Genomic DNA, 56,179 nt, shown 5'->3' on the forward strand with positions numbered 1-56,179 from the left:
GATTTTTGCATTCGGCAAATAAGCCGGTTATTCCTCTTTGTGGTATCTGGCTCTTCAGCCACCTGCTGGGAAGGAAGCTCTTCAAAGTTTTGGGTTTGTTAACTCTGTTAACCACAGCCTTAAGGTAGCATTAAGGAGAAATGGAGACAGGCACGAACAAACGCTGCCACTGTAGTAACTTCAGCTCCCAACACCAAACCCCTCGGTTTTCAGGTCAAAGATAATAATGTTTTCATTGATGCAGTTTCAAATGGAGCTTCTGCTTTGATTATCCTTCATTTGAATGGCTAATTATTGTAGAGCAGCGTAAAACCTATTCTTTCGGGCCACGTGATGCTACCTTTCTATTTCCACCTAGTCCATCTCTGTCTTCTTTTACTCTCTCCTCCCGTGCCATCTCCAGCCATCATGCTTCTAAGCAGGTCAGATCTCAGATGTCTCATGCTTAATCAATTTATAGCATGCAAAAAGCTGAGTAGCAGCTTCCTTCAGGGTGCTGGCAAATTCTACGCCTGACAAAGCAGTGTATCTTGAAAGCCAGGTTTGGAGAAAGGGCTGGTTTCTGGGTAAATGAGCACTGAAAATGCAAATTGAGATCACCACGTGGTATCAGAACCCCAGATTTTCTGACATGGGCTTTGTGTGCTTTCGGCAATGTAAATGCTAACTTTAGGGACATGTAGAACATCGGTTTTCCCCCAGGACTTTTATTCTTTGCATGAAGGCAATACGTGATCGCATTTGAACAGATGTCTGGAGAGCAACCGCTCTAAGAAATGAACTCAAAATTACGTGGGACAAAAATGTATTTCAAACAAAATGCAAAGTGATAAAGTTTTCTAAATAAGTTACTGTTACTTAATTTTATGGAAATTTTAAATAAAAATATCTTCCAACATGAAAATATGAAAAGTTCATTTATTTCCATAGGCAACTTCATTCACAGTACAAAGTGATATGAATTTCTCGAAATCGTCACTGTACCTTTTACATATTATTTTTTTTAAGTAGCTGATCTAAAAGTTGATACAAGAATAAATTTGTTCTTGAAGAGCTGTCCAATAAACCGGGTACACACTAATGCCATGCTATGACAGTTCTAATTATGAATCACAGCTGACACTACAGTAACATCACTTTATAAATCTCATGAGAATTTTAATGTTTTACATTCAAAACATAAAACTGCCACTAGTACAGAGACTGTACGATTAGACAAATAAACGAGTATTAAATATTTTGCACAAGGCCTGAGTTCACTATAACACATTTTGTTTTACAACTTCATCTCAGAAATCTGTACAGCAGTTAGTCAGAACTGTTTCAGAGAACTTAAAAGACAGAACAACTTCAGGGGCTTATTTGTTCCGTTGATACAAGTGTGAGGCCTGGAAGGCAAGAGGATTTTGGTGTAGGAATCCAAGGTTTTACTGCCTTGAGTCATTTCCTTGTAAAGCAGTCAAAACCCAATGGAAAGTAAGGTACAAGGAAGGACCTCACTTGAAAAATCAGCTAGCTCATCTGAAATTCTCCAGATAGGTTTCCTCACAGCTATTTCAGAGTAAAAGTTAAGGAGTATATAAAATGCAGCATTATCTCTTTAACAAAGAACAAAAAAGGGTCACATATACAACAGGGTACTTTTTTTTTCCTGTACTCCCCCCCCCTCCCATTTCTTGCATTGGAAATGGCACGAATCAGCGATATCTCACCCACCCCCAATAAAAAAATCCTAATTAATAAACAAAGGTCACTCTAAAGTTCAAAAACTTCATCTGCAATGAGAGATCCAGTGTTCATAAACTTACGTTTTAAAACCTTTCCTTTTCTGCTCAAGTCACGTGGTTGTAGGCAGACTAAGCATGTGAATTTATAAAAGATAACAAAAGTATCATATAATTGTGAGCCTGTATGGAAGCCTTGTGGAATTTCATTCAAATCTAACTTCTCCTGTAATCTTTTCTCTTTTGGTGCAATTGAACTGAAAAACCTAAAATCCTGTAATCTATCTATATACACACTTACTTATCTATCTACAGACATAGATTACATTATAACAGGGGTTATAATACAAAAGTTAACGCACACTTTCCTTACTTTAAAAGGCCGTTGGGGTATTTTTCAAAGTTCTACATAAATGTGAAACGGGTGTCACTAAAAAGACAAAACTTAACAGAAAAGGAAAGTTTTAAATAATAAGGCTTGAAATGTTGTGCACCTACATATCCCAAAATTCAGCCTTTTACTTGGGGTACTCAGCATTTGTGTAGACCTTTAAGGCCAGAACTTCCCCACAACATTTCTAATTCGCATCACCATTGAGAGAGGAAGACGTAGTACCTCAATTTAAAAAACCCAGGGCATTCTACACATGTTCCCAGTAAAATTTCTCTCCCCAACTCCCAAATAATTGGTGGGCTCCTTTACCTTTCAAAAGACCCCTTTGGCACCTACCCTCCTGCATAAGCGGGTTCCCCAGGCTGTTCTGTGCCTTATTCACTCCACTTGTGTGAAAAGGAACCAAAAAAAATCAGCTCCCTCCTCCGTCCTTAAATGACGTCTGCGCCATTTCACTCCCCGTTTCTCTCCTCTTGAGAGAGGCAGACCCAGGGGCTTCTAAGCTAATCCGTAACTCAGTACTTTCACGGCTCCTCTCCACCAGCCCCAGCAGAGAAGGTATTTCAAGCCTCTTTAATACAATTCTTCCATCTACCAGGATTAGTTTGTTTTCTACGACCGGGTTTTCAGAGGATGCTTCAGAGACTTTCATACTTAAAACCAAATGGAACCAACAGGTGTAATACGGAAAACGCTGCTGTCTTGGTGCAGTCACATTCATTTAGCAAACACCAGAGCAGCCAAAGGACAACCGATGCTTATGCTCAAGACGTGCAGCTATCTCCGCTTCTTTTCTCCTTTTGCAGTAAACATCATATAGAGAAATCAATTAAAGAATAGGAACTGACTCCCTTCTCTTTACCTCTTCTTTACGAATGAAAGTAAAGCAAACCAGGTGAGCTGGGCAGCTCAGCCCAGATCCTGCCACGGTGCCATGAAGATCTGCTCACAGTGGGTGCGCAGAGTGGGTGGCACAGGGTGGAGGCTGTAAGGTGATGATAAAACCTGCCAGGCTTGCGCATTTTTTCCTTTAAATTAGTTTGAGTACAAAGGGCAGAAATCGCGTGTAACTTACAGTTTTGTTCAAGGCAGCATAATAAGAACTTATTTTACATCAGGTTACTTTTTGAGTAAAAGAATTTGCAATTTCTTAATCAGATACCAATTTCAATACCTGTATTCCCCATTTTGTTTTGCATTAAGGCTGGACAGTCCCGCTGCTTCAGGCCAAACCAGATGCAACGCTATTTTCCATCCACGCCCAGGAACAGAAGGCCCCTGGAACGCCCACTTTTTATGACACTGTCCCTTCCTCCTACTCTTTCGCAAACAACAACTTGGATGTGAAATACAACGGTTGCTCTCAAACAACGGTATTCACTCTGTCCACAACATGAGTCTTCCAGCCTCTTGCAGGGCCTCAGAATGACGGCTTCTAAGTGGAGAGATCAGCTGGACAAGGCTTCCTAAAGAAAAATGCCACGTGGCCTTGGTGACTTACCTCTTGCAACTCCTCTTTCCTTTAAGTTAAGAAGAAATAGTTAGAGAACTCCACACACACCCAGTTTCCTGACACATTAAGCAGGAAGCATCTACAAGGAAGAGGGATTTGACCCTCTCAATTTAACTGAAGTTATTTTTTCTTGTTTATTTTTAAATAACCGGAAAAATTTGTCATAACTTTCACAAGCACCCTTTTCAGTTTTCTTTGTTGTTATTCTTCTACTCTGGTTGTTCTGAAAATTGCAGAAGACAAGAGAAACCAAAATTGTGTTCTCAAATATAAGTAGAAAATAATCCTCTTACTTGAGCCAGATAAAGACCTTATTCCATCACATTACCGTTCCATAAAGAGCATCTCTTAATTTGAACTTGCAGCATTTTTTTGACTTTGTTCTTACAAAATAGATTATATTCTCAGACAGCCCATGCCAAAAGCACATACCCCAAACCCCACAGTTTAGAAGCTCTAGTATATAAAATCAGATCAAATTTATTCAGTTATTTTTCCCTCCAATAGGCTAAATTAAAATCCAGTTCTGAAAAGCCCCCAGTCCAGGGGGATCAGTGACTGAAACCCTGGACCAGGACACTGACATTTAAGACTGCTTTTACCATGGACGTATTAATTTAATATATTGTAGAGTCCTAAGAGATGTTCTTTTTAATATAAACTTATTTTCCAAATAATTTAGAGGAATACAGATTCAAGTAATTCTTCAAAGGCTTGCCTTAAGTTACCCTAACAAAAGGTAGCTTTCAAAAGTTGACATAAAAGACGACATTAGTGTGGTTGAGAGTATAGAGTGCTAGTAACCGTAAATGAACTTAAATAGTTTAACAGTTCTAGTATTGTACTTAAGTTTACACAGATATCTTAACATAACCTACAACGTTTACCATGAATATTAACAGCACATAAGCATCACAACATGTTAGGTATTGTTTTCTAAACCACAATTTCACTGGTCCCAGGTATTTTAAAACAATAGGACTAAGGCAGCAGCTATAATACATAAACGATTCTTTAAGAAATATGCTTAATGTTATTACCGCTTAGAACCATGGAAATATAACAAAATACAAGTCACATTTACAGCATAAGGCCCTTTGGTTTCTTAAGCAGCAAATGAAAGAACAATTTCTTCAGTGAAAGGCTTTGAAAAATAAAGCATGTAGGCTTTCCATAAAAAAGGTAACTAGTTCTTTCCTTCTCAAAATAGCCAGCTATAGTCTTCAAAATATTACGTTAAGAAAGCTCCTGAAATTCCTAGGAAAGAAAAAGTTAAAATCCAACAGTAGTATCTGACAGAACAGAGATTCTATCATGGGCAAGCTGAACATACACCTACTGGGAAGTAGGAGAAACTACTGTTTGGTTTTCTGGAGAGCTTTATTAAATTTGGAGTAATACAATAAAAAGGATTTGAAATACCTGTGTATTTACCATATATTCTAGAGCTTACAAATCTGTATTTGAGAACTCGCTTCATATTCATCTATCCTTCATAAGGACTTGAGTTAAACCAAATTAAAATGAAATAGTTTATTCTAGTCAAGGCAATTTATGGCACTCTGCTTTTTCACACAACCATGTGCAACTTGTATGAGGCAATCCTTTTCCATCTTCCCAACGCAGCCAAAAATCTACAAAGTAATTCAAGAATATTTCTGTGTAACTAAAGAGTGTGTGCTTAGTTACACAGAACTGCTCAGTTACATAGCTGGGGCAGTCAACACCTGAATTTTACACAGAACATTTTTTTAGGAGGTTCCATAGCTACTCATATTCTTTTTTCACACCAGTTAGAAGCACTATCAAATTAGCCGAAACACTGGACTATGTAATAAATGTGATCATGTCACCACGTGTATTTTAAAATGCTGTCTAAGTGGTACGCTGCTTTTGTTATGGGGCTGGTAACAAGGATCTGGCATTATAAAACAGGTTGTAAACCAGCATGACCATTGGAGCGGTGTTCTTACTCTGTCCCAAACTAGCACAAAATTTTAAACCATCTTATGCCTCCCAAATCTTGTTGTAGTTTACTACCACATTAATTTTAATTATCATGTAAGAGAAGAAATACAAAATGTTTTCTCTTCTTGCCTCTTACACAGTTACTGGTTAGAGATCTTTCTATGTATGGCTAACATGGCTAACAAAACTTTCTGAGGCAGCGAAAGAATTTGCTTTTTACAAACTGTCATACGGCAAAATGACAGTTCGTGCCAAATTCAGGCAACTCAAATCATCAACAAGAATTTAGCAGACACTGAAAGGACTGGGCTGCAGGACTGCATTCACTAGCGTTATTACCCCCTCTGCATTTTTGTTGAATTTAAGAAACAAAATTTTGTAGGAAATTTCATAGGAGTTGATCGAGTACACTTCCGAGTAGTTTTGAAATACTTAGCTACTTCTTTTTTGATTGAATATATGCATCCTACCATCAGTACTGTGATGCTCGGAAAAGAGACAGGAAATCTTTAGCATGTAAGATGATTTTGCACTTATGCAACTCCACTGCAGTACCAGGTGAATGCGAAATCAAGTCTTTTTTCCAGTGTAAAAGTCTTTACTTTGCTGGGCTGAAAGTTTCCCCAAGTCATGCTTTTACTAATCAAAAAAAGATGTTAATCAGCTTACCCATGATCCAAATTTCATCAATCTTTGAAAGAAGAAAACAAAACATTTTACCCAAAAAGATCTTTTAAGTCATTACTAGCTGAGCTGCTGTTGGTCATTGTGTTTGCTGGTTGTGCAAAGTTCTGAGGAGCAAAGAAAGGATTACCCTGTATACCAAAGCCAGGCTGGCCTATCATGTTCATCTGAGGTCCCAAGACTGAAGCGCTCGCACCTGGGGACCCTTGTGGGGGTACAAACTGATTAACCCACTGGCTTGATTTCTGTTGAGCCAACTGTTTCATGCTAACTTTGGGTTTTTGAGGACCAAAAAGATTATCTAAAGCAGACATATCTGGGGGTCTGTTTTGTTGTGTCAGTGGAGACATTGCAGATGCAGTATTCATAGGACTGTAATTTGGCATGTTGGCAGTCGGTACAATGTTCATCTTGGTTGTTGCTGTTGCGCTTGGACCACTGAAGAAATTCTGAGTGGTGGGACCAGCTCCCATACTGAATCCAGCAGTCTGAAAACCCAGATTAGTATTTAGTCCGTTTGTCATATTTCTCTTTGTGTTGTCAATAGGTGATGAAAATCCCATTCCAACACCCATAGGAGGGACAGAAGAGAAGCTGTTTGAAGATGGAACTTTAGCTTTGTTGATAGAATGGCTAGTCAAAGACGACATATTATCTATCAAGGTATCTGTCAAGTCTTTTGTCTGCAAAACACATAAAATGCAGTTAAATGCTACTCTTGTACAAAGACTCTAGCAACAGTCTTCCTCATTGCTCCAGCAGAAGTGGCATTCATTTTTCAGAAATCAGAACTTACTGCATGGAATTGGGCATGAAATGTAAACATACGCAAAAGCAATTAGGTTATTGTTGTTCTTTGCTACTTAGAACCAATTGTTATGCAGCTTTAATTTGACAATTAAGACTATACATGAAGTACTACTGTGACATTTGCTCACATGCCCCATTCCTATCCCCAAGCCCTTTAGATATTTAGTTAATAAACTCTTCGGAGCAAAACCTTTTTTAATATGTGCTTTTTCCTTATCTAGAAGAATGACCTTACAATAATAATTATTCCTTCGGAAACTCCTGTAATTTAAAAAGTGTGAAATATTGCTAGCGACGCAAATGGAAAGCAGATTAAAATTTATTTTAGTTTTTCTCAGCTATACCACTGTACTATCAGTGAAAACAAAGGGTGACTCACAGGAGAAAAAAAATGCTAAATGCATACAGCACTTGAAAGGAAAAAGCATCACAGCTCCAACAGAAACAGCGCAGCAGTTTGTTCTTTCTCACCTGCTTCACTGGAGGTGTTATTACAGTTGCTTGCGGCACAAGAGGTTGCTGGCTTTTCAGTTTCTGTGCCTGTTCTTGTTCTTTAGCTAACTTTTGCTTCTCTTCAAGTGTAAGCGATGCCTTTAAAGGGGAAAGTACTGACACTAAGTTGTACAGAACGGTTATTCTTACATTGATATTTTTGTTTCATAAATAGCACTGTCATTTCAATATGTGGTAGAACAATATATATTATTTATAAAAAAGAGAAAGTGCAGAAGCACAAAATGTTTATAATATTTATCATATTGTAGTATTATCATACTTAAACATAATGAGAAATTTGAGCAGATCTCGAATAAAGAGGTATCACAACAAAACCATTTTAGCTTTGTCTTCTTAATGTCGGGCGTAAGAAAAAGCGTTCTTTGCAGGTTTTGTTTTCATACAGCACTTGAGCTAGAACTACAACTGACCGTGGAGTTGGAAAGGGAATTTTATTTTCAGATTGCTCAAGAGGCTTTTCAGGATTTTAACTGTACTTTTGTTAACGATGATCATTTCCCCTTAGCCTAAAATTAGTGAGAGGGCTGATATAACTAGAAATGGAAATGATAAAATGTATGGATTCTGGGAAGCCATTTACATAATTAATAGCATGAAAAGAATTTTACAATAGTTTACGCTTATGTTTAATATTCTGTGTCATGCATGCTTTTTCTTTGCTTCCTGTATTTATACCCACATTGTTCATTTTCACTTATCTTTGAATTGTATAGCAAATGTTAGTCTCTGCTACTACACGGAATTCTATATTTTATCTTCATCTCTGTTTGTAATTTTATCATAAAGTTGCCTATTTTGATTTTCCTACCTAAATCCACTGCTGAAGTTTCAGTTTCATTAAAAGCTATAATTAAGGAGATAGAAAACGACCAAAAACTTACAATCATAATTGCTGCCGACTTTGTACAAAGCTACGTTCAAAGAAAGGCTTTCACTGAAATTCAAGGATATAATTTGAACATTTTTCAGTGGACCTTCACATGTGACTATGTATGGTGCTGTGCTATACAAAAGCAGTTAGGTTTTTCTTTTAAAGCTTTAAATATGATAACTATGTACACATACTCTTTTTGTGCAACCGTATCAGCCTTCTATTAGACAGATGGACGTAACGATTACAAAGCAAAGTAAAACACACCTTTTTCTGTGTTGATGACATCTCATTCTCTTTACTCTCAGATCCACTAGTAAGAAGGTCAGTTCCACTAGTATTAAATACTTTATCAATCTGTTTAAGTTCAAAGAAACAAAACTTAGTTATTTGCAATGTTGTAATTTAAGGTAACATAAATATTGAGTATACAATTTTAAGTTTCGAATTTCTATATGTAACACAAAATATTGTCGCTTACCTGATTACTTGTACTACTAGATCTTGCCTCTTCAGACACATTCATTTGGTTAGCTATATCCAAAGATCTATATAGTATAGAGTATACATATTACGAAAACATAACTTTACAGTCACATCCACAACACTAATTCAGGAATGCAGATTATTCTTCTGCATTTAAATAATCAAAAAAATTGCATTAAGAGAGCACTGCCATTTTTATAGAATGCCTGTAGGGGACTGGGAAATGTTAATATTCTAAATTGTAAGGGTTTCCTAACGATCATTTCACATGGTCTTAGTTCCTCCTTTTGAGCAGGGTGACACAGAATTTGTGCAGCCCAAGTTAATTTGAGTCAGGAATCTCACCTCATATCAGACTCCATAAAATAGCTCTAAATATCTTCAAATATAGCTGCCTTCTAAAAGGCCGCAATGTTTATGTTTCCCCAGCATAGTTTATGTTCTCAACAACTACAGAAAAGCAACTTAGCATATAGAAGCAAGACATAAACTGTACTAGCAGAGCTCAGTATGAACTTTTACATTTAATGAATTAATTAAAAACTATTTACTCAAAATAATAAACTGTGACTGAACTATATTAAAGATTTTACTCTATAAAACCACTGACATCACAATATTATTATAATTGTAGGACTAATAAATCTTTGCTGACAACTATGCTTATTTGAGGTAATTCTCAACTACTGAAGTAAGAATTACCTAGGGTTTTTTATTGATATGGCTAGAGTTTTCTCACGTTTGCTAAAAAATTAACAGAAATTTATCTCCGCTCACTTGTTCCTTCTCTAATACACACGTAAATAAACACTTACTTCTGTTGCTCTTGCATGACATGAAGTTGCTCGAGTTTTGTTTTATGCTCTGCCTCCAATCTATTAAGCATATCTTTTATAACACAAATAAAAGAATTGAACTGTAAAAGAAATATACAAGAAGTTTGGAATTTGCAGTGATGGATTTCAGACGTATAACTTAAGAAGTAGTATCTCATAAAACTTACAATACACAATGTCAGATAAACTGCAGATTTTTAAATAATTTATAATCCACCTTCACTATCTTCCATTAGATACCTAACTGCAAGCAGAGCGTATGCTGAAACAGTGAAAAACATATACTGCTACAAAAAAAGTGGGGCAACCCAGACAAAAAAAAAAACCTCACAGAGGAATATTACCAGATTAATTTAAAAAAAAAAATAATCCTGTGATTGGACTTCTACATTATCTGCAATATTTAAAAACAAGAGCAAGGGATGAAACATTAAGGTTGTACTTCAGCTTTTAACTTGAATTGTAATTATGTTAATAGCTAACTGCTTTTGCAGGATATTTGGAAGGTGACAGTATTCATTTTGAAATTTTATACTAGATCAGTTAAATCCACTGAAAAATACAAGCTTTAAACATGCAGTTACAGCAATACTGGCAGATTTTTTGGTTTTGTTTGTTTGCTTTTAAAAAAGACATAGACATACAGTAACATACGAATTTTTCCTCTTACAACAGTTTAAATCTATTCTCTTCCAATTTATCAGGAAGAAGCGGGCAACATAGTGATGTTCCTACCTGATTGAGATTAAGATTGTTCTCAATACTAAGAGGAATCAGATGGGGCAATACTTTTCCTGCAAGCTGTTCTTTGGTGATTCCCAACTTCTTATGAGTAAACGTACATTTGTAAATACCTGACATAAAACATCAAAAATTGTAAACAATGTGAACAAAGTAGCACTCTCTGTATGTATCAATCATCTGAACATACATTGGCTCTGTGTGCAGATTCATAAAAGCGATATACTCATCTACAACACAAACGTATTATAACAGGAGGCTTTGCTGAAGTTCAGAACAAGAGAAGGGGGGTTTTTTGTGTGTGTGTATGGTTGGACTCGATGATCTCAAAGGTCCTTTCCAACCATGAAGATTCTACGATTCTATGACTTGCAGCTAAGAAACCCTGGTATTAGGCAATGTATTGTCCTGGACAATTATCTGAGAACATGCACCTTTGAACAGATCACGAGCAACTGAGTTATCACAAACTGACAAATTGCCACTGAGAAATTAAGCTGCATTAACTAAGGATGTGTTCTCTCCTGGCATACAGAAGTGTCTAGGAGTAACTATCACACTGCTCTCCAATCGCATTTTACAAAGATTCTTACCCAAATGTTTGGGGCTGCATTACACACAGGATCAAAAATCATGCATAATCTATATCTATTCTAAAAACACTGAAAAAAAGAACACTGGCAGGCAGGAGGAATCCAGTGTTAAGCCTACAAGTTCTATAATGTTTCTGACAGGATTTCTCTGTCTAAATAGTCCACCTCTGGCGGCAAACACTGAACACAGTAGCACAAAAGATGAAGAAACTTTCCTCAGCTTCTACGGTTAGTGCTAGAACAGAGTTGTCAGCTGGCCAAAGAAGCTATCACACAGAAGACGGAAGGTAGTATGATTCCAGAAAAAAGGAGAGCACGAGTATATCAAATTGATTTCAGCTTATAATTTCCAAACTAGGGTTCACTTATGCACTGTATCCAAGTAGAATTCAGGAATAATGCCACTAAAGTAAAAGATACACTGTCCCTCATTCTCAGAGAGCAACCACAAGGCAAAGCTGCAAGGATTAAGGGAAACAGCCAACTTTAAATTAGTACTGATAGATACCCTCTTGCTGATTTTGAGCAAACCAAAATAATGCTACTACCACATATTATCACAGTGTTTAATGAGGGCTGCTGCCAGCAGAGCTCAGCTTGTTACAAATGGTCTTCTGTCTATTACTTTGCTGTCAGTAAGAGAAATGGTCACTGCCTTCCAGACTTGGCCACGCAGTCACACCTTTTTCTTGGCAGTGGCTCTGGTCATCTGGTCTCCTTGAGCCCATTCAAGTTGTTAAAATCACACATCCTCAGGCATATAGGCAAGCAACAGAGTGGCAGCAGGAAAGCACAACTGGGAGTGAGGCCTCCCCTCCCAGAAGTAACCAGCCATTAGGTTTTGTTAGCTGTTTGGTGAAACCTCACCCAGACTACACTCCATTTCAGTGCAAAGGCAGCCACGTTTGCTTAAATGTCCAACAAAATGAGCCTAACAAACCCTGCAGTGAAGAGCAGCAGATTTGTCGGCAATGATTTACAGCATCTGACATGCAAGAGTGGTAAGAGAAGGCAACAGAAACATTTTAAAAGCTCCAGCAGCATCTGCAAGAAGACAGATCCTACACTCTTCTAAGCAAAACAGCCTCTCTGACTGTGGAGCGTACAGTCCATGAAAGTGTCACAGCCCAAGAAGTGCAATAAGTATTCAGAACTGCATTGGGCCTTGAAGACTACAAATATACGTACTAGTGTTCGAAAGTACCAGCAATGCATAAGGTAGCTGAAAAGGGGCATACTTAAGAACCAGAAACAGGAAATTTTTAATAGCTGTTTTAGCGATACACTATGTAAACACTATCAATGATAATACAATGTCAAAGCACAAAGAGCAGAGAGTTGAAAATATTGATTACCTAAAATTCCCATTAGCACTGCAGGTTCCTTGGATGGAATTTGTTGTAGAAAAGGTAAAATATCATCAAGCACAAACCATTTATCCAAGTACTCCAAAATCTTGCCTAAGCACACTAGTGAGTTTACCCGGACCTGTGAAGTATGACAAGAATTAAACAAACTCTTTACTATATTTTTGCCTAAGAAAAAAAACCCATACAAAACTAACACTTAGAAGAAAACAGATGCTGCTGAAAACTACGACCTTCATATCTGCAAATTCAAGACAAGTTAAAAAAACCCTTTTGTGTCGTGAAAGGAAAATATATATGTAGTTACACAGTGCTCACAAAACCTTGGCTTTTCTGCAGGACAAACACATTCTGGAACAGACTTGAACAATTTTTACAGTATTTTTAGCAACAGTAAGTTGCTAATAACTTGAAAAATGGTTAGAGTAAAAAAGTAAACGGTGCTTTTGTATGTGTAAAAAGTAAAAAAGAAAGGCTCAAAAAGAAATCAAGGCACACCGATGGGCTTTTCTTTAAGGATACAACAGCAGAAAAGCCAAAGTAAATAAGGGTAACAACGTTTTCTGAGGACTGAGAAAGAGGTAAAATTATTAGGATACTTACAGCAAGAGAAGAAGTTTGCAAACATGCATTTTTAATTCTTGGAATTAATGAATTTTTCATTGATGGGTAATCTATTAAATTGGCAAACGTGGGAATTATGTTTAGGCAAAGCTCCTATAAAAAAAAAAAGTGCATAAGTTTAAAAAGAAACATGCATGTTTATTATAAAATTAGTGCTAATATTACTCAAGATCAAAATTAGTTTAAAATGTCTGCTTCAGCTTTCCTTTTAAGGAAATACTTAAGGAAATATCATGTTCAACTAAGCTGACCTTAATCTATCAGACTCACATAAATAGCTGGAATAATAAAGCATCGCGATATGCAGATAGAACCCTGGAAAATGGATTTCAAAAACAGCATTCATAAATTTATAATAAAATATTTGGATAGCAAGAGTATCTTGCATTTTCACAAAACGCTTTTATATTAAAAAACCCTTTTATTGCATCAAACTGCAACATTTTCCTACATAAATCAAGCAAATCCGAATGAGTACTATCAACAACACTGCAACAGCACAATGATAGGCTGAAAGATAAAAGAGCATATCAAGATTAAAAATACTTAAACAACAGGGGAAAAAAAAAAAAAAACAACTTCAGCCCCATCTCAAAAAAAGTAAGAGACAGGAATATTAAGTACAGGTTGCAACTAAATACCTGAGTAACTAAACTGCTGATGCAGAAAAACCTCAAGCCAGGTATTTAGAAACAAAAAACTACCTCAATAATACTGCAAAGGTTTTGCAAAGGTGAAAGTCACATCTGATTATCCAAATCCTTCTTAAAGAAGTGTTTTGTCTGCTTACCTCCCCCTCACACTCCTGAATGCCTTTGGCTAACTAGAAGTAAATACCACTGGAAGAATGATTTCCACAAAGAACCATAGAAAGGTAGAGAAAGCATGAAGAGAATTAAAATATGGATACATAAAAATGTCACCAGAAGGCATCTTAATATGATTTTACAGCAAATCAGGTCTTCCAAAGTAATTGCCCGCACACATGTTCTTACTAGTGGGACCTCAGAATAAGCCACCTCTCACTGACTGGCAAGAGCATCCATGCCTGCACAGTTTCTGCAGCACAGGCAATGCTTTATAAATGCACATCCTACTTTTTGCTATGGTGGGTACTCAGAATTTAGGATAAGTGCATTAGAACAACAATCAAATGGTTACTCCCTGGAAAATAAGGGAACTTAATTTTATTTTACTAAAACAAGTTTTCTTTAATAAAACATCAATCTCTTTTAACATTCAGGAATATCTTTTTTTTCCAAGTAAACAAACGCAAGGGCATCCAAAAAGCTGGCACAACAGCTTTAAGAGAAGAGAAAAAAATTGTTTTAAGTAAAGGCTGCAATTACTATACCTGGATCTGAATTGAAGGTGCTTCCAAGGCTCTATAAACCATAGGCAGAACACTGTTCTTTATTTCATCTGGTGGAGTTTTGGTTAGAAGCAAGTCCATTTTTTGCAGGAAGATCAACAAGATCTATTAAAAGAAGGACAATTCAGAAGCCAAAAGTTTTAACTCCAGAAACATATACTTACAATTTAAAGTCTGTTGTATCATATAGAAACTTCAGAAGTTTTCTTGTAACTCAGTAAATGTGATCACTTACCATGTTGCTTGCCTGAAGGCATGGAAGACAAAAAACACTTTGACATATTATTGCATTTCAAAAACAGCAAATACAAATCAAAACATGTGTCTTCTAGACTAATCCTTCTGAAATACATCATAATGGCTAAGGAGGGAGTTCTTGTTTCTATTTTCAACACAGTCTTTTGTTAAAATCAGCTCACAGAAAATCTTTATAGAAGCATCACTATTGAAAAAGCTGACCTTTCAAAAACCTGTAGCTTAAATGCTGTCCTTAAAGCATTTAAACACAACTCCACATATAAAAGCTGCATTCCATCTGTATCTAGAATCAAAATAGGGCCACAACGATGAGAATACTACAGCTACTATATGGACACAAAATAGCTTTATTCTATTTCACATGGAAATAATAGATCATAAAATGAAAAATCTAAAAAAAAAAAAAAGAAAAAAATCACCTCACGTTAACCTAAAAAGCACGTTCACATAGTAGGATTCACCTTCCTCAGGCTTAGCCATCTAAAAGTTAGCTGTGATTCTAGATTACTCATCCAGGCTCAGTCCCCAATAGAGAGCGCCATGTAACTCATCAGACTCATGTCTCATCTCAGCTAGGTGAGACAACTTGCTAGAGGTGACACTGACTATCCACTGACACCTAAACTCCTTTTAGAAAACAGGTCAGACTAAATGAACAAGTTGTGGTGAATGGTACCACGTTCATAATAAAAAGACAAGTAATTCATAGGAGGAAAAGATTTCAATTTTTAGTCTAAAAATATGTAGCAATCAGTGCTTGTATGTCAAATAAACCGAAGCATCAGAATGTAGAAATACAACTGAACCAAGACCACATATAAGTTTCCCCTTTCATTTGATTCCTTTAGAGGGAAAAAAAAGAAATTCTTTTAAACTGCAGCTAATATTTGCTTTCTTATTCTAACTACCTAAACTGTACACACACACACAGACTCACTCATTCCATGAACACTGATTCTGATGCAATATCCCCAAACCCGAGAGAATTAGGGTGAGATGGACCAGATCAGTTTTAAAGTTAAATGTGGTAATTATTCTTAAATAAAAAATTTTATTTGTCCTAATATTGGCTTTTTTGGAACATCCATGTACCCATAACATTGTTGACTTGCCTAGCAATCCTGTAATACTGTGGCATGACAGTTTCTATGTTAACTAAATATATACTTTCGGAGAAGGATCGTTTGATTGTTTTTGCAAATTGGAAGAGAACATGAACGAAATCTGTTATTTAACAACAAGAAAGGCTTCTTTAAAATGAGAACCAGATGTTTGAACTTATAACAGACTGCTTTTAAGTTAAAAATTGTACTATATAGTAATTTAGATTTCACAGAAGCAGTTCAGCTGTTTTCCACTGGCCGTCAATGCCTGCCTTTCAACTACGATAACATAAAGCTCAATTGTTTTTGATCTTTCTCTCTACCTGTCTTTAAATTGAATGTAGTTCATGCTGTTCCAATGAACCTCTTTTATTTTTAGCTTTCTAAGACTGTATTTGATACTTTTTATCTATTTAAGTAGAAACTAAGATGTCATAGATTCAAACACACCACCTCTTAAGCAAGCAGCAGCAGTTGCACTCTAAACAATAATGCTAAAGATGTGCTTCATTCATTAATACAGAGCCCAGAACTTGGTCAGGGTACTGCGTTAGAATATGAATTTACAGTATTTCATATGCTAAGTCTTTGTGGATTCCCCTAGATATAAATTAAGGGTTTGTCTACACTGGGAAGCCATGCCAGAGTAAGCTAGGATGGTGATTTACAGCATACCAGTTACTCCATGCTAACTCCAAGAATACAATAAAAATGAGTAACTTAACTAAATATTACATTTTCATATTATAAATTCCCACATACAAAAATATAGTGAACACTGGTTAACAATTTCTTCATAACTCAAGTACTCGACAAAAGCCAAGTAACAGGCCTCATACAAATCTAAAACACCTTGGGAGAGCATTTGGAAGAAACACTGACACCTTCCCCATCCGCCCTTCTCCATGAGTTACAAACACACAGGAACTGGACGTTTTTGTCTTGTACAAAGACAGTCAGACCTGGAATTCTGTCCTCTGGCACTATGAATCTTTATATTTTTTCCCTGAATTGCTGGTATATTAACTTTGAAAACCTGTCCTGGATTAGTTAAACAAACTTTGCCGTAATAAAAAAAAAACAGAAATAACAGTGGAATAAACTGTTCAGTACTTAGCGAGCATTAAAAATTTCAACATAAGGATTTAATATACAGTATCTAGAAAGCTACGGAAAAACTTTGCAAAGCTCGCTCTTTATGAGCTGACCCCAAGTCTGTATTTTGCTTCCCTCATTTCTCAAGTAATGAAACAGCTTTTGTGCCTATTATGCTCCAGAAATAACTTTGAGACAAACTTTTTGCAGTGAGGATTGTCTCACAAATCTGATGTCAAAAGTAGCAAAAAACCACAATGTTACCTTTTAGGGTGAAACAGCACAAATAAGATGTTCACTGGCTTTCGGTCGGTTAGACGTTTAATATTTTCAAGACAACAACAAAGCTAACATAAAGCCCCAGTGTACCAAAAGTAAAGAACATTAAGTAGTTCTAATTTTCTGAGGTATTCTCAGTTACACAATTGTCCCCTTTCCTCCCTCCCCAGTATAACGAGATTTCTCCGATGTGGTTTTCTGAAACCCAAAAATAAAAGGTCTGCTTGTTCATTCCTATGTTTATCCTGCCCTTTAAGTGCTCTGTGGAGAAATAAGAGCATCCAGCCATAAAACCAGGTGCGCTAGAAGGAATGCATAGCTGCCTTTTTACCTGTGGAGGCACAACGCCCAACTTCGTGACAGAAGTCTCACGAATCATCATGCACATGGTGCTGACAAAAGGATGCAAATGTTTTGTTCCTTTACAGTAATGATAATGTCTTACTACTTTTATGCATGTGAACAACAGGAAAAAAAAAGCGTATTTTACTTACACAATACATTTGTCAAATAAAATAAAACAAATGGCACAAATCTGTGCACAGCCCTCAAATAAACAATATTTTATTATCATCAATAAACAGTACTTTTAAAGGAGTATCAAAGTAACAACTTCTCCACCCCATGACTGCAGTATCAGCAATCTGGATACAAGAAAAAAAAAATTATAGGTTCAGTTACTGGTAGAATATGTGCAAATATTGTACTGTACAATGCTCCTCAGGTTGGCTAGGTAAGTAATAAAGTGCTTACAAATACACCTTCTAAAATCAACCAAAAAGAACAACTGAATGGTAAATCAAATGCTTCCTTTTTTGCTAGTCTAATCTCATCTATAAATGCAAATATACCCTCACAAAACCCATCTAAAAAAGCAGAAGTAGAGGTTTTGTGAATTTCCTGGAAAAAATCGATTTCATATGAATCAAGACTGACTGCTTGGACAACTAGAGAGCAGGTTGGGAAATCTGTGTGAAGCTGGAAAAGGGAAATAGAACAATTAGTCATTTTTCAAGCAAAAAACAACAAAGAGAAAAACTGTAAACTGAACAATATTAACATACCTGGATTGGTTCTTGCTGCTTAAAAACAGGACCAAGATCAGGCAGAATGAGCCTGATATATTCTTCTTTGGTGCATTCCTCAGCAATTAGGAGAACGTTAGGCAAGACAAAGGGTACCATATCAGGATTCACAAATTCAGAAGTTAAGCAAGGCAAAATTCGCTGAATTATAACACGCTAAAAGAAGAAAAAAAAAAAAAGCATGCATCACATTGTACTGCATTGCAGTTACTATTGTGCCAGCTCAACAGCTTTTGTATTAACTTGATATTTACAAAAAATTAAATAGACAATTTTCAATTTTTAATTCTTATTTTCACAGTATACTTTAGCTAATTTGCACTGTGCTACATTGTTTACATTTCTCTGCACTGAAAACATAAATGGAGACTACAACACCTGTGAAGGTCAACAGAAAGCAATTAACTGTACAGAAAGTAGGACTTTCAGTCACATACATGAATTTTGAAAACCTTATTCTATATGCTTTCTTTAAAAAGACCCTTAAAAAAGCCTCCATCACTCCCCCCCCAAAAAAAAAAAAAAAAAAAAAATCAGTTTTTCAACACCCCATCACTCACTTAACAAACACATAATCCTGCTATACCTCCCTGTAAAACTCCAGGTACGTTCCCTAAATGGGATTCTGCTGACAAAATACATATTTACATTGTGGATGTCTACTGTAGAGTTAGACAACCTTAAATGCTTTTAATGTCAATAAAGAGAAATACACAGTTCAAGGGCACAGTCCCTTTCCTCATAAAATATACTTTCAAGACAGAAAAAAAAAATGAATGCCCTAAAGATCATTAGGTCAGTCGGTGGCTGTCTAAAGTTAGGTGAAATACATCCCATCTATTTCCATCTTCAAAGCATCATTAATTTCTGATCAAAGGGAAAAATTACTAAATTAAAAAGAAGAGAGTATTAAACATGAAGTCTGACTTTTGCACTGTGTAGTTCAAAATAGAATTAAAACTAAAGACATTTAATGCAATGGTTCAGAAGCGCTGAGCTAGGAAAAGGAGTCAGTCTAGACATAGTGTTTAACTACACAGAAAAATGTGTAATGACAGACATTTGCCTTTGAGGTTTCTGGGCACTGCTAGCACTGAGTCTGTTGAGGGAAGGAAGTTTTGCATCATTCAACATTAAAGTACTGCCTTGTTATAAAAAAAACTTGAAGGAATCTTATTGGAAGAAAAGGTGGCAAGATGACTTCAAAGAGCTATGATAACACCTGGAAACACAGGGAAAGCCTTGTAAGCGGAGAGAAGACAACTCCCTTTCAAAGTGGGATGAACTACAAGAGGACATGCAAATGCTGGCTCCTTACACATACTGATAGCACAATTTGCCATTTTCTGTTTAAGGAATGATTGATAGTGAGGAGGATTTCCACACCAATTATTTTCTAGTCTTCCCTTCTTTCCTACTACTATATTCTTAGTCTCATGGCAGTCTATTACGGTATACAAAGTCCAGCATTCCCAGATTCAGAATGTTAACAGATGTTCACATAGTTTTAAACTCACTATTTCAAGACATTATACAGACATACCTTAGGTAGTTTTGGCAGAACCTTTGGTAGACCTTTAAAAAACTGTGATTTCTGAAGGTTATCCCTTTGAAATAATGAATCAAAATACTGAAGCGTCATTGCTCCTACATCATCGAAGAATGGTATCTAAAAATAAGATTAAAAGCTTGTGATCTGGAGGGAGACAACATTGACACTGTTACAAAGATTCCATAATATAATCATCTATTTACCTTCTCAATGCACTACAGTAAACCTTTACAATAACACGCCTGCAACTAACAATTAGAAAAGTACATTTTTACATACTAAGTAGTATAATATTCACAGATAAAGGCTGACTATTAAGACAGAATTTTCCTAGCATTTTAAAGAAACCCATGCATGTTATGTGTATCTAAGTTAACTTACTGTAGATGAAATAATGTTTGTCTACAAAAAATGGAATGAAAAGTAGAAACCTTGATTAAAAGTTCTCCTAAGAATAATCACACTACTTAATATTACAAGAAAGAATTACCCACGACACCATCCAGATCTGGCTACCACCCCTGGAAACTTATAATGAATCAACAAGCACTCATGCAATAAATGTGTAATTACATAAATTTCTCTCCAATGTTCAGATCCTTGTATATCCCATCCATTAGAATTTCTCACATGATCTCCCATGTTTTCATTACTTCAGCAAACAGGGCAAAGGTCTTCTTAAGTATTGTGTAACAATGTATATACGTAGACCAGGCTTATAAAGATGGCACCCAAAAAATACCAGGGGGTTTCATCTATAGCCATGGTATATCATATTAATACTGACAGAGCTGCTTCATCGTTAATGAAAGACTGATAAAAATGCATGATAAGAAGATTGTTTATATAAAAATCCATCCCCCCAAATTCAACTTTCAGTTAGCAGATGAATTAAAAGAGGAGAAGAGCATCTAGCCCAGACCTAGAGAGACTGGGATGAAAAGTCCTGTATTCAAAAACTTGCAGGGGTAAGATTCCTCCTTCCTGCTAGCTCTCATTTTTAGGGAGGGATATATCAAAACTCATGGGCTCGCAACAGTTAAAGACAAAGCACGGTCTCTCAGACAATTTAGAAACTTATTTTCAGTTGAAAAATTTGTGCAAAAAGAAAGGATATAAAAGCATTTAAAGAAGCTCTGCTGTAAGGCAGAAAGAGAAGCTGATAAGAGTATGGCAACAAAGAGGAAAAAGAATCAGAAAAGCTGACTGGAGTAGTGCAATACAGAAGAAAAGAACATGTCAGCAGAGAACTGAAGCTAGTCTGCACTGTCGACTTAAATTCTGCCTTCTAGATTGCACACCAAAAGGTATGTGACCGTGGAATTTTACACGGGTTAACACAAACTAGTTAAAACTAGCAAGGTAAACCTGCCCATGTCAAGCTCCATGTTAGCTCATGTCATGCTGGCCATAACAAACTGGTTTTAGAACTAAAGCTCTAACATCACTACGCTACAATTCAGTCTGCAGTGCAGCTGTGACAAGAGAGACTTAACATCTTTATAAAACCATACTGCTTATTACAACCATTTACAGATTTGTTTGTTGTAGCCCTGCAGACAAGTGAGTTGAAACCTGAGTAATATTTGCCAATTTCCTCCCTTCCCATCTTTCAGCATATATGTTGGCAGAACCATTACCTGTTCCCCCTCCCGTCTTCACTCCCTATTTCTTCCAACTCTTAAGATACTGATTTCTCTCTCTGCATACAATCTTTTTATATGACAGGAAAAGAAGAAAATTGTTTAGCTAAGTAAATCTACAAGCAGGAACTTGAAAGGCTACCAGAGATGAGAAACTAGGGTATAAGACAGAGGAAGAATCACGCTTTTAAGTTCTACTTTCAGATAGAAAAGTGCAGGAAGAGTTTGTCAAATTAAAACTTAAATTATCCTACTTAACAATTAATTTTTGGTTTATTATGGCAAGTGAGCTCTGAATATATTTTAAACTATTCTTCTGCATATTTAAGAATACACCAAAAATCATAAGCCAGAAGTTAATCCTTACATTTATTGCCCCTTATCATTTTATGGCTTTAAAAACCTTCCAATAGTTTTAAAGACTGAATTGTGTAAAAACGTAACATAGAAAATACTTCCAACTGTATTGGAAAACAAAAAAAATAGTGTTGCATTGCATGATTATTCTAAATTCTGTCTCAGCACCCACTTCTTCCATATTAATACAGGTCAGCGTAAGGACAATTTTTGGCATCAACTAACATCATTATTTCCAAAATAATTAAAAAATATTCAACTTTTCAACTAAAATGATCAACAGGAAGATACTTTAAAATATCTCTATTGTTTCTACAAATCAAACACTATTTTCCCTCTTTCCTGCGGCTACCGTATTTTCCATGAACTGACCTTAGTCATTTGATCTGCGTCTGGTCTGACTGCTGGAGCTACGTTTAAGAGTAGCTTCACGTGTTCACGCACCTCCTCTGGTATGCTCTGAAGAGTACTGGAGCTTAAACGGCTCAGCTGCGTAAGTAATTTAAGCACACGTACCATGAAGTCACAAAATCACGCATCTAACTATTTCCAATAAACATTAGGACTATACGTCAACCTTTTGATGGTTTCTCTACTCGCACCTTTGATATCCCTCCCTTCACCCCTTTTGTAACCCATTTGCTTCTGATCCCTCATAGCTGTCTTGCCGTCTCCCAACAGTGTACCTGTGCCTGCTTCAGGTCACATTTCCCTATTTCCAGCTTCTCATTGCGTTCATGTTATCAGAGAACACAAACTCAGAATTTTTAAACAGGTACAAGTTATTATCTGAGATGTTGTCTACACACATTAAAATACAGTACAAACAACTAAGGCAATGGGCACACAAAGCAAGTTATGACACGGAAACTTGCATACGAACGTACATGGTGTCAGCTGATCCAAGTAACCCTCTTCTGTTAATATTCATAGTCCACAAAGAATGTGAAATAGCTGATACCAATAGTGGATACCAATGGGCATGTAAAGTGATCAAATCACTCTAAACTCAGCCATCTTCAGTGCTCCTACATAGGTCATTTACTGCCTTGTGTTTCACATTGTTCACCCCAACAGGTAAAGCACTTATTCCACAAGACCAGCATTCAACAGGTTTACAGAGAAATCGGGTAAAAAATTAAATTTGTAGTTTATGAAGTGCAAGGTAAGATACCATTATTGGATTGTTTACGTTGGAGCACTGGTATTGTGTTCTAAATATTTAAGTCTATTTTAAAATGGCAACTTTTCGAATATGATAATCAATGAATTACAGTCACAAATAGAACATGTACCTGATCCAGCTGTCTACTAAAGCTTTTATATATATCCTGCTTGTTGACCTCAAAAATTGGTTTCCCTTTATTAAACACTGCATACATAACAGCTCCTAGAGAGTACATATCACTGGCTGTCTCACAGCTCACAGAGAGAATATATTCCGGTGCCAGATATTCAGGATTTGGAAGACACAAGGATGGCAAGTTTGGATCCCATTCCTTACAAGGGAACTTTGGCTGCAAGAGAAGTAAAAGAAAGTACATTTATTAGGGATTTTTAAAGAGCATTTTAAATATTAAAGTCAAGCAGCAAAAAATAATGAATCCACTCAAGTTCAATTAGGAATGACGCAGAAATGGAGTAAGGCAAAACTGTTAAGAATCTGTGTCTGTAGCTTAGAGCGATTAGCTGATGCGGTTAAGTCTGAATATTAGAGATGGGAAGTGTAATGTAAAATCAAAGCACTGCTGTAAGAGGGAAACATGAACTATGATGGGATTCATTTCAAGAGGCAGCAACTACACACTGAGTGGATGCAAGAGACTAAATTAGGTAGCTTTGCATGTCATGCAAATGCAGGTAAGCAAAAGCGTCACAGGCTTCAGCCTCTGTCTGAAACCATCACTAGTCTATTTTGACTCCACTGAGCCAACTCAGACTCTTTTTCTGTGATGACCAAAGGCAGCCCTTCAATCCAGCCTGTGCTGTATGTTCAAACTACCTGCCAACAACATATAGATGTGAATATTAAATAAAAGATTCTCTACTGAAATGCCAGGTCATGAAACTGGTTTCAGACAAAGATCTGAATTCAAAATTTAATGATGATAAATATAAAGATCTGTTACCTCCTGTTCAGATGGATTTGTTGACTGGATACAAAAATCAAAGCCCATAATTTTCCATGCTCCACTCTTATTCAAAATTATATTTTCAGGAGTAACATTTCCATGGACCATTTTCACACTGCTATGCAAAAACGACAAGCCTTCAGAAACCTGTTAATAAAAGATTATTATTTCAGGTTAAATATTTCCCCAAATATCCTGTAAGATATTTACAGAAATTCTGTTCTTGTAGTCACAATTAAATTGTTAAGTTAACTAAGAAACAATTTTTCACCATCATTTTAGGCTATGTCTTTGAAATTATATATGAAGGAAACTAAACATAGACAGGTAATTAGCAGATGAGATTACTAATGCTGATTAACTATCACAGCATAAGAACAAAAATTATGCTCAAAGTTGATCAACATATTCACCAAGTAAAACATGGGAGCTACTGTTCCTCTACAGCACGTAAAGAGAAGATTCACATACAGGAGAGACAACTGTAGCACAGACATTTATATGGAAAATACAAATTCATTCTCTTCGATATTTTTCATATCAGAATAAGAGTAGCAACTTAGAGCCTCCAGTGTTGATCCTCTCTTATACTTGCAGTGATTAGGGCACTATCACCTCCCACTTCCCAATTATTTGATTTGCTATAGGCAGACAAAACTTTGGCAGTTTACAAATTTATAAAACAATCATTAATACTAAAAGCACAAGAAAATTACATGGACAACCTGTGTCATACCTGAAGCAAACCGTATTTGGTCTCCACATCGTAAAGTTTGTATTCTTTAATGTCAGATGGTAAAGGAGAAGGTAGGTTGTCCCAGCTTCCAAGAACATTAGCTAAACTTGCACAGACTGGTTCTGTACAAAATGCCAAGCAATCCCTATAGAGGAAATACGTAAAAACATTTCGTGTAAATAAATGTAATAAATCTCTTGACTGCAAATAAAGCACCATACAAACATCATATTGTACGTTACCAGAGCACTTGGTGCTACCTAAAGACATCTTATATTTCAGGTTTTGAATCCTTCTAAGTAATATTATACTGGAGAGAAATATATAAATATCTGAAGTATTCAAAAAATATTAGAATATAGAAACCAGCCTAAGTTATTTTATTCTCTAACATTTACGTACATCACTAATGATGCACACAATGCTTTGTAAAAAGTTTTAACAAAACAATGCTTTTCTTGTCCTGATCTAGGAAAATCAAATAACTCTTAATATTATTAAAACTTGTAAAATCAGGCTTTTAGCTGTGCCTAAAACTGCCACGTCCCTGACTGAAGCAATACTTAATGTGGTCAGACAATGATCAGAAACAAAAATAATAAAATGTAAGGCAGCACCTGAATAGTCTTTTATTTTGCAAATTAATAGAAAAGAGATGCAAACACAAACATGCTTGTTGCACGAACTGCAGCTTGCATGTGAAGTGACTGTTTTCTAAATTATTTTATCTATTGTTTTCTTCATGAAACAATACAGGTCTTGTTTATGCATTTTTGTGTTAGCGGTGTTTGAAAAGCACAGATGAAGCAAACTTCTGCACGTAAAAAGGACTGGTTGTTAACACTGTGCTTCAAACTTTCAAATTCCAAAGGCCTGAAAACAATGTATGTCTCAGCTTCATGTACTTCATGTAACACACACACACAGAGTCATTCTTTATATCCACATTCTTCATACTGGTCTGCATTGCATTGGAGGCCCTGGACAGTCATCGCACCTCACTTCTTAATTGTTTTAAAGTTTTTTTGGGGAAGGCATTACATGTTTGGTAGCACACATACCTGGTTTAAGGATTAATTTATGAGAACACTAAATACTGTAACAGCATGAACATAGAAAACTGAGATTGAGTAACAGTAATCAGAATCAGAGAATTAAATATAAATCTTTATAAAGGTTTTTTTAGATCTTTATAAAGATACATTTTTTAATATAAAGTTATAGGCAAGAAGACAGAAGCCTAACTTCTTTTTCATTCCATAAAAATATTATAGAAGACACAATGCCTCAGAATGAGTCTACCACATCTTTTTTATGTATCTCAGTAATTAACAAGCTTGCTCTTTGAAGTGAAATAAGGCTGATGAAACATGCAAACCTCTTATTACTCATCCAGATTTTAGTTTTACTTCAGTTTTGTCTATTGCCTTTCTGATGGAAAAACAACTGAAAAATAAAATACATTGAATCCTAAGCGTCAGACAACATGACAGAACTTCTTTGCTTGGTTTCCTCCCTACCACTCTGTTAATGCCATCCCTTTCTTGTTTCTATTAACACAACTCGGGCTATAAAACTCGTTTCTGTAGTAATCACAAAGAAGAATCAGAGCACAGAAAGACAAAGTCCTTCATTTTCAATCTGACTTCTACCATACAGCTTATACATTTAGTTACGGTTAAGGTACAGATGATGGAAAACACTTAGGGAACAGTTATTCAGTGGTTTTCATAACATAAACTCTCTGATTGCTGCTGTTTTGAAGAAATAAAAAGATGGCTGTTTATTTTTTACTTTAGGAGCTAATTAAATAAGGACCCAAACCAGCGTAATGGAAGGATGGGGCAAATCTTACTACAGCAATTGAATATTGCAGAAGCTGGTGTCTGGCATACAGTGCAGCTTCTTTAACAGCTCCCTGAATAATATCAAAATGACATCCAGAGTAATCCAATAAAAAGAAAACGAGTTAAAAGTGATGGCCAAAATCGCATATGCTTTGGGAAAAACTGCAACAGATAGAACGTCTAGTAAATTAGGTAGCTGGGACTCTTCACACTATTTTTAATGGGTAGTAATGACATTATGAGTGAACTTGTAGTTGGGCTTTTTTATCCTTTTCTCCAATAACAAGTTAAATATATAATAATATTGCTCATCTGTGCTGGTACTGGAATTCAAGACCAGTTGTAAGTAAATATATCCTATTTAAATTAAATATTAAGTATAAATAAATAGTTTTTCATTATATGTAATGCATGTAAATGCACGTAATGCATGTAAAAATGTATACATGTTAATATCTATATTTCTATTAAATACAATTATATTTAATACCAGTTATTTGGAGTAGAAACATTCTATTATGAGTGGGAAAGCTACCTAAATGCTAGGGTTAGAAAGGTATGGCCTTTCTTTCTACATCTACTTCAGCTGCGCAGGTACATCGAGTATCCCTTTGTGCCCCAAGGGAGGAATAAAGGGTGACTCGCAAGCAGTTCAACACAACTGTATGTTACTTTGGAGGCACAAAAAAAGACAAGGTACAGTCTAGCCAGAAGGAGCTCGTGACAGATCTCTTCAAGAACAAGCGCTCTGGAAAGCCCTGCAATTCTGAAAAAAAAAAATCTTACAGCCTGCTTGCACAAGGTGACACACACAAATATTCCAAGGAAACTTTTATCTGTATGAACCCCCGCCAAAAACCGTTACATCGGTTTCTGGCACAGCAAGCAACTGGACAGGTTTTTTGCTACTGCTGTTTCTACCAGTAGCTGAAGATGCTGAGTATGGAGAGAACAACAACTGGAGCAAAGCATAGGGCATTACTAAAAACTCACAAACAAGAAATCTGACATAACTACACTGTTAATTTTACTCAAAAGGCTTAAATTCTTCACAAGAATAACACCAAAGATTTATTAAAACTCCAAGGCATGAAACTTAGCTTTTTCTTCAGAAGTAGAGAATTCAGGGAAAAAATAATTACAGATGCAGTTCCTGAGTCAACTGAAATACTGTGACAATTTTAGGAAGAAGCCTGGGATGTACTCTGGGATTCACTCGCATACTCTATGACTGAGATGACCCTAGGCCCTTTGGCATGTAATAGTTTATTTACTGTTGTAGAGTACTGCGGGCTGCCTTCAACTACCTAATTAATCTTCCTTAGGGTTTTGTGACGGACATACTGAACCACAGGGGCAATGACAGCTTTGAACCCTTGTTAATGCAAAACATGTTTAGTACTAGAGGAAAGATATATATATGAATATGCAAGTGTCATTTAATCCAAGAGATCTTTCCTAAAGTAGGCATTGCAAAGATGAAGAAGCATTCCTACAGTATTCTCAGCTCCTAGAGGCCGGTATATTTGGAAGAATATAGGTTAACAGACACAATCAAGAATGTAGAAGTTTGAAGGGTAATGCACATGAATCTTTACCAGGCTGCCATTTAGAAAAACTACTTTGGAAAAAAAACCAAACAAACTCTAAAACCTTCAAGATCTTCCTCAGTAGGATCGGCATTCTATTTGAACAGGAAACCTTCATTTCATTTGTTAGATTTTAGTGTGCTGTTGTCACTACAGTTGAACAATAAAGCTGTAAGACTAATCCATTATTGTGCCTAGTGACAACCCTACATAAATCAAGCAAGCACTACCAAAACACACTGAATTTTTTCTCCCTCGACTGGCATCTGAGGACCTTTTAAACATATACATGGACACAAAACATACACCAAAAATCTCCACTCTCACATGCAGTAAGTACATACATCTCACAAATGGAATAAATGTATGAACAACCTTTTCAAAGGAAACAGTTTTTAAGAGAGTTCTTTAAAAGCAAAATTAATTGAACTATAACATTTTCATGCTCTAAGGGTGACGTGCAGCCTTATAGCTGCAACTGGACTAAGATCATGCAATATATTATTAATTAGATTCACTAGATTCACACCAGAAATGCATGCTACGGCTTGGGGGGGGGGGGAAGAAAAGAAATAAATCTGAGGGTGCGGTGAATACTATTCTCACACAAGTAAATACAGTAAATTTAAGTCTCATCAGATGTATGTGTTGAATGTTTCAGATATTTTACGTCCAATAACAAAACAATGGCTAAGAAAGTCTGTTCTCAACTTTACTACAGCTCACCTGGATTCTTCCAATGGATGTTGAACTGTAAGTAGTCGAGGGTGTCGAAGCCTGGTTAGCTGTTGAACACCTCGTTTTAAAGAATCAATAATCTGATCCTTTTCAAATTTTTGATACTTGTCTATTAGCTTCTTATCAAAGACAAAAACAGCCACTTCCTAGAAATAAGCAACAAAATTCTCTGTGTATGTAACACAGCAAAAAAACAAGCCTATATACAATTACATAAATACACACATTTTTTTGAATCAACAATGCAGTAAGTATTTCAACGTACATGTATATATACATATTGTCCTTACTTTGTCCAGTCATAATCATACAGGCTACTGTATATCAACTCTAAATAGATATTTTAAGAGTTAAGGTACTACTGCTCCTTAGCTTACAAACAGTAATATGTAAACTATAACCACTATCTACACAGTGACAAAGCAGCGGATCCACGGGACAGAAATCAGCTTGATTTCAAGTAGATGAAAGCATTTATATTCAACTGTGAACAATTAAAATATTCTGAGCACACATCCATTCATTTGGCATTATATATATCAAGTGGTACCTTATTAAACCAGACCCTGTTTCAAGCATTCTGCTCCAAACCAGTACAATCTATATTAAACCAGGCATTCATGAGAGATAATTTATAGTCACAGTAATCAGTTAATCCGATCAGACCATTCACATGATAAAACATTTAAGAATTTTTTAACGCTTAGCATGTGTAAAAAAAAGTCCCAGAAATGCGGTAGAGGTCAAAACCAGAGAAAATAGTTCTTCCAACCAACCTCTGCAAGTGGATTAGGATAAAATTAAGAAATTTATATGAAACTTTGAAATTACAGTGGTGGATGTGTAATAAAAAATTAGATTACATCATCACCTTGGAAGCCAATAAAGACAAATCAACTGAAGAAAAAAGGAATTAAAAACTTTACCATGAAACAGAGAGACTTTCTTATACTCCTGCAACAGCATTATGAATAATAATAAAGGTTAGAAAGCAATAGAAAATAATATGAAAATACAGTTTTCAGTCCCAAAAGGAAGTCTGTGCTCTTGTACTGCACATTTTATAACTATTATTCTAATTAAAATCTCACAGGAATATTACCGACTTTTAAAAAAAAAAAAAAACAACAAAAAAAACCAAAAACCAAACCACTTCTAGAAATAGGCTATATAAAAAAGAAATTCAGTCCAATACACAAAAAATTGGCTTATATTTTTTAGCTGGTGCCTGTTTCATTAAGCCATTAGCAGGTGAACGTCTATAACTAATTCAACTAAGTACACTCTTCCTGCTTCTATTCCTACCAGCTCCCTGCTCCAACTTAAGTGTGATGGACTAAACATTGACACAAGGCAGGGAGGAACCAATAACAGGGGACTGAAGACATACACTATACCCACTATTTAAAAAATACACATTTTCCAGTACAAAGTGTGAATGTATTGAGCAGTACGTGACCAACAACAAAATTTTAAACTAATACAGCACTTCTGAAAGCACTGCTGTTTAATGACAATTCAAAAGAATCAAAAGTAAATATTTAAATCAGATAGTATGGGACACCAGCTATGGTTTGAATGTTTTATGATGGCTATTAATAAGTTCTATTAGTCCTTGCTGTAATCCTGCATGGTTTGCGTGAAGTTTGACAGAACTTTTACATATCCAAAATCTGCTTACGTAGAAGTATGTATGTAAAATTGTAGTATTCTAGGTATGAAAATGATTACTATTGCATTGATTTTGTAGACTTAGTTATTGTGGAGCGTAAAGAATCAAAATAATTTGAGCCGACAACTTCCTTTCAATACCTTTATCTTCATGTCACACATCTGATACAAGAAAACATAGAGCCTTCTCTGTCTACTCAGGGACACTAAAATGTTAAATGTTCTGATATTAATAATTTAAAATATGCTATTCTGAAATTCAATTCCATAATCAACATTGATTTTTATATGCAGAATGCCATATCAGCAATTTAGTATCTTAACCCCCATAAGTCACCAGATATTACTGTACAGAAGAATGAAGAGATAGCTGAGTCATGGGCCATAGAACACGAGCTCAATGCACAAAAATTACTGAAACCATATAGTACGCTTGGAAACATTTAAAAATGCTCATGGGTTTATGCTGCGTGAACCAAATAACCCATGTGTTTTGGCTATAAACACATTATTTCTGTTTTTCCTTTTCTGTTTTACAAGAACTGATATTCAACCCCAAAAAGGAGGGCTACTGACTGTAGCTGACAGGCATTCCATTGCCTGAAATTACTCTCATGGAAGCTTCCTGAGATGAAAGCTTGCAAAGGCTTTACATAGCTACTACTTTTTTCCACAGAAAGCTCTAGGGGAGCTTCCTCTTTGTTTTTTTTTTTTTTTTTCCACTTCATAGGTTTGAAGGAAGAGTAGCTTCCTCCTCTAGATAACTACTTGTCTTTTAATTCTGCAGTTGTGTCGTAATTCCAACTTTGTGATACAAAAATAAATTTAACATAAAAAGAATGAAATATATTAAAAAAATATGACTACTCTCCACAAAGAAAGAGAAAAAGTAGAGCCAAAATGACACAAATTTTCATTCATTATGTAATAGGAAGCATGCACACCTTGCTCAACATGCTCTTGTCTCAACACAGTATACTGGTAACGCCACTGCCTGGGTTAGGAAGCATGGTCAAGTATGTGGGGGACTAGACTAGACACTTTAAGTTTAAATCTCAGTTCTCTACACAAACATGAAATAGTCTGCACCTTCCGTCTCACCTCCCACATGCTTAAGCCAAGTGCTTTACTTCAAAGTGGTGCTAGGTAAAGCTGAGTGATGACACCGAGACAGACGTTATGTTATGAAGCGTACAGTGTAAATATTTGCCAGGATGAAGACCTTCAAGAAAATATCTGTTGTTACTGACAAGAATTTAGAATTTTTAACGTGAATCACTGAAAAGGTCAGTGTTTTAGTTCTATAATGCCTTTGCCAAGGAATTAAAAGGTCACCTCTGCAAACGGGAGTAAGCATTGTCCACAACATGCAAGACATAGGACATGGTTTGACTGAGCTATAATCATATTAACTTATCTAGAACACTTTTAGACACTGAAAAGTGTAAATCAGTTCTCTTTGATCGTGCTTGGGTATTTCAGGGGAATCCCGTTGACCATTGCCCCAGAAACCTGGTATTCACTAATATACCCCTTCATAAAGGTTTTTTTATCCTTGTAGTTTTAATCTCTAAATGCCCCAATTTCCTTTTGACAGTTTCTTTATGCAGTTTTCCTTTATATCGGGTCTGACTGAGATGGAGTTAGCTTTCTTCATAGTATCCCATATGGTGCTACCTTTTAGATTCATGGCTAAAACAGTATTGCTAACACAGCAATGTTTTGGCTATTGCTGAACAGTCCTTGCACAGGGACAAGGCTTTCTCTTTTTCCCACTCTGCCCCCACAGTGAGTAGGCTGTGGGTAGGCAGGAGATTGGGATGTGACATGGCTGGGACAGCCAACCTGAACTGCCAAAGGGCTATTCCGTATCATATAACATCACACTTAGTGACAGAAGAAGAAAGGGGTTTTGGCTTCCAAGGTGGCTGTTGTTTGGAGACTAGCTTGACCTTCAGTCTACCTGTGGGACGTGGTGAGCAATTTCCTTTGCTTTGCTTGTTTTTTCCCCCTCTTCCTTCACCTACTAAGTCGTCCAGGTCTTGACCTATGAGTTTTCTTGCTTTTCGTCTTCCTATTTTCTGCCTCCATCCTGCTGAGGGTGGGGAAGTGAGGAAGTAGCTGTGTGGGTGCTTGGTTGCTGGTTGGGGTCAACCCACCACACCCTTCAAGTCCATTTACAATTCTGCATTCCTTATGAAATACACACTGACAGTTTAAACACATGTCCTTATTTACCCACGTAAATACCTTATAAACCAGCGAATGCAAAAATCCTGCTCCTATCTTAGCCAATGCAACTCCTAAGAAGAAAAAAAAAGTTGGGGGGGGGGGGAGGGGCGGGGAAGAGAGAGACAGAAAATTAATTCTCCCTAACCAGAAAAAGGCAACCAAGGCATATCGTGTTTTCTCTCCTGCCCCTGAAAGGACTGTCAGAATTCAGAAACACACTAGGTTTGTGTGCCAAAAAAGATGCAAATAAAACTAGAAAGTATTTCTAAATTAAAGACTCTAAAAGCTGCAGAAACGTAATGATAATGGAGCAGCAATACCTCTTCCTATTCATCTCATTGCATACTGAGAAAACATGTTAACAATACCTGTAAAACATTCAAGCACTATAGTGATGAATGCTACAGAAACTCAAATCCGTCTGTTTTCACTGTCATTTTGAATAGTGTGGAGTAATAATCCAAGAGACTAAGCACAGAACAACAAGCAATAAAAAAAAAACCTGAAATATTTAATAACTACCTATCCTGTGAACTGAATGATGTAGCGATCTCAAAAAAAATTAAATGTGATCATGTTAAAGACTAAGTCATGAACGTAAAAGCAAAGGAAATTTTAAGGTAGCAGTCAGAGTGCTTGATTTTAGAAACTTTGTTTGTTTTCCCTTTCGTTTTTGTTCCCTATTTTACCCATATGCACTGACACATTTTTTAAATGAATAATCAAATGTAACTCAATATGAAACACATGATGTTTTACCAAAACCTCCCACTGTGCAAAGCAAAATAGTCTCTGAACTAAAAAATACTGGAAAGCATTCCAGTATTACTCTGGTCTTTTGCCAGAAAAAGACTTCCCTCCAGATTTTGGGGGGGTTATTTTTAGAAGCTTGCCAATGTTTTTTTATAACCCTACTTTCCCATCAGTTTGTTTCAGTCATAAGGTATACAATACAACTATTTCAGTTTTTAAATGAATTAGCCTTTAAAGTTTGAATAATAGGAAGCTTTCATTTCAAAGCTACTGTAAGCAGAGCCAAACAACAGAAAGCTGACTTACTACCATTAATATATTTAGTACTACCACAATAAAAGTTAAACACAACTACAGTAGTCTTGAAGTGAAAACCATTATATCCTTAATTCTGCTATTTTTTATGACTGAGCTGCCAAAAAGAACATTAAGTGACCTTACCCTATCTATTTCTTTATGATCACACTTTCCAAGCAGAAAAAAGGCCAAGTGACAAATTATGCCAGAAAAAAATATAAGTGCATAAAGACTAAGTTAAAAAAATCCAAGACGAGCAGAAACATATACTGTAAAATTAACAACATGTTACTTCATGTATACACATATAACCAGACTCATAAATCTTTCAAACAAACAGCAGCAAATCAGCTATCAAATAGCACCAGACAAACATATGCACACAGGTTAAGTAACTTCCTCTCATTCTGTTACCTTGTTATTCAGTCACCTACAAAGTAAGCAAGAAAAGACAAGACACATTTAAAAAAAAAAAAAAATATGTAAACATTCAGAAATCCAGGAAAAGCAGCAAGGCAGGAACCAGGCAGAACTCTGAAAAGAGGAATAAAATCATACAAATCTACTGTCACCAGAAATGGAATATTTGTAACTGTCTAGTGACTTAAAATAAAAACCAAATGAATCCATACTTGAAATCTTAACTTCAACTGACCAACTTCTGTAAGACTGCTGACTTTCATTTGTCCTGAGAACAAAAATTTCTGATCAGCTGTGCTGCTGTAATGCTAAAACTCCAAATTTAGCTATTATATCTGACTACAATGACCTAAATTATTACTTGTGGTGGTGTAAAGCAACAACAACACAGGCTATTAAGCGTTTACCTACTGCTTGTCTGATTACAACGCACATTACCGTAAAAAAGCTAAGTGCTTGTAGCTTCAAATTAGATATACACACTTGCATTACAGCCAATATGTGCATCACTTCACAAGTGACTGCTACCACTTGGAAAATGACAGCCAGCCACTTCCATATTGCCCAGACAACATTCAAAAGATACATACAAAAGAAATAAAAAACAGTGTTAAAGAACAGACATATTGCAACACAAAACAACATAACCTGTTTGTATTGCTGCATAGTTTTATTCTGCAATGTCAAACTGAATGCTGACATGATGTTACCTAACTGGTAATATTAATAATGAATGGTAATTGTATGTGAAATTACTGGCCATCTAAAATTCCTTGCAGTACAACTGCTGCTGTATTTTTAATGACTATTGATGGCATACAAATGCACAGATGTTAGCTAGGGTTTACAGAGATACTGCAGGTGTGGCAACACCTGAACTAAAACTCTACAAAATCAGTGGTCAGAATACCCATTCAAAGCTTGAAGAACATGATCGACAGGAACCAAGTTACGTACACTCTGTCAGTTAGGCTGTGAAAGAAACTTGCTGCAACTCTCCAGACTTTAAAGGTACACCTGCTACAGGTAAGATGCTTACTGGGCACAGTAATTGCACAAAACCTATCAAAACTACCATACTTTCAAGGTTATCACGTCTTTGTATAGTTGAATAAGACCTAAAAAAAAAAAGAACAATTGGTACATTGGGTAAATTCAGTAAATACTAGATGTATAGAGTTCTGCAACAGCTAAACAGATGCTTGAGAGTGTGGCGGAAGTACCTGCTTAGCATTACTCAGATTCTGTCACATATTCTCCACAGATTATTTATTCTGCATAGTATATTTCTTCTCTATTTGCTACAGTTTATTTTCCTACCATCTAACAGACTGTATACATGTTTTCCAAAGTTATTCCTTTACGTCCATTTCTTTTTGATACATCTGTAGCAAGCTGATTCGTTGTCTAAGCGACTTCACATCACTTCAGCATCAAGTTTAACTGAAGGCCATAACTTATTAACGCTTCTACTTACTTGTTGAAAATTCTATTTCCTTTCTAAGTTTGAAAAAAGACTTTTCATATTTCTCCAGTACAATAAAATCATTTCCTATAATAACAGTTCTTATACTCTATTTCTGGCAAACCTTCTTCCAAAGTCACAATCCCACTTTCATTAACATATGTGACTTACAGTGAGTCAGAAGTTTATATACTAGTGCTCTAAACACTAATACTTTAAGGAAACTAAAAGGGAACAATAGTGATCTGAAAGCAGCACGGGGAAGGCACAACTTGCTTCCTCCACAGCCGCCTCCTCTATCCCATGCCTTCCTGTTACTGTATCTCATGACTTAACATTTCTAACCCCTCAATTTCTGTATGGCAGCCGAGCAAAGAACTAGTCTTTTTTGCTGCAAACAAACGATGGCACACTTCATGATTATTTTAGACTGTAACATGCCAGTACTGCTGCCAAAAAAAGCTGCAAGGTAAAATAAACTGGGGAAGTGATCCATGTTAAAACAAACTTCTTTCTTCTTGTCAGATCACTTTTAACTCAGATTAATTCTTGATCTTGGTCTCAAATTGTATGCTATGAATGCAGAACCACTTCTTTCTCCAGCAGTGAAGGCTTAAAGCAATTATCACCTATGTAGCTGAGAACATTGTATTTAAATAATGTTGAGTTCTTTGTTTCATTTTACTTACCCTTAGCATTAGACTTTCCAGTTGGATTTTGTTTTTAAATGCCATTTACCAACCGCTACCTATCAGTCTGTTATCTAATGCTTATAAACTTAGGTCTTTACTTGACAACCCACCTGTTTTGTTGATTTTTTAGTTCCATTAAAAATCTTCCAAGCAAGACCATTACCACCACTGGCAATATGTCGGCCAACATCAAATTCCCTGGTAACAGGATTTCCCATGACTGCACTGGTGACATCAGCCGTTACTTTTGTAACGGTGCTCTTCAATTTATTCAGCATGGACTCCATTGTCTCAATTGTACACCAATGTATTATCCTACAAAGACAAGGAAAAAAAAGCTTCGCAGTTCTTTCAACATAAGACACATGTTGAAAACCGTATTATTAAAAAACATCTAACCAAGGATGCAACACGATATAGGAGTAACCCACAAAAAGGATACTGAAATATAACTTCCATAGTTTTGCAGTTATACATATTCACACTGCATACACGTATCTCTGCACACACACCTGGGGATTATATGTCATCGCTTCTACTCCTCCTCCAAAACTTTTGAGTCTGTTGATCATACTTCTTTCGATCTAGTAAAGCAATTAAGGACTGTGAAATTCAACCATTTCTTGAAAACAGGTCATTGAATAAAGCAGAAAATCTATAAACTGCTCCCATGAAGGGAAAGGTTCACACCTTGTCTACCCATATCAACCAACAAAGAGAACCAAATCTAAAGGAAACTGGGCTCCTTTAATTCCAGTGCTTATGGAACTATGTATTTTCTGAAGGGAAGGATTGCTTAAGATCCCAGAACAGCAAAAGAATAGATGTGTATTACACAGAAGACAATTAAAAAATGTGTTCTTTCCTACACTATGTCTGTCAAAATACAAGCCCAAAATTCAGATGGCTGACATTACTATTTGTATGACCTAAGTATTAATGAGCCGATCAGCTGCTGTAGAGGAAGGAAACAAGAAAACATCTTTTTTTGCTTTATTTTAACAAAATTGTGCAAGGAAGTTTTTTACATCACCTTCCAAATTTAGGAGATAAAAGACTGCCGCAGCTCACAATTAGTTCATCTTCCCCTGTACTGTGTACTTTCACAGTTTCCTAAGTTGTCATAATTAGTGCAAAAAAAATGACTTGCCAATTCTGCAAGATAGAAGTTGTGAAGCCTATGTCCCATTTATACAATTGTCTCTCTGATAACGGATACACAAGAAAAATGAAGACAAAGAAACAGTGAAAAAAAAGAGATAGACGTTCATCTTCCTTATCAGTGTGAGCAAAGATGGAGAGAGAATGCAAGAAGAAATGATTTTCTGAAATCAGTATTATGCAGTATATTCAAAAGCAACATTTAAGGATATTTCTTCACATGCTCTTTCAAATAAGGTGTGAAGAGTACAAATTTCTTCAACCGATAGCAGCAAATGTAGCAAAATATACAGAAATATGACTTTCATTTATGACCGTATTTGCCATAACTGAACTCACTGGCATATAATTTGTGTAAAACTATTTCTTTGAAAAATAGAGAATGTCATTCCTACTCAAATGGAAGAGACAAGATGTTGTTGTGATGAAGATGATGTTTGCCAAGTCACGGTAACAAGGACAAAAGAAGTAGAAGGAACTAACAAACAATCCAGTGAGCATTGGGTCTAATCAGCCCCAATGTCCTTCTGATGTGATGTGAGATGCTTGCTTGTATGAATTAAAGCCCTTCCCACTGTATTATACACATTTATAAGGCAATGTTCTGGTCTACATAGATTATCTGGTGTCTATTAATATATGCATTTATGCCACAGCTTCTTCTACATTCAATACACAGATGGAGTTTGTTTCCTTTCCACAGCTCCTTAGTCTCACAAAACCTGTAGCAACTTATTTTTGACACCTGTATACTTCAGTCAAACTTGATTGAAATCAAGCCCGCTAAAGTTATTTAGACATGCACACCTTCTCCCCCTGGTACTATAGATCTGATTCCATTAGAAATCAGGACAAATAAACTGATTAGTATTAAACTGGAAAGACAGACCTGTTTTCTAGAAGAGGTAATAAACATACTAAAGAAAACTTCTTAAAAAGTTATATGAGTCACTGAACAATTCACTCCAGTACAGGTGTGTCTAACAGCATTAACCTACTCCTAAGCAAACTCTACCACAGTGCGGGAAGAAACACAGCTACGCTGCTCCGTCTTGACTATTGTTGCAGTTATATCCCACCTTCAGTACTCTTCCATAGCAAAATGCAGTAATACACTAATGCTGCAGATCCACAGATATTTCTCCAATTTCCATATCAGCTACTAAATGAAGAACCAGACTAGAAGTTTTAAGAAAACTTATTATAAAAAAGGAAGGTATCCAGCTGCACAGATCTCAATCTTGCAAATATTCAACTTTAAAATCAGAAATAGTAGTTATGGCTTCAACAGGACTGCTCGGGAGCAGAACCAGATATGACTACAAGCACATTCAGGGTGGAATTGGTCTTAATTGTGTGGACTATGAGTTTTATATATGAGAAGCTAAGTCTGAATACAATGAGATAATCTTAAGAATAATTATGTAATTGCTTGGTCTGTATTAAGTGTTTTGTTGAGAACATAGCTGGAAATAAATTATGGAAACATACAATTCCTTTACTAATTAATTTCATTACATTATGTGACACTTTATTACAATATATTAATTTTACTTTATGAATTGTGCTATGGAAAAATGCATGCAATTCCTAACTATGCAGCCCAAGACCAAACAGCTATCAGACATTGGCTAATATCCCTGTATAAAGGAACTTTTCATTAACCTGTAAATAGGTGGAAACAAAGATCGTGGAGTATTCTGGTATTTCCAGCTCTCAAAGATTTTATTCTGCAGCTATTCCACAGGGCATGCTCTATACGCTAAAGGACTATAAGATCGATCCTAATAAGTTTAAGATAACCACAAATCTAATTAATTTGTTTTTAAATCTCATGCTTTTTGCATTGTTTCATTTACTCCCAGACATCAGACTTTCTCTAGTGTCAATGCAACACAATCTTGTGTTAGAACTCTCAGAACTAGAGATGCTTTGCACAATTAATTGCGGAGATATTATAAAGAAAATGCATGTGCATGCATGTTCAAATTCCTTTGTTTAAATCTGAAAGGGAGCCACTATATCGGTGGTAGAAAAATGGTGTAGTATTGAATAAATCAGAAGTGCCCTCTGCTGTGGGTGACAGATTCACTACAGCGAGAAGCCTGGAAAAGCCACTAGGTGAGAATGTTAACAGCATTCCATTGTCTGAAGGGTTAGGATTTAAAAAAATCTAGCCCGGTAGGCCCTGTCCAACCTGTTCCTCTCCAGCTTGACAGTATGCAAACTACTGTTTAACTTAACTACTGAGTAAGGAGTACTGAGAAACTTACTTCTCAATAAGCAGACTGGGTTTTAAGTTTATGTCCATCTAACTGTAAATTTGTAGAAATCCTCATGTCAACATTTGGACTGTAATCTAAAATAGCATATTTTGCTTTATAAAAGCAATCGTTATTACCAATTTCAGCAAAAACTCAATATATGTCAACAGGAAGAACGTACCTAAAAAATCCATGCCCCCCCAATATATCTATTTTGGGTAGTATCTATAATACCACAAATCATGATGATTTAACCATATCTGAAATATGCAACTTTAGTTCTCACCTGTATAAAACCTGGTTTGTTCAGTTCTTTTCAGACCGAACTATTATTTACAGAAAAATTAACAACCACTGGATAATCAAGAAAGTCAGTCACCCACAATGAAACTTTCATTTCAACTTAAAAGATAATAAATGAGAAAAGTACAAGATCTTAAGAGTAACAGTGTTCAGACAAGCAACAGAGGACATGCAATAAATATTTAAGAACCTTGATTTCTTCCTGTTTGAACTTCATGGGTAATATTAATGTTACTGATACTAAGTCCATGAAACCTGGAACTAATCCTAAAAGGAAATACAAATGGTCAATGTGTTGTTTTCATTAATTTCCCTCGCAATCAATAACAGTCTTTATGCTTAAGTACATCAGCAACAGTAAGGCAGCACGACGACAACCTAATCGACCTGCCAAGGTAGTAAGCAACAGCCAACACAGCAATAAGAAATTAGTCAAAACATTCAAAATATTGAAATAAAGATAAATCCGAAACAAGGATTCCTCACCACTCCGTAATTCTCACTCGTGTAAAACAATAGCAAGATGTAAAACTATTAATTTATCCTTGAACTAATTCATAGCTTCATCTGGTGCATGGATACGGGTGCACGCTGTACAGTGGTGCATCACACACTCTGCCCGTGTTTTGACCTGTAACGGGCTGGGATTTTGCTTTGTGAACCAGGCAGGTGCAGGGGTGCTTCATGCCACCCGGCCCAAACTCCCTCCCCACCGATCTGACCCAAACAAGGATGAAGAAATAGGTGCTGGGACAACTGAGTCTCACGAAAAAAAAAAAAAAAGGAAAGGAAAAAACAAAACACACCACCACCATTTTTCAGGAACAATAAAGCTTTTGCATCCGTTACAAATACACCAGGAGGATCAAACGCAACGATGTGCTGCTGTGCACAGTGTAGCTGCCCTCGCTGCAAGTCACCTTCATGATTTGTTGTTTTTTGTTTTTGGTTTTTTTTTTTCAGTATTTCTGTACTGAGCTGCAATCGAAACCCTACCAAAAGCTCCCGGAACGAGACCTCTTTGCCGCCTGCTGACAATCCACACGGCTGCACAGACCCCTGGGCTGTCTCTCACGGGCCAGTCCCGTATCCGTCCCCCCCCGCCCCGAAGTATTTGCTGTTATTTAGTAAAACCGGACTCGCACCGCAGACGGAGCCCCCTCCTTCCCGCTGCCCGGAGGGCCGGTGACTGCGCTCACGGCTCGGCGGGGCAGCCGGGAGGGAGGGAGCCTGCCTGCGGCAGCGGCGGGCGGAGGCCACCAGCGTTTGCGGGCAGGTGACCCGCTCCGGCAGCTCCGCGGTCCCCGCCAGGCCCCGCTCACGCCCTCCGGGGCGGCCCCCTTCGCCTCCGCCCCTCAGCGCCGGACTCCCGGCGGGCCCTACCCGCCCCACGCAACGCCACTAGGCCACGGGCAGCCGCTGCCGCCCCGGGGCGCGGAGGACAGGCCTCTCACCTGAGCCCGTGGAAGCCGCCGGCGCAGCGCCCGGCTGCCCGTCGCCCTGTGGGCCCCGGCGGGCCACCTGTCACGCCGGCTCCGGCTCTCGCTCCGGCTCCAGCTCGGCCCCGTCCCGCTCCGGCTACTCCATAGCGACGGCGACAGCCACAGCCACAGCCACAGCCACAGCGCCGGGGGGGGGGGGGGGGGGGGGGGGCGGGCGTCCGGAGGGCGTCTCACTTCCGCCCCGGAGGGGCGGTGCTGGGGCGGTGGCTGGGGGAGGTGGCGGAGGGCGGGAAGTGATGCAGGCCGCCGGCTTCCGCCCGCCGCCGTTATGGCGGTTTATTTGACTCCGCGGTTCCGGAGGCTGCGGAGTCAGAGCGAGCTTGAGCCGCGGCGGCGGCGAGGTGAGGGAAGGAGGGTCGTCCCTGTCTCGCCTCGGTGGGGAGAGCTCTGAGGGGCCCGTGGGATGGGCCTGTAGAGGGGCGAGTGCGGGGGGCAGGTGCTGTGCAGAGGAGAGAGGGGCCTCCTCTGTCTGTAACCCACCCACCCCCCCCGAAGTCGTGGGGGGTGGCAGGCTTAATGTGTTGCGAATGTTGGTTTGTCGTCTGCTGAGGTGAGAGTGGTGTGTGGAGGAGGAAGTGGGGACTGGAGGAGCATCTCCCCCAGCGGAGGCTGGGAGTGCGCGGCCTGGAGGAAAGAAGGCTCGTGTCGCCAATGTCTGCAAGTACCTGAAGGGGGGGAGAAACAGGGCGGAGCTAAGCTCTTCTCGCTGGTGCCTAGAGAGCTTGCGACCTCTCCACCTTCGGAGATGTTCAAAAGCTGTCTGGACGTCGTCCTGGCTGGCCCTGCTCGAGCAGGGGAGGTTGGACTAGGTGGACCCCAGAGGTCCCTGTGACCCTTAGCCGTTCTGTAATGAATTAATCTATATCTATACATACATACAGTATGTGTAGTAATTACAAAAAAAAAAAAAACTTCTTCACCTGTTTTTAGTGTCTTTTTGTTCTCTTCTGTTGACTTGACCCTGGAGGGTAGTTGGAAGGACTGATTCATGAAGTATTGCCTTTCTCTGTCTTTGTAACACTAAGCTGATTTATGCAAAATTTATATATATATATAAAAACTTATATGTTTATAACTAATTTCACGGAGTAAAAATATGTTTCAAAATGTTAAAGTTTTACAGATGCTTATAAAGCTTCATATAAATATTTTGCAGATTGTGATGGTCCTTTTCAAGCAACTCAGCTGTGGAATAGTATTATTCATGCTCTTCACAGTCAGGTGGAAATCAAAAGACGTAGACAACATCTGAAAACCTACAAAAACTGTTTCACCGGCTCAAATGCTGTTGATGTGGTACTGAGCCATCTTATGCAAAGCATGTACCTGAGCTGTAATGATATTTCTCGGCTGAAAGGAGTCCGTGTATGCCAAGCATTGATGGATCACAAGGTGTTTGAGCCAGTTGGAGCAAAGCTTTACTTATTCAAGAACGAGAAAGAAACAGAGTTTGAAGACACAAACACTAGTCTCTATAAATTTGTAAATAGCAGTCTTACTCCTCTTCTTCCGAGAAAGAATAAAGACAATGAGAGCTTGTCTACTGAGCAAATCTGCAAACAGAAGACAAAAATACCAAGTTCCAAGTGAGTTATTCTGAACTATCTGATTATTATTTCTTTTTTAAACTTAAGGTGAGTTAACTGTAGGTGAAGTTATGCCTGTCTGACCCAGGTATTGGAGACTTTTGAAAGCTATGTGCCAGTTTTGAGAAATGTCATGCCTCAATTGCAGATGCTACCTAATATTTCTTGGTAATCTTAAACTGCTTTGATTGGCTTTTGTTACTTAGAATAGAGTCTGTCACAGTAGCATGAGCCTAGGAATAATTTTGTTTTGCAATCAATTGTGCTGAAAGCTGAGAATTAGAATGAAGGAGCTACTTTCTGGAAGCTGGTAAAAGAAATGGAAATAATAAACAGTATTTGGAATCAATATTCTTGCCCTTTCCACAACACAGATGTGAATGATTGGTTTTGTAGCAGCAGGATAGAACCCAGATACAATGAAACCCTGAAGTCCTGATTTAGCATCAATTTAGGAAGTGACAGGAAGATAAATGTGTCCTGATCATATTTGTTATACATAAAATATTTATTTTTTTTTCCCCCTAAGCAGAACGAAGTGTGAAACAACACTTTCAAACCCCTTAGCATTAGAAGCAGGTGATAAAAAGAGGGTAGAAGAGCTTCTTCAATCAATAAATGTTCATGCATCTTTACCTCCAAAGACCATGGTTAATGAACCAACTCATCTGCTTTCAAAAAGAGGTGAGGACTGAATTTTTCTTTTTAAAACTTGATTGTTTTTCACTGTATCTACTTGGAGTTGAGTACCTCATTTCTGTTAAACACTGCCCCTCAGAGTCCTGAATTTAACATGTCACTAATGACAAAATAGCTAAATGAGTGCTAAGTGGGTAAATGCTCATAGTAAGTAAACTGAAGGAAACAAAACAGCACTAAGTTCTTACAGGATGGTGCTATTCTATTTATGCAAATACCACTTCAGAAGGAAATAGGTTTTAAAGAGTAAGTACATCTGTATTATACGATTCCTTTGCTATTCACTTGTCTTTTCGTATACATATTACTGATTAGAGTAGGTTATTACTAATTCTAATATGATGGGGGAGAGAGATGTTCTCTTTAAAGCCTTCTTTCTTAGCATTCCTATTTTGATCCCTTCTTCCCCAACGCAGAAACTTCACACCATGCTGTTACCTTATTTTCTTTGAACACTTAGAACATTGAGTGAGTAAAAACAAAGGTTAGTGTTTTACATAAGATCTTATTTCTGAGGGTCTTTTTTTGTTTGTTTATGGTATCAGTAATAGAAGATGTCTGGAAACAGCAAACTCTGCTACGACTGCTGCAGTTAATTGATGTTCCGCTTCTGGAAGATATCTTGGTGTCTTCAGTGAAGACAAAACCAGACTGCTTTGGCAAAGAAGAAGACCTAATTATCTCAAATACTTTCCTGGACAGAGAGGTTACGTGTAGCTTAAACTTGCCTGAGTAAGTTATACATCTATAAAATGGATTTGTTAGTAAATGCTTGATTTTACTCTTGATTAAAGATTTGTATTAAATGAACAAAATAGACATTCTTACACTTGTAGGCAAGAGTGGCATCAATGTACTTTCCTTTGACTTCCTTTCAGAAAGTGGTAAGGGAATTAACAAAAATATGTTTAGGATTGGCCACTTGAGGATTTTAAGTATACATTAAAACTTTAACCTCAAGTATCGAAAAAACTCCTAGTTTCTAGACGAGACACTTCACTCTTAGGTCTCTATAGCAGCTACTAGAACTTGAAAAAAATGTATTGTGAGGCTTTTTTGTTTGTTTGTCACAGTGCCTGATGGTGGTGCTGTGAAGATGTAAAGTCAATAAGGCATCTATTGTTAGCAACAGAAAAGGAGAAGCTAAGCTGTAGTACTGAAGAATGCTTATATCATAGGAATATAAAAGTGACAGCGGGTGCACGCCGTCAGTGTTCTTTTCCTTAAATGTTCTCTTATTTTTGTAGTGTTCCCATTGATTTCACTTGGGCTGATCTCTATCTTAGCATGTACTTCTAATGAATATGTCAAGGCATGGCTCCTCATGTGTATATGTCTTAGTAATGCTTATTTCTGTCAAATCAATACAACTTTTACCTTTTGGTGAGACTGAGGTCGATCTGTGTATCTAAAGAGACTCTTTCTTACAGCTTCTATCTGTTCTTGCTTTAGGGAGAAACTATTAATGTATTTAGAGTTTTATATAAGCTAATGAAACTCCTCATTCCAAACTACGTTTATTGCTGGGTAGCATCTTAAGTCCACAAGTTTTTCCTCCCATAACAGCTTAACAAACACTTTCTCTTGAGCTTTATACTTCTGTTGTACTTGATCCTTGCGTGATTGGTGGGTTTATGTCTCTTAATGTATCTCATATGTAATTCTTACTCTGTATTATTCTGTGTCAAGTGCCTCTAACATTTGCTAATATATCAGATGAGTGTTAATAAAATTAAATGCTTGCTTTATTACTTTACAATTACTTAAGCGGGGGGCTGGAGTAGCATCTTCGTAGACAGTGTATTATTTACATCTGGCTTATAGCATGCATGAGAAATGGAAAATTCCAGGTATGAAGAATAGCCACCAGTATTACAAGTAGTTGTAGGATTAATTGCCCCCAATATGAAGGTGGGGGAGTAAGCATAATTTATATCTCAAATTTTCTGTCTTCAGTTTTCAAGTAGTGTCATATTATACTTGAAATAATCAAATACTTGCTGTCCACGTAGGTACTTAAAAACTGCAATCAAATCCTGCTTGCAGTGATTTCTCTGCTCATGGAATCATAACTAAAGGGAGGCCATGATCCTATTTCTACTTTATTGTGTTGCCACATTTATGCATCCAAGAATTATACAGTCCTTTTTGGGTACAGCAGTTCTAACAAAATTCCTGTTTACCTAGCTGTCCAGCAGCTAGTTTGAAATCTTTGTTTCTGCTGTCCATCATAAAAATAAGGTTCTGTGGATCTTAAATAATATTTGCATCTTCTCATGAGTTATTGATGTAGTTCAAATTATTTTATATCCAGAGAGTCAGACAAAAGTAATTCTTTCTCTGCCCCCCACAGTTCTATGATTTTAGATTTCTTCTGGACAAAATGATTAAGTTAGTGACTCTTTTCCTCTGACTTCCCAGCCTCTTTGAACAGTGAGTTGTCTATCTGAATTTTAGATTCACCTTACACTTTCTATCCCTTAGTTAAGTCATATAGGCAACAAATGCTTAAGAAAACTCATGCCTTTATAGTAGGTCATATAACAAGCTGCTTTCACGATCTTCTGGGATTTCTATGATTCTATGACTTAAACTATCTTTACTTTTCTCTGTTTTCAAAATAATTGTGTTGTGTCTTTTCTCTGAAGATTCAGCCCCTTGCTCTTTCACTCTGGTTAGCCCTGGTGGGTTGTCATCGTGTGTGTTACTGTAATAGTGGGGTGGTGTTTGGTTTTAAATACGAGCTGAATCAGGCAAGTGTCCTGGGGTCAGTGACAATCTGGCACGAGTGCAGCTTGTTTTGATCTGGGCATACCTCAGGTGTATTGCCTGTAGCATAGGAGAACTATGGAAGTGGCTTATGTTGAGCAGGTCCTTGAACTAATACGGCGAAATAAATTACATAAACTGCTTAATAAGCAACAAGTTTAATGCTGTGGTTCAAATATGTGACTATAGCTGCATGGTTATTTCTGTCTAATTTTCTTTAAAATACTCTGTGTATTCTTATTTAATCCTTTAAAGTAAGCACTAAAACTAACTTTTCCTTCTACAGGCTTGACAAATGGCTCTATGCGGCAATTGAATGCTTGGAGTATTTCCCAGACCAATTCATAGTGATGGTTAGTCAGCAGTTACCTCAAAGCACTAACAAACCGAGCAGTCTGAATACATACAAGAAGATTCTTTTTGATATTATAATAAAGTATTATAGTCAAAAGAAGGACTCCCTTCTTGCCACTCAGGATCTCGATATTCATTCAGGAATTATAGAACTTATAGGTAAGAGCAACCTGGAACAAAAAAATGGAAGTGAAAGCTGTGTAAAGGATGGAACATACTAAGCGTTAATTGTTTGAATCATAACACCATTTGCAATGCTATTGCAGATGCACTTTAATTTACAGGTTGTAAGGGAACACTCAAGGTTGCTAGTCAGAACCTCTGCTCGAGGCAAGGACAAATTTCAAAGTTGCTTAGGGCTTGGTCCAGCTGAATTTTGAAAAGGATAGAGACTTTGCAAGGATAGAGATTCACCAACCTCTGTGGGTAACCTGTTTCCATATATAATTGCTCTCATTGTGAAAATTTCTTACTTCTAGTCAGAAGTTCCTTTATTGCTACTTGTGACTAATAACATAAAAGTAAAATCAAAATAAGGTTTTGTAAATTCTGGATTTAGGGCTTTTTTTTAGTAATAGAAATTTTTTAAAAATTATAAAAGGGGCTATTGACATTGTGATTCACTCCCAAAAAAACCCCTCCCTACATACGCTCACAAGTAAAAGAGAAGGGTTTAATTTTAATACTAGTTTAAGATTAATCCTACCCTAAATAAACCCCATTGCTGCTTTGGTTCTATAGGTTTTATGGACGTTATCAAAAGTTTCAGTTATTAGAGAACTATGACAAGTTTTCTGGCATGGGAGCACAGCTGGCCTGCGTAAAAATTGAAGCGGAGTGCTGGATCCTGTGTCCAAAAGCTCATGAAAATACAAAAGGCAGTATTTTTATCAGTAGTATTTTGCTAAGGAGAAAAAAAAAAATGAAATTATAATGAAAGTTGTAAAAGGGAAACTATTGCAAAACTACATAACCCATCCACAAAAAAACAATGCTAATTTGAAATAACTGACTTAACTACTGGTAACATTTGCTGAATGTTCACTTATGTTAAAGATGTTATAGTTCATATGTGCACTTTAAATACAAAGCTCATATAAACTAATATTTATACAGTATTACTAAATTAGAGAATCAAAACAGCCAAATCCGTAGGCAAGAGAAAAGACAGTGTCATAATTCTGCTGAATTACTCTTAATGCTTTAGTTGCCTGTAGGTTTTTTCTTTATTAAGTATCTGCTTCATCTAAAGTACATGACCCATGAATATCCAGGGCTATTCTGCTTTCTTATTCATGCTTTTGTCTTGTCATCTTTCCAAATTAAGTAAGACTAACTCACAAGCTTTATTTCTTTTCGATGAAGTGTTAGCTGTAACGTTATAAGGAAAAGATTCTCTGTTTGCGTATATCAGTCTATGCTCTTGGGTTCTCAGCTGTGCTCTAGTTAGTACTAGATCACTGTTAGGAGGTTGTGCTTAACTATTCTACAACCATTTTTCCCTCTCGGTGCTATGGAATAGCTTATGGTCATTAGTGAATAACAACTTGGATTCTAGTAATAATTTTCAAGTAGAAGCCAGTGCAGTTAACTTTACCGTGATAAAATGCTGTTCTGACTCTAGTGCAAGAGAGAGCTCGAACTAGCTATGAACATCTACATATTTAAAACACTTTCAAAATTAATTTGAGAAGTGCTGCAGTTAGCTAAAGTACAACTTCATTTTGTTATCGATGTATATACAGTTATAACTGTGTTTTCCTCAGTTGTTAGTTTAAGATGGATGAAAATACAAGTCTGTTGTGAAGGCAAACATGTTGCTGTGCTTGTTGCCTTTAAAATGAACAGATCTAGAGTGCTTTAGTTATGTTACAGATGAATGCGGTTGGTCAAACTAGTCCGTATGGTTTATTGAACCTTTTTACATTGGAACTTTTTTTCTACAGTCTTTTAAAGTACTTCAGTAAAACTTTAATCACGGATCAGACAAGCTCTTAAAATTTCCTCTAGCAGTGATTTCACTTCCTGTCTTCATATCCACACTTTCACCTGTCTTGATCATGTCCTTTGGCCATTCTCTTTCCTGCCTTTTGTTGCTCTCCTTTTGGAAAAAGGTCACTTAATTGCTCTTTTGGTGTTCTTTTTAAACAAAGATGGTTTCAAATGGCTTGTGGTACACCCCTGAAGGTCCTGGATTATTTCTTGTAAAATATAGCCTCTGTCCCAGTAATAGGACAGAGGCCAGAAAATCATACATAGGTCCTGTTCCTGTATCTGCCCTCATCTTGCTTCTTGCCTTAGAAAATTACTTGGCTTTTTGATAGTTCCTCACTTTCAAAGTGAAGTTAACTAGAATGGCTTTAAAAGGCGGATGTAGGGGGTGGACGCCAACCACCACCAAACAAACAAACGAACCTTCAAAGCAAAGAGAAAGTTAGAATTGTTCATCTCATTAATTACTTTGAGATTAATCCTGGAATATAATACGAAGATGTTTAAACACAAACAGTGCAAACATCACTTCAGTGTTTGCACAGTGTACACAGAACACAGTACTGTCCTGTATATATTTTCCAAATACATGTGTTCCCTGACTAGCTATGGGACAAAGGTTTTAAGCTTATATTGATTAAATTCTGTATTGGCTCTTATCAAAAGGTTTTAGTAGTTGCTGAGAAAACCTGCTTTGGAGGGGAAAAAAAAAAGGGCAAAAATGGGATTTAAATTAGAATTTAAATATGTATTCTTGACTCTGAAAATGAACAGTTGCACTGGATATGCTTTTTTACTCCATTGCAGAAAAAGGAAAAACAGATCAAGCTCTAGAGGCATCACAACTTTATTTAAAATTATTAGCACCAAACATCCGAGAAGAACTACATAGACTCCTGACATTCACAGCCATTGCATCTGAATCAGAGGGCTACAAATTACAAAAACAAGTAAGTAACTGTTATGTTTAGCGTGGGAAATAGCACTTTCCTATAGTAAAGCTAACTTTTTTTCTCCAGAGTTAGAAGTATTCTGTTTACTGCCTTCCAATGTGATTTGTTTGAAAACAAATATCAAGATGTTCTTCCCACTGATAGCATCCTGTTGTATTTAGTCTTTGCTGCCACATTACAAGTAATTCTAATTCCGAGATCTTCTTTTTCTAGTTTGATAACAGATCGGTGATCATCAAGACTTGCACAAAGTTCATCTTACACAATAAGACATTGTCAAAGCCACAGGCGGAACTGCTGACGCAGTTTCTGATGGACAATCACTCCGAGCTTTTCAAGGTAGCTTTTTCAAGGTTTTTCGTTACCTCATTGGCCTTGTCATTTTAAATGTTAAATGCCATGAAGTGCCTTTTTGGAGATGAAGGTTCTGAGGAGCAGAGTTTAATATTCCATCTGTTACAATGTCATAGTTTAACTCCAGCTGGTAACCAAGCACTATGCAGCTGCTCGCTCACTGCCCTCAGTTGCGATGGGGGAGAGAATCAGAAGTGTAAAAGTGAGGGAAGACCTGTTGGTTGAGATAATACAGTTTAATAGGTAAAGCAAAAGCTGCACATGCAAGTGAAGCAAAACAAGGAATTAATTCACTGCTTCCCATGGGCCGGCAGGTGTTCAGCCATTTCCAGGAAAGCAGGGCTCCATCATGTGTAATGGTTACTTGGGAAGACAAACGCCATCAGTCTAAACATCCATTCCCCTCCTTCTTTCCCCAGCTTTATATACTGAGCATGACATCGCATGGCATGGAATAGCTCTTTGGTCAGTTGGGGTCAGCTCTCCCAGTTGTATCCCCTCCAGACTTCTTGTGGATGCCCAGCCTGCTGGCTGGCAGGGCAATATGAGGAGCAGAAAAGGCCTTGACCGCCTAGCAACAACTAAAAACACCGGTGCACTGTTAAAAGTATTTCTCATCCCAAATCCAGAGCATAACACCATACCAGCTGCTATTAAAAAAGTTAACTCTGTCCCAACTGAAACCACAACATACAGTTTAATAGTACAGTCAAGTAGGGTGAGAAGCTATTTCAATCTGTGGAGGACAGCTTTGCAATCCTTTATATATAATACCTCTCTTGTTATTTGCATCATTTGTGTTAAGAAAATATTTGAAGTATTAAGAAATTTTTATAGAGGCCTTTTGGCACCTTGTTTCTGATGGCTGTCTACTAAACTCTCAGGCTTCTTAGTGTCTTTCTCCTTTAGAATTCAGCTGCATACTCGAGTGATATGTAGGATGGCATATTCTGGTGCCCCAATGTAGGTGTACAGCTATGACAACTCTTAAGAGTTCCTTTTAGTATTTTGAAATGTTAACTTCTAAATTAAAGAAAATAAGTAGAACCACAAAATGAAATGGCCTTTCTGATTAACTTGATCAGTTATCTAAATATAGATATATTTTATAGTCTCCTTTATTTAAATTCCATCATATTGTCACACATGAAAAAATACAACCTTCTCAGCCCCTGTATTGACTTTCTGAATTCAACCAGTGCATTAAAGTTGTGATGTTTTGTTACTGTTTTCCTTAACTATAGAATTCCCCATTAAAACACTAAACTAGATAGAGATGAACTAATTAACTCAGCTGTTGCAAGATAGCTGTAAAATGCTCTAGACATTTATCGTCCAGTTACAAATAAGCCTCACAGAAACATTGATTGGTTTCAGTAAAATATTATTTTTAGTTCTTATACAATACATTCATTTCCACTTCTGACTTCAGCTAAAGAGACATGGGAGACTTATTTTTTTTTTAATTAGCTCCAGTTTAGTTTGAAAGTGTCAAGTGATTACTGCGAGTTTTGTATGTGTTAATATACAGCCAAAGGCAAATATTTTTGGTTAGGTGTTTTTTGGTTGTTTTTTTTTTTCTTTTTGTTATTAAGGGTACTGACATGAGGGTTGGGGCTTTGGTTCATGATTGGAGATGGAGCCAGATCTGACAAATGAAGTGCCCACTACTTCATAGCAGTGACAGCAGAGTGGATGGTGACTCGCTCTTTTAACAACTGCGGTTGTGTATTATATAAGCTGAAATCAGTTCAAGGTCTACACTACGGTTTTTAAAATAGTTCAGTAAAAAACAACATCTAGAACATCTTGCCTCCTATTTCTTTGGCCAGCAATATCAGGAATAAACATACATATATGTGTTTTAGTGCAATGTTTTGAGAGATTTTGAATGTGTACCTGAATAAATGTAGGCATAGATTCTTCTGCAGTTAACTATGTGACTTTTTTTTTAAAAATTGATCATCTGAATGCTTTAGATTCTCAAAAATACAGAAGTATTAGTTTTGTGACTTTTTTTTCTTTGTCGGATTGTATTTTCAGACTCCTTTAACTCTTCTGGAACTAACTAGTAGGAGACTTGAGACTTTGCTAGAAGGACAAGATCCAGATACTGATTCAGGTAGATGATATGATACACATTTTTATATAAACCTTTCTATACAAACCAATGTATCATCAGTTTTGCATAGGCTACGTTCTTTATTAGAAGTGAAGCATTAAAGCGACTAATGGCTAATTCACCAAATAATTAAATTATCTGCTATAAGCAAAACATTGACCTCTGAATATTAAAGGAGGAAGATTCTATTAATTATCTAGTTTGAACACATTACGTACCAAATAATTACTTCTGGAGAAATTGATGCAAAACGTGCTTCCTGAAGTGGCATGCTTACAATTTGGTTTGTGATATGACTTATATTTAGGAACAGCATTCTCGTATTTCTGCCACAAGACACCTAAAAATTCTCATAGAGCTCAGTAGTTTGGGGTCTAATAGATGTCTTGAGCACAGACCTGATTTTGTATCGCTTTGAAGAACTTTCTTCCTTTTCTAGCTAAGCACAAAGTTTATTAAGACTTAGACTTACAGAAGGTTAGTATAGCCTAAAAGGATGGCATTTGACACTTGGTGTGTATGTGTTTTCCAGCTCATTTGTTTTATGAGCTGACATTCCATCTGGCCTTGATGCCAAAAATACCTTTCAGCACTGTGACTAAAAGGGTTGGCTTAAATAATTGAATTTCTCTCTGACTCTTTACCTTCTTCCTTTTGACTTCTGTACTGCCAGTGCATTACGTGCTTAAACATTGAAGAGAAACCATTAGGGAACTGAATAATACTGTAACTTATTGTGCCGTTTAATACTATATTTAATACAGCAGCTGCCTGGGAAGTAGTTTTGGTACAGACTCTTTTACCATCTGTGTTGCGTTCTGGAATGTGTCCAAATTGCTTCCAGTTCAGTGTTCTGAGTATCACATATTGTGCAGCCAAAGAATACGGGGATGAGCAACAGAGGAAGGAGTTGTCTGTCTGGGGTATTCCTGGAACCTTTGTCATTTCCATCTGCACACTGAACAGATGATTAAAATAGAAACCCCACACTAGATTCTAAGTTTTGGAGTTTCAATCTGTAAATGCATATAGATTCCATGTACTTGTTGAAATAGCTAGTTTGTTCTGATTGCAAGCCCTCCAGCATGGCATATTCCTGTTTTCCCTTTTCTTATGGAGGACACAGGAGGAAAGTCTTTCCTGGGAGCTACTGAGCTGTCTTAGCTGGTGAGCTTCTGAAGTGCGGGTGAGAGCAGGAAGGGACCCTGACAAGAAAAGGGGTCTGTCTATTGCAGAAAGGTAATCCTTAGGTTTGCTGGAAATTTAAAATACTGTAAACACTGAAGGAGCTGTAGGGTTGGTTTTAGCCACTTGAAACCACTGGACTAAAGGATCCACCCTGAAGTTTCAAGAGTTAATCTCTTCACCCTTTTGAAAGCTTTCCCTTTTGAAAGAGCTGTCTTTTCTTGATCTGACTCTACTAAACCATAAAAAGTATTTCACATTTGGTGTTTGACAGACTCATTGTAAAAGAAGGGAAGGACAGGTCCATGTGAAAATTCTGGCAGCTCAGGTTACTACCACTCTTTATGCAAAGCCTTAAGAAGATGGTGTTTGTAGAGAAGGAACAGTAAGAATTTTTTCCCCTTTGGCAACTGACATTTGTTCAACCAACTTGCTCACTAACGTGGAATAGCTGAATGCCAGCCTTTCCTCAGGCTGGAACTCACCTGCCCAATGATGGGGCTTGAATCCTTGCAGGGCAGTGCTCAACTGCATAGGTTCACAACATTTTTGTAGCTAAGTAGTGCTTAAGTTGCGTAACTCTCAGGCTCCAGTTCTTTGCTCTGCCCTCACTGTGAACTGCTGCCTGTTTGTCACCTCTCCTTCTGGTGCCCAAACCATGCTGAGCTGTGTAGTCACCTAGAAGTTCCTGAATCATATTCCTGAATTCAGAGGTCTGGTGTTTATTCACAAGTATTTATTCACTTGCGCTATGTACTGGACCTTGCTACGGATCTGATCCACTTGCAGGGAATCACTGGATCATGACAGCTGTGAGGTGCCGTTCTTGTCATGTAGCATTCTTCATTATGGCTCCTGTTTGCAAGAACTGTATTGGCTCTTTGTCTTGCAGGCCTGTTTGCAATACAAAATCATCTGTGATATTGCAACTGTAACACTGCTTATCAATCTTATTTTTGCAATTACTGTTTAGATGTTCGTCTAAGCTCAGTGGAAGGCTATGGGTTTCACATTGTTTGTAGACGATTTAATCACGTCTGAACTGGACTATCGATACACCTATGTTTCTGATCATACTTTTTTTTTAATCGGGCTCTTGCATGATGCATTAAGCTTAATCTGAACCTCTGATTTCTTACAAAGGCTTCACCTTCTGTCAGCGTGTGACAACTAAAGAATATGAAGATCAAAAACAACAAACAAATCAGTATCTTCTCGCATTGGTTCAAGAGATAGACAATGACCCCACTATTCCTTTGAAGCAGAAGAAGAAGATAATTAAAGAATTTCGAAAGTACCATTCTCTCATCTATTGTAGTCGTTGTAAAACTACATGTGAATTTTGTACTCTAAATGTGTAGGCATCAATACAACCATTTTTATTTTTTCTTAAAAGGGGGATGCATATGAAAATTGCTTGTGATACAAACCACTTTCTTTTTATGCTTTCCTGTAACTGAAGATGTGAGGACATAAGAATTAGTATGCTGCTAAAAAGCATTAATTCTAATTAATATCCCTTTTAAGCAAAATGTACTTAATTACTTTTAATAATAATGGCACACTGCTTGTGCTGCTTTGAGTTTGGGGATCGGCACTTTTTTCCTTCTGTCCCACAACCCTGTGGCTTTCTACCTGAACCAAGTCTGCATTCAGAGCCACGCTGGTGTTCGTAACCAGGAAGGCTTTTAATCTTTTCTATCTGTAGTTCATAATTTAACCGTAATCTAATCTTAAACTGTAGATTATGACTCCTGTGAAGACTGTAGAAGTGTACAAAGTATGTCAAAAAGGTTAGGAGCGGGTCAGTGGGTTTTGAATCGGTGGCGGGCAGGATTGATTAGGCTGGGGAGCTGTGTGTGCGGGCAGTCAGTAATTACAGCCTCTTGCTCCTTCCCCACCCTGCCAGACTGAGCTGCTGCTATTCTGCTAATTATGCAAAAGCAAGTAAAAAACTAAGTTTTGAAAAAAAAAAACTTGAGGAATAATAATCCTGTTTTAGATCTCTCAGTGTACTTAAGCAATTTATTTTAACATGAGGATACTTTGATAGCGTCCAGTTATTTGTTACCTTAAACACTTTGATAGCGCTTATGGATTCCTAGCGTAAAGCTAGAAAGCACATTGGCCTGTCTTGACGCATTGATGGTTAACTGTACATTGACAAGGAAATCATGATTCAAATCATTAAATAAATATGCAATATAATGTTATAGGGGTTAAATTACTTCTTCTGTCTTTATGACAGCCGTTTGATCATGTATTGGACATAGAAACAGAACTGAGATTGGAAGGGACCCCTGGCTAGTCCCACCGCCCCGCTCAAAGTGGAGTCAATTAGTGCAGGCTGCTCAGGGCCTTTTCCAGTTGAAATTAGAATATCTCCAAGACCGGAGGTACCACAACTTCTCAGTTGAGTCTGGTCCAGAGTTTGACCAGCCTCACAGTATTTGGGGGTGGGGAAAACCAAGAAAAGAAATCCATCTTACGTT

At 37.1% G+C, this 56,179-nt stretch overlaps 2 protein-coding genes across 4 annotated transcripts; one reads left to right on the forward strand and one right to left on the reverse strand.

Annotated features, from left to right (window-relative positions):
• Positions 1-893: 893 nt before the first annotated feature.
• Positions 894-41,779, reverse strand: SCYL2 (SCY1 like pseudokinase 2). 2 transcript variants are annotated; one of them, XM_054206057.1, is made up of 18 exons: positions 41,626-41,779; positions 36,554-36,758; positions 28,902-29,059; positions 24,740-24,884; positions 24,001-24,150; positions 23,167-23,388; positions 22,244-22,360; positions 19,863-19,988; positions 18,299-18,475; positions 14,482-14,604; positions 13,107-13,220; positions 12,492-12,624; positions 10,538-10,656; positions 9,782-9,882; positions 8,962-9,028; positions 8,748-8,837; positions 7,565-7,684; positions 894-6,966 (listed from the first exon to the last, which is right to left on the reverse strand). In XM_054206057.1, exons 2-18 carry the CDS (start codon positions 36,728-36,730, stop codon positions 6,316-6,318), a joined length of 2,790 nt encoding a protein of 929 aa, XP_054062032.1. In that variant the 5' UTR covers positions 36,731-36,758; positions 41,626-41,779; the 3' UTR covers positions 894-6,315. The 2 variants fall into 2 exon arrangements, with proteins under 2 accessions (XP_054062032.1, XP_054062042.1); XM_054206067.1 differs by lacking the exon at positions 28,902-29,059.
• A 127-nt stretch (positions 41,780-41,906) lies between these two features.
• DEPDC4 (DEP domain containing 4) lies at positions 41,907-55,126 on the forward strand. 2 transcript variants are annotated; one of them, XM_054213175.1, is made up of 9 exons: positions 41,907-42,014; positions 42,830-43,259; positions 43,789-43,943; positions 44,504-44,690; positions 47,014-47,240; positions 49,881-50,023; positions 50,240-50,365; positions 52,424-52,502; positions 54,831-55,126. In XM_054213175.1, exons 1-9 carry the CDS (start codon positions 41,942-41,944, stop codon positions 55,046-55,048), a joined length of 1,638 nt encoding a protein of 545 aa, XP_054069150.1. In that variant the 5' UTR covers positions 41,907-41,941; the 3' UTR covers positions 55,049-55,126. The 2 variants fall into 2 exon arrangements, with proteins under 2 accessions (XP_054069150.1, XP_054069160.1); XM_054213185.1 differs by having other exon boundaries at positions 43,792-43,943.
• The last annotated feature ends 1,053 nt before the right edge of the window (positions 55,127-56,179 follow it).

This window comes from Rissa tridactyla, chromosome 1, assembly GCF_028500815.1.
Source record: "Rissa tridactyla isolate bRisTri1 chromosome 1, bRisTri1.patW.cur.20221130, whole genome shotgun sequence".
Taxonomy (NCBI): domain Eukaryota; kingdom Metazoa; phylum Chordata; class Aves; order Charadriiformes; family Laridae; genus Rissa; species Rissa tridactyla.

Excerpts from the sequence above, each read along its gene's own strand:
- SCYL2 (XM_054206057.1), bottom strand. The coding sequence starts at position 36,730 with ATGGAGTCCATGCTGAATAAATTGAAGAGCACCGTTACAAAAGTAACG. Across the intron at positions 24,885-28,901 it reads CATCCATTGGAAGAATCCAG|GGATTGCTTGGCATTTTGTA; the intron begins GTGAGCTGTAGT and ends TTTCCTCTATAG. Across the intron at positions 14,605-18,298 it reads AGCAGCAAGAACCAATCCAG|ATCTTGTTGATCTTCCTGCA; the intron begins GTATGTTAATAT and ends TTCTTTTAATAG.
- DEPDC4 (XM_054213175.1), top strand. The coding sequence starts at position 41,942 with ATGGCGGTTTATTTGACTCCGCGGTTCCGGAGGCTGCGGAGTCAGAGC. Across the intron at positions 44,691-47,013 it reads TGTAGCTTAAACTTGCCTGA|GCTTGACAAATGGCTCTATG; the intron begins GTAAGTTATACA and ends TTCCTTCTACAG. Across the intron at positions 47,241-49,880 it reads AGGAATTATAGAACTTATAG|AAAAAGGAAAAACAGATCAA; the intron begins GTAAGAGCAACC and ends ACTCCATTGCAG.